The following is a 60,948-nucleotide window of genomic DNA, read 5'->3' on the forward strand; positions in this document are numbered from 1 at the left end:
ATTGGGGCGAGCCTCTGATGGTTACTGAAAATTCTTTGCTTCTGCACGCCATGGTCCCACCTGGCGCTCACACCTGCTGCTGACACTGGAGCCACCACTTGCACCCTCTGCCAGCACCTGGCACCAGCCCCGATCGTTTGGTGCTATCAGCGAGTGCAAACGGCAGCTGCTGGCCCTAATCGCCCCTCTGGGATTCTCCACCTCTGCCTGCTCCTGAGGGGCGATCAGGGCCAGCAGTTGCTTCTTGCACCTGCTGCTGGTGATGGCCCCACTCACACCCGCTGCCGGCATCGGAGCCGTCACTCGCACTCACTGCCGGCACCGACCCTGTTTGCACCCGCAGCTGGCACCAGAGCCGCTGCTCACACCTGCTGCCAGCACCCAACGCCAGTCCTGATCGCTCAGCGCTGTCAGTGGGTGTGAGCGGCAGCTGCCAGCCCCAATTGCCCCTGAGGGCTTCTCCACTTCCCCCTGCTCCTGAGGGGATATCGGGGCAGCAGCCACTGCTCACACCCACTGATGGCGCCGGCCCCACTCGCACCTGCTGCTGGTGCCGGCCCCAATCGTTCTGCACCATCAGTGGGTGCAAGTGGGGCTGGTGCTGTCAGTGGAGTGGCAGCAGCAAGAGCAGGGCCACTGGCAGACAGGGGACCAGGAGCTGTGGCAGGAGGGACTGGGCAAGGGCATGAAGGATGATGGGTCAAGACCCACCCCTGTGCCCACTGCAGCCTTGTGGCCCACAGTTCCTTTCAAGGTGCACAAATTCGTGCTCTGGGCCCCTAGTTTCATATAATACTGGTTTGGTGATAATGAACTCCCTTTAGCATTTTCTTGTCTGGGAAGTTCTTTATCCTTTCCTTCAATTCTAAATGATAGCTTTGCTGGGTAACATAATTTTGATTGTAGGTACTTGCTTTTCATCACTGAATATTTCTTGCTAATCCTTTCTGGGCTACAATGTTTCTGTTGAGAAATCAGCTGACAGTTTTATGAGAGCTCCCCTGTAGGTAACTAACTGCTTTTTCTCTTGCTGCTTTTAAGATTCTCTCTTTGTCTTTAACCTTTGGCCTTTTAATTATGATGTCTCTTGTTGTAGGTCTCTTTGGATGATCTTGTTTAGGACTCTCTGAGCTTCATGGACTTGCATATCTATTTTCTTCACCAGGTTAGGGAATTTTACTGTCACTGTTTTTTCAAATAGATTTTCAATTTCTTAGTCTCACTCTTCTTCTGGCACCTCCATGATGCAAATATTGGTGTGCTTGAAGTTGTCCCAGAGGCTCCTTACACTATATCTTCATTCTTTTGGAGTAATTTTTCTTCTTGTTGTTCTGATTGGGTGTTTTTTGCTTCCTTATATTCCAAATTTCTGGTTTGATTCTTGACTTCATCTACTCTACTGTTGAGCCTCTGTAAATTATTCTTCATTTCAGTGAGTGTATCCTTCATTTCTGATTGGATCTTTTTTATGGTTTCTATGTCCATTTTTTATGCTGATGAAGTTCTCACTAAGTTCTTTGAGAATCCTTATAACCATTTTCTTGAATGCTGTATCTGTTAGTTAGCTTGCCTCCATTTCCTTTAGTTCTTCTTCTGGAGATATCTCCTGTTCTTTCATTTGGGACCTGTTTCTTTGTCTCCACATTTTGGATGCTTCCCTAAGTTTGTTTCTATGTATTAGGTAGGGATGCTACATTTCCCAGATGTGGTAGAGTGGCCTTGTATTATAGGTGTCCTGTAGGGCCCAATGGCACAGGCTTCCCAGTCACTGGAGCTGGGTACTCCAAGTGTGTCCCTGTGTGAGCTGTGTGCGCTGTCCTGCTGTAGTTGAGCCTTGATTGCTGTTGGCATCACTGGGAGGGATTGACCCTTAGGTCAATCGGCTGTGAGGACCAGCTGCAACTATAATACAGAAGCTGCTGTGCAGGAGCTGACCCTACAGAGCAGAACTTGCTTCAGTGGGGCTTTAGTGTTCTCCGAGTCCACCCCTTAAGTGTGTCATTTGTGGAGGTGGTAGGGTTGTAATCTGGCATGGACTGAAGCTATCTACCAGGTGCACTGGGTCTGGGGCCTCCAGGGACATGCAAAGTCAGCCACTGCCTGTGCCCTGCCTGGGGCCTCCTAGCACAAACTACAGAGTGATCTTCAGATGGCTGCTACTTGTGCTGGGCTAGGAGGTGCCCATGAGAGGCCAAGCTGCATACCAAGGCTGGCTGCTGCTAGTGCTGGGCCTGGGGCCACTTAGCAAGATGTAAAAGGCATGCTGAGGCCAGATGCTGCTTGTTTGCAATTTGTGAACCTTTTTTTTTTAATTAAATCTTTATTGTTCAGATTATTACATTTGTTCCTCTTTTTTCCCCCCATAACTCCCCTCCTCCCAGTTCCCGCCCCACCCTCTGCCCTCACTCCCCACCCACTGTCCTCATCCATAGGTGCACGATTTTTGTCCAGTCTCTTCCCGCATCTCCCACACCCCTTTCCCCCCCAAAAATAGTCAGTCCATTCCCTTTCTATGTCCCTGATTCTATTATAATCACCAGTTCATTCTGTTCATCAGATTATTTATTCACTTGATTCTTAGATTCACTTGTTGATAGAGGCATATTTGTTGTTCATAATTTGTATCTTTATCTTTTTCTTCCTCTTCCTCTTCTTAAAGGATACCTTTCAGCATTTCATATAATCCTGGTTTGGTGGTGATGAACTCCTTTAGCTTTTCCTTATCTGTGAAGCTCTTTATCTGACCTTCAGTTCTGAATGATAGCTTTGCTGGATAAAGTAATCTTGGTTGTAGGTTCTTGGTATTCATCACTTTGAATATTTCTTGCCACTCCCTTCTGGCCTGCATGGTTTCTGTTGAGAAATCAGCTGACAGTCGTATGGGTATTCCCTTGTAGGTAACTGAGTTTCTTTCTCTTGCTGTTTTTAAGATTCTCTCTTTATCTTTTGCTCTTGGCATTTTAATTATGATGTGTCTTGGTGTGGTCCTCCTTGGATTCCTTTTGTTTGGAGTTCTCCGTGCTTCTTGGACCTGTAAGTCCATTTCTTTCACCAGGTGGGGGAAGTTTTCTGTCATTATTTCTTCAAATAGGTTTTCAATATCTTGCTCTCTCTCATCTTCTGGCACCCCTGTAATTCTGATGTTGGTACGCTTGAAGCTGTCCCAGAGGCTCCTTACACTATCCTCGCATTTTTGGATTCTTTTTTCATTTTGCTTTTCCGGTTGGGTGTTTTTTGCTTCCTCGCATTTCAAATCATTGACTTGATTCTTGCGCTCCTCTGGTCTGCTGTCGGGAGTCTGTATAATATTCGTTATTTCAGTCCATGTATGCTTAATTTCTAGTTGGTTCCCCAATATAACATCGAGGGTCTCGTTAGTTTTCTTGTAGAGCTCATTAAGTTTATCGGCGACTTCTAAACAGTTCTTGAGAGACCTTAAAAGTGTGGTTCTGAACTCTATATCTTCCATTGACAATTTTGTCCTGTTTCTTTGTCTCCGCATTTTGTTATGCTTCCTTGGTGCACCCCCTAGTGGTCTTTGTGCGCAGTCTTATAGTTAAACCTTGATTGTTTTAGCTAATACCAGGGAGGGTTTGACCTCCAGGCCAAGTGGCTGTGGGAATCAGCTGTGTCTGCAGTGAGAGAACTTCTGTCCTCTAGGGAGGTGCTAATCTAGCCTTTGCCTGAGGCTATCCAGCAAATGCCTCTGTGCAGGGCTTGGGCGGGGGGGGGGGGGATCACACAGGATCAACAGGGTGGGCTGGAGAGAGCAGTTATGGCGGCTCTCAGTCCTGTCCCCAGGGGCTCTGCCTCTCTGAGTCCCAGCACCCGCTGCAAACCTCGGAGAGAAAGCTGCACTCGCTCTGACCGAAGCCAGACAGTCCCGCTTCTCCCGTTTGAGTCTGGGTCCCTAGAGACTCGCCCATATCTGGAGCTCAGAGTCTGCGACTTCCTCCCGATTGAAAACGCCAACCGCGCCCTCTGCCGCCAGCCCGCTCCGCGCACTCCGCACCTCAGAATTTGACTTCAGCACTGCACCTCCTCTGAGTGTCCGTATGCGTTTCTCTTTCCTCCTAGGTGTAGGACTTCCACTCAGCCAGCGTTCCTGTGGTTCTGGGTGATGTCCGTTCCGTTTTTTGGTTTCACTTTTGAAGTAGTTGTTCAAGGCAGCAAACTCCTGCGTTAACCTATGTCGCCATCTTGGTTCCGCCTGCAATTTGTGAACCTTTGAGAGGTTTTAGGGAAGTCTGGAGCAGGAGCCAAGGCAGGCAGTTTGTGTGGAAAAGCCACTGGAAATGGCTTGGGTGGGCCTGCAAGTTAGGTTGGGTGGGGTCTCAGGGAATCACCAGGGTGGGGTGAACAGTGTGCGCTAGGTTCATGGAGACTGAGATATGGTGCCTGCCAGCTGTGTGAGTGTGTGTGTGTGTGTGTGTGTGTGTGTGTGTGTGTGTGTGGCAGGGGGGCAGTGGGGATGGGGGTCGTCTCAAAAAAGGCACAATGGCCTCTGCCAGCATTTTTGTCTGGCAGAAGTTGTCCTCTAGCTCTCATCCTGATGCTAGACAATTCGGTTCCTCTCCATATGTGCCTGGTGCCTTTTGATCTGTTGCCCCAGTGCTGGAGATCAGAGAGTGATTCTGAGAAACTGTACATGGGCCCCTTAAGAGGAACTGCCTGAGACTCCAGTAGCTACTGTTTTACTCAGCCATACTCCCTGCTGGTTTTTACAGCCAGAAATTATGGGGACTTGCCTTCCTGGCACTGGAACCCTGGGTTGAGGGGCCTGGTGTGGGGCTGGGACCCCTCACTCCTCAGGGGGGACTTCTGCAGCTGAGAAATCCCTCCCGATTTTTATCCAGCACACATGAGTGTGGAACCAGCCTGTTCTGCATCTACCCTGCTTATCAGTCTAGATGTGGCTGCTTCTTTAAATCCGTACTTGTAGGACTTCCATTCGGCCAGATATCCGATGGTTCTGAATGATGATGGTTCTGTAGTTTAGTTGCTATTTTTATGTGGGAGGATCTGAGCCTCAATTTATTTTAAACAAATAAATATTTTTCTCATCCCCCGCCCCTTACCAAACCCTTTCCTAAAAATCCTTCTTAGTTCTGAAATTTAAAATAATTGTTGTGCAGGCTTGATCTTCCTTCATTCACTCATTTCACAAATGTTTACTGAATGCCTACCATGTGCTGGCCATTACTCTAATCACGGCAGCGAACAGGTTAGAGTTAGGCCCAGAAATCAGGATTTTAAAAAGATTCCCAGGTGATTCTAATGTGCAGCCAAGGTTGAGAACCACTGTTCTAGTGGAAGAGACAGATAAAATTAATAAATAACACAAAATGTCAGATATAGTAGATTCTCATTTTTCACAGTAACTTTTTCTAGAAAATAAAAACTTTATTATTTATTTATTAGAAAACAAAAACTTTATTAAGTCACTGAACTAGCAAACACTGAAACACTGCTCTTAGGAAAAATACATGGTTAGGGTACTATAAGCCTTTGGCCATAAGTTTTTTGTCCACTGACCAACATATAATCTTGCTTTAGATGTGTTTCTGTTTAAAGGCACCATACGTAATATATATTGTTGATTCATTAACATTGAACTTGCAGCCAACAGCTATAACTCATGCCTGAATAGAGCTTACCTAACACATGTACTTTCTTCATCTGGCACATCACACAATTCTTGCACTTAGGAACATTACTAGTAGACAGCACTTCAGCATTTTGAGAGCCATTTTATTTGTTTGTGGGGGGAGCCATTTTAAACAGAAAAATCACCCCCCCCACACACACACACACAAGCACAAAAATGCAAAAAAAGTGGCACCAAACTGACTGTGAAAAGGATACTTGTTAACAGCAGGAGAGCTGAAACAGGAAGGCAGGGTGTCGACTCGTTCAGCCTCAGCTGGGACTGTGTGCTGTTAGGTGACTCAGTGTTTTCCCCACTCTGTGCATGTCTGTGAATGACTCTGAAAACTGTGGGTACTGATTTGGGGATTACAAATAAATTTTAGCAAGTAGGTGAATTCACAAGTATGGAATCATCAACTAATGCAAACTGACTATATTAATAGCTAAAGGAAAAACTGAGCGGGGAAATTGTGATAGAAAGTAAACCAGTGGTTTTCAACTTTGGCTGCACATTAGAATCACCTGGGAATCTTCTTAAAATCCTGATTTCTGGGCCTCATTAGAATCACCTCAAAGATTCCCAGGTGATTCTAATGTGCAGCCAAGGTTGAGAACCACTGATTAGTAAACGATGCTGGCGTGTGGGTGTGAGCTCTCTGGGAGCACTCACTGAGAAGGTTAAGTTTCATAAACACCTGAATAAATTGAGATAAAGAGCCATGTGGATATTTGAAGAAAGACTATTCCTAGGAGAGGGCTAGACCCTGACATGGCTGTCTAGTTAAAGGGTGGAGGCCAGAGTAACTGGAGGATTAGATAAGGGGCAAGTGGTGTGTGGGTAAGGTCAGAGTTCATTGAGTCTTTGCTAAGACATCCTGCCTTCTTCTTTACCTGGCTTCTTAGTTAATGCCCCTGCCCCATGTGGGGACCTCTACAGGTTGTATTTGGCATAAGCTTTATGCTTACGCTCTGAAACTGTTGCTTTTATGGTATAATGCTGCCAACACCACCTCAGGAGTGATATCCTCTCTGTTCGCACATCTCCTCTGCTCTCAGACCTACTAGTACAAAACTATCTGGATTTTTTCTGTCCTCTTCCCAGGACTGTATAAAGTCCCTCTATCTAAGCCACATTAACATCGATACTCCTATTGCTTCCGCTCTGCCTTCTCCCTCTCTCTTTGGCTTTCTCCTCAGCCCAGGGAATCTTTTCTAAACAGGTAAGCAGGGGTATCGGGAGACTGTGAGAAAGCCCACTTCTAGTTTTCATTTTAACTAGGTGAGATGTTACAAAGTGGCTGAAAAAAATGTTTTAATTGGCCTCATAAGGTGTTTTTAGAATATTTAAATCAATGACCAACATAAAATTCAAGAGCTATCATATAAGAATCCAGATTCCCTGCTATTCTTCTTTTTTTCCCCAAAAATATATTTTATTGACTTTTTTTTTTTTTCAGAGGAAGGGAGAGGGATAGAGTTAGAAACATTGACGAGAGAGAAACATTGATCAGGTGCCTCCTGCACACCCCTCACTGGGGATGTGCCTGCAACCAAGGTACATGCCCTTGCCCAGAATTGAACCTGGACCCCTCAGTCTGCAGGCTGACGCTCTATTCACTGAGCCAAACCGATTAGGGCAGTCCCTGCTATTCTTTAAATAAGTAGGTGATATTTCTGCTTACTGCTATAATCGAGTAGCTTATGTCATAATAATCCTCTTGATAACAAGTGTAGACTTTAAGATAACATGATTCATATGTCTAAGAGATGACAAAATGATGATTTTGAATCTACATAAGAGAATCAAAAGAAAAATACTAGAATTAAAAAATTAAGAATTCACTAGAAAGGGTAACAATCTATTAGATACAACAGAAGAGATAATTAAGAAAATGACTTTAAACAATAAAGAATTTAAATTAAAAAAAAGAAAGTGAAAGAGGGTCCACAGAAAAATATCTACACTGCAGCATGCAAAGGTAGAAAACATATAGGGAAAGTGTAAGAGACTGATGGGACAAGCTCGTAAAACGTTCTCTACGACCAAAGTCCACACAGCGGGCCTTGGCTTACTGGTTTAATTCGTTCCGTGACGGAGCTCCTAACTCAAATTACTCATATGCAAATCAAGAAGTGAACGAGACACATGATGCTGGGCTGATGTTGCGGAGTTCACTGTGACGTTCGCTGCGCCAACTAGCGGTGGGGTATCTGAAGCTGGCTCATAACCCGAATTTTAGCTCGAAACTCAAAGCAAAAAATCGGCCGAGAGACAGCTCATATCTCAAAAAACTCGTTAGTCGGGACACGTGTAAGTCAAGGCCCCACTGTAGTTTGGTACCTATATTTTCTTCTATGTAACTTATTGTTTTGGGTCTTATATTTAGGTCTTTGATCCATTTTGAATTAGTTTTTGAACACGGGACAAATTGTAATGCAGTTTCACTCATTTGCATGTAGCTTTCCAGTTTTCCCAGCACCATTTATTTTTACTTTTAAAAATATTTTTATTGAGGAAGGGAGAGGGAGAGAGAGACAGAAACATCAATGATGAGAGAGAACCACCGATTGGCATGTGCCCTTGACCAGAATTGAACCTGGGACCTTCAGTCTGCAGGCTGATGCTCTATCCACTGAGCCAAAACATCTAGGGCCTCAGCACCATTTATTGAAGAGACTATCTTTACTTCATTGTGTGTTTCTGGCTCCTCTGTTGAAAATTACCTGTCCATATACATATGGTTTTATAGTTGGACTCTATTCTATTTCATTGATCTGTGTGTCTGGTTCTCTGCCAATACCATGCTGCTTTGATTATCGTAGCTCTGCAGTATAATTTGAAGGAAGGTAGCGTGATACCTCCAGCTTCGTTCTTTTCCTCAGGATTGTTTTGGCTACTTGGGGTCTTTTGTGGTTCCATACAAACCTGATGATTTCTTTAAAAAATGACATTGGGATTTTGATGGGGATTGTATTAAATCTGTATATTGCTTTGGGTAATATGGCCATTTTAACTATGTTGATTTTTCCAATCCATGAACACAGGATATTTTTCCATTTTTTGTGTCTTTTTCAATCTCTGTGATTGAATCTCTTTCAGTGCTTTGTGATCTTCAGTATATAGGTCTTTCATGTTCTTTGTTAAGTTTATTCCTAGGTATTTTATTCTTTTGGTTGCAATTGCAAAAGGAATTATTTTTTCTTTATTTCCCCTGAAGTTTTGCTATACAGGAAGGCAATGGATTTTTGCACATTGATTTTGTATCCTGCAACTTTACTGTGTTTGTTAATTGTTTCTGATAGTGTTTTGGCAGGGTCTTTAGGGTTTTCTATATACAGAATCATGTCATACACAAAAAGTGTCAGTTTGACTTCTTCCTTCCCTATTTGGATACCTTTTATTTCTTCCTCTTGCCTTATTGCTCTGGCTAGGACTTCCAGTGGTATGTTGAATAGAGTGGTGAGAGTGAATATCCTTGTCCTGTTCCTGATTTTAGATGGAAAGCTTTCAGTTTTTCACCACTGAGTATGATATTAGCTGAAGGTTTGTAATAGACTAGAGGCCCGGTGTACAAAATTCATACACAGGTAGGGTCTCTAGGCCTGACTGGTGATCAGGGCTGTTTGGGGCCTTCTGGCTGCCAGCTGGGACCTTCCTTCTTTCCGCACCGCCGCCTGGTGGTCAGTGCACATCATAGTGAGTGGTAGAACTCCCAGTCTCCTGGTCAAACTCCCGCAGGGACACTTTGCATATTGATTTGCATATGTTGAACCATCCTTGTACCCCTGGAATGAACCCCACTTGATCGTGATGTATTATTTTTTGATGTACTGTTGTATTTGATTTGCTAGTATTTTGTTTAGGATTTTTGCACCTGTATTAATTAGAGATAGTGGTCTGTAGTTTTATTTTTGTGTGTTATCTTTGCCAAGTTTTGGTATCAGGGTTATATTGGCTTCATAGAATGTGTTAGGAAGTACTGCCTCTTGTGGGGGGGCCCTGTCTAGAGTGTTCAAAGACATTCTGAGCGTGGGAATCCTAATCAGGATGTTACTATACGCAGGTGCAAAAGCAAGGACGCAGTAAGCTACATACTGTGCAGGCATGCCTTTCTGTTGCCCAAATACTGAGGTCACTATTTGGCATAAAGCCTCTCTGTTTGGCCTTTTTTGAGCTTGTATATAAGTTGCCACTGACCAGCCAGTGAGAGGATAATGTTATGTGAGGCTTCTTAGTCGGGCTACTGTGTTTATATAGCTCCTATGTTGGTGGCTACGTTGTGGGGAAGATGTATTACTGACCAGCTGGTGCTGGCTATTTTCACTAGGATGGCTCCAGTATTTGCTACTGTATTAGCAAGGACTACTTTACTAGACTACTTTGTATAATAGCTCCTTAGTAGCAATGGCTACTTGGGCTACAATAAAGACTCTCTTATATGCCCATGACTTCTCATGTCTTCTCTGCCTTCAATCCAATAGGAAGATATAATGATCCTAAGTTTACACAAACCTAAAAAAGTATAAAGCAACACCTGAAAGTACTAAATGTTGAAATAGACAAATCCACAGTGGAACATGGAAACAAAAATTTTTTTTATATATATATATTTTTTATTGATTAAGATATTACATATGTGTACCCTCAACCCCCCCCCCCCCCGCTCATCCCCTCACCCCCCCGTTGTCCGTGTCCATTGGTTAGGCCTATATGCTTGCATATAAGTCCTTTGGTTGATCCTTCCCCCTTGCCCCCACCCTCCCCTACCTTCCCTCCAAGGCCCGACAGTCCAATCAAAGCCTCTCCGTCTCTGGATCAGTCCTTGTTCATCAGTTTATGTTGTTCCTTATATTCCACAAATAAGTGAGATCTTGTGGTATTTATCCGCTCTCCAGTTCCATCGATGCTGTGGCAAATGGTAAGAGTTCCTTTTTCTTCTTCCTCTTCTTAAAGAATACCTTTCAGCATTTCATATAATGCTGGTTTGGTGGTGATGAACTCCTTCAGCTTTTTCTTATCCGTGAAGCTCTTTATCTGACCTTCCATTCTGAATGATAGCTTTGCTGGATAAAGTAATCTTGGTTGCAGGTTCTTGCTATTCATCTCTTTGAATATTTCTTGCCACTCTCTTCTGGCCTGCATGGTTTCTGTTGAGAAATCAGCCGACAGTCGGATGGGTATTCCCTTGTAGGTAACTGACTGTCTTTCTCTTGCTGCTTTTAAGATTCTCTCTTTATCTTTTGCTCTTGGCATTTTAATTATGATGTGTCTTGGTGTGGTCCTCTTTGGATTCCTTTTGTTTGGGGTTCTCTGTGCTTCCTGGACTTGTAGGTCCATTTCTTTCATCAGGTAGGGGAAGTTTTCTGTCATTATTTCTTCAAAAAGGTTTTCAATATCTTGCCCTCTCTCTCCTTCTGGTACCCCTATAATTCTGATGTTGGTACGCTTGAAGTTGTCCCAGAGGTTCCTTACACTATCTTCATATTTTTTGAATCTCTTTTCTTTTTTCTTTTTCGGTTGGGTATTTTTTGTTTCTTTGTATTTCAAATCTTTGACTTGATTCTTGGGATCCTCTTGTCTGCTGTTGGATCTCTGTAAATTATTCTTTATTTCAGTCAGTGTATGCTTAATTTCTAGTTTGTCCTTTTTCATGTCCTCCATGGTCTCACTATACTCCTTGAGGGATTCATTAAATTTATCGGCGGTTTCCATAAAATTCTTGACAAACCTTATAAACGTGGCCTTGAACTCTATATCCAGTTGTCTGTCCTCCTCCATTTCTGCCAATTGTGACCTGTTTCTTTGTCTCCACATTTTGGCTGCTTCCCTGTGTTGATAGAGTGGCCCTGCGCGCCAGGTGTCCTGTAGGGCCCAGTGGCTCAGCCTCCCCAGTTACCTGGGGTGGACACTCTTGGTGCACTCTTGGTGCCTTGGTTGATGTAGGATCACTGGGAGGAATTGACCTCCAGGCCAATTGGCTGTGGGAAGCAGCTGTGTCTGAAGTGGGAGAATGGTCCTCCTCTGACCACTGGGTACAGTGGCTCCTGGATCTAAGGGGGTGCTAATTCAGCCCCTGCCTGAGGCCTCACAGCCAGGGCCACGAAGAGGCTCAGCTGTGAAGCAATGCAAGCCGCTGCGGGGCCTTGGGCCTTCTCTTGGAAGTTCCGGGTCTGCTTGGCTGGGCTATAGTTAGGTACATTCACATGCAAAAGCCTCTGCTGCAGCCTGGGTGGGGCGGGGTCTCAGGGAGTCAAAAGGGCGGAGAAAGAAGCAATGGCTGATTCTCCGCGCCCGGAGTCGCGCGTCTCAGTGTCCCGGTAAGGGCTGCAAGCACCTCTGAGGGAAATCCGCCCTCAAGTTCGCCCGCTGCCGCCTGACAGAGCAGCCTCTCCCCGTATGAGTCCTGAGTCCCCAGAGACTTCCCAGAACCGGAGATCAGAGCAGTCGGGAGCTTGTGATTCAAAAAGACAGCCGCGTCCTCAGGTGCCACCCCCTTTCCGCGCGCGCGAGCCACCGCCGTACCTCTGCACTCAGCCTCCACAGCTCCTCTGGCTCTCAGCGTGCTTTTCTTTTCTTCTAGTTGTAGAAATTACACTCAGCCAGCCTTCCTGTTTTTCTGGACGATGTTTGCTCCGTCCTTTGGGATAATTTTCAATTGCTCGGAAACAAAAATTTAGTAGAGAAATGGAAGATTTGGACCATACAATATCGACTTGACCTAATTCATATACAGGGTGGGGCAAAAGTATGTTTACAGTTGTGAGTACATGAAACACAGAGTTTATTCTTATATTATTATTTATAAATTATTGTATTATTTTCCATATGAGCTACTAGAAACCTGCTTTTTCCCCACTCTGTACGTGGAACAGTGCACCCAAATTTAGAACATATGTTCTTTTCATATTCACACGAAATATTTGTCAGAACTGACTATATTTTAGGTCATTATTGTTAAAGAAATTGAAATGCATTTTTAACATTTGGAATTAATCTGGGCACATAAGACAAAAAGATAAGAACATTACCACATATTTGAAAATTATATAATGAAATGTCTAAATAACCAATGAGTCAAAAGTGAAATCATAATTGAAAATAAAAAGTATTTTTAATTGACTGGAGATGAAAATATAACTTATCAAAACTTGTGAGATGCAGGTAAGTTGTGCTTAGGGGAAAATTTATGGTCTGATTACATATTTTGGAGGGAAAAAATAAAACTAGAGATCTAACCAATCTCAAATATCAGAAATCAATTAGATAAAAAACAAAAAAAGTACAATAAAAAAATTAAAAAGTCAATTCTTTAAAAAGGTGAATGATACTGATAAAGCCCTAGCAAGATTGATTAAGAAAAAAGAGAAAGGACCTACATAATGAATATCAGTAATGAAAAATGAGACATTACTACAGATCTTAGAAGAATATTACAAACAAAGTTCGGGCAAAACTTCTGAAAATTTAGATGAAATGGATAAATGTATTAAATAAATCAACATTGGCAAACAAAAAAAGTATCTGAAGGATTTTACATTTACTATTAAAGAAATTTAATCTGAAAGTTAAAAACATTATACCCATAGAGATCCAAGATGGCAGCAGAGTAGGTAGAAGCTACATTCACCTCCTCCCAGGACCAAACTGAAATTACAACTAAATTATAGAACAATCATCCTGAATAACCAACTGAAGACTAGCTGAAGAGAAGTCTTATAATCAAGGATTTACAGAAGAAGCCACATTGAGACTGGTAGGAAGGGAAGAGATGTGAAAAGATCTGGCTTCATTCCTATAGGTGGCAGCTGAAGTTTTGAAGGGATATCTCAGCTGCAAATTTCTGAGAAGTTTGGGGTTTAAACCCTAAGCCAGGCTCCTAAGCCTAGAGCATCAGAGCTGGGAGAAGACCACATAACATCTGGCTGTGAAAAGCAGAAAGGTTTCTGTACACAGAAAGTACAAAGGGTCTGCTAAAGACACAGGCACCCTCATGAAGGGCCAACACACAAAATTTTGTTCACAGCCACTCAACCTGAACTCCAGTAGAGGGAGGGTGAAGCAGACTAGAGTTGCGTGAAGAGAGTCTGGGGTTCGTGGCTCAGGGAGGGGGTTGAAGGGAAAGCCATCAGGATCCTTGTGCAGAGCCATTGTCCCATACAACAGATTCCATCTTGTTTGGGTGGAACTCCCTTCCATGCAAGCATCAGCCTAGGGGAAAGCAAAAGCCCCACCTTCTGCTCTCCCTCTTGCCCCACCCAGTGGACCTATGTCCTGCTGATGAATACAGACTCTTTCAGTGACTGAGCCTAATAGGCAGCTGACAGGTGGAGGCAGACAAAGGCAGTTGGAGGCAGATCTCATTGGGGTGCCTTGGGACTTTTTCTGATCTGCCACCAGGCCCGGTGTTAGTAAAAGCTGGCCTTGTTGTGCAGCTTGGTCCTTCCCTCACAACCATGCCCAGCTGAGGCAGCCACAAAATGTAGATTGCAAGTAGCTCCAAACAGGCTGCCAAGGGCCCATCACAGGTAGTGTCTTACACTGGCCTGTACCAAAATTGCTCCCAAGAGGCCCAAAATCAACACACTCAGTGGCCAGCTTCAGAAAACATCAGAGGAGGATCAAATAAGATTCATAGACAGCATGCCCAAAGGGAGATCTTGGCAGGCACCAAACCCTGCTGAGAAAAATTTAGCTTCATGTGGTCAGCACCTGCACAGCAATTGCACACTGTGGTCAGAGTTGAGTCTCACAGTCAGCCAGCCTGAGAGTCAATCCCATGAATGACTAGGCCAATAGCAATCAAGACTCAATTACAATAGGAGGGCTCACACTAAGGACATTCCTATAGCACCCAGCTCAGGTGATCAATGAGCCTGCACCACTGGACCCCACTGTACACCTACTACATAAGAACAACTAGCAAAAACCAAGAGTCATAGCAATTCTACCTCATGCATAGAAACAAACACAAAGAGGCAGCTAAAATGGTAGACAAAGAAACAGGTCCCAAATAAAAGAATAGGAGAAATCTCCAGAAGAAGAGCTAAATTAAATGGAGGCAAATAACTTATCAGATATAGAGTTCAAAGTAATGGTTATAAGGATGCTCAACAGCATGAAAAAGGATACAGAAATGAAAAAAAGAACCAATCAAAAGTTCTTCATATGAAATGAAGAACACACTGGAAGGAATAAAAAGTAGTTTGGCTAAAGCAGTGGATTGAATTGTGGATTTAGAAGAAAGGGTAGAAAAAAACACCCAATCAGATCAGCAAAAAGAAAAAAGAATTTTAAAAAGTGAGGATAGTTTAAGGGACATTTGGGACAACATGAAGCGTGACTTTTGCATTATAGGAGTACCAGAAGGAGAATAGAGAGAGCAAGGAATTGAGAACCTATTTGAAGGAATAAGGACTGAAAACTTCCCTAACCTGGTGAAGCATGTTACTTAGCCTCCATGTTACTTAGTAACAGGTTCAGGAATCACAGAGAACCCCAAACAAATAGACCCAAAGAGGCCCACACCAAGACACATCATAATTAAAAATGACAAAGGACAAAGACAAAAATCTTAAAAACAACCAGAGAAAAGCAATTAGTTACCTACAAAGGAGCTCCTGTAAGGCTTTCAGCAGATTTCTCAACAGAAAATTTTGCAGGCCACAAGGGATTGGCATGAAATATTCAAAGTGATGAAAAGAAAAGACCTACAACCAAGACTACACAATCCAGCAAGGCTATAATTTAAAATTGAAGTCAAAATAAAGAGCGTCCCAGACTTCCCATGTCCCCCTGCCCTCCGCCCCTCCCACACGCACACACAAAGCTAAAGGAGTTCATTGCCACAAAACAAGTATTGCAAGACATGTTAAAGGGCCTGCTTGAAGGAGAAGAAGAAGAAGAAGAAGAAGAAGAAGAAGAAGAAGAAGAAGAAGAAGAAGAAGAAGAAGAAGAAGAAGAAGAAGAAGAAGGGGAGGAGGAGGAGGAGGAGGAGGAGGAGGAGGAGGAGGAGGAGGAGGAGGAGGAGGAGGGGGAGGAAACTAAGGAACATAGCTAAAGGAATAAAATGGCTAGGGTGGATGAATAGTGATAAAAAAATAAAGAAAAGAATAAAATGGCAACAAATAAGTACTTATCAATCATCACTTTAAATGTAGATGGCTTAAATGCTCCAATCAAAACACACGGGGTAGCTGAATGAATAAGAAAATAAGACTCTTTCCTGGCTGGAGTGGCTCGGTGGTTGAGCATTGACCTATGAACCAGGAGATGACAATTCGATTTCCAGTCAGGGCACATTCACTGGGTTACACACTGATCTCCAATGTGGGGCATGCAGGAGGAAGCCGATAAATGATTCTTCCTCATCATTGATGTTTCTATCTTTCTCTCCCTCTACCTTCCTCTCTGAAATCAATAAAAATACATTTAAAAAAGGAAACAAGACCCATATATATGCTGTCAAGAGACCCACTTCAGAACAAAAGATACATACAGACTAAAAGTAAAGGGATGGAAAAAAGATATTTCATGCAAATGGAAATTTTTTAAAAAGCCAGGGTAGCAATACTTATATCTGATGAAGTAGACTTTAAAACCAAAAATCTAGTAAGAGACAGAAAAGGACACTACATAATGATAAAGGGGGCAATCCAATAAGAGAATATAACCCTTGTAAGCATTTCTGCAATCAACATAGGAGCAACTAAATATGTAAAGGAAATCTTCAGGGAGAGATTGGCAGTAATATAAATATAGTATGGGATTTGAACACCTCATTGACATCAATGGAGAGACCTCTCAGACAGAAAATCAACAAGGAAATGGCAGCCATGAATGACACACTAGACCAGATTAATTCAATTGTTATCTTCAGAGCGTTTCACCTGAAGCAGCAGAATATACATTTTTTTCAAGTGCACATGGAACATTTCCTAGGATAGACCACATATTAGGACACAAAACAAGTCTCAATAAATTTAAGAAGATTGAAATAATATCAAGCACCTTCCCTGATGATAATGGTATAAAACTGAAAATCAATATTAAAAAAAAAAGAAAAACACACAAAGACATGGAGGCTAAGTAACATGCTACTAAACAGTGAATGGATTAACAATGAGATAAAGGAGGAAATCAAAAGATACCTGGAAACAAAAGAAAATAAGAACACAACAACCCCAAATCTGTGAGATACAGGGAAAGCAGTCCTAAGAGGGAAATTCATAGCATCACAAGCCTATCTCAAAACACAAGAAAAAGCTAAAATAATCTAACTTTACACTTAGAGGAACTTGAAAAATAACAACAAAAAAAGCCCAAAGTGAGTAGAAGAAAGGAAATAATAAAGACCAGAGCAGAAGTAAATGAAATAGTCTCTAAAAGAACAACACAAAAAAATCAATGAAACTAGGAGCTGGTTCTATGAAAAGATAGACAAGACTAACAAACCTTTAATGAGACTCATCATGAAAAAAAAGAGGACCCAAATAAATAAAACCAGGAATGAAAGAGGACAAGTAACAACTGACACCACAGAAATACAAAGGATTGTAAGAAAATATTATAAACAATTATATGCCAACAAACTGGACAATCTGGAAAAAAACTATAAATTCCTAGAAACATACAATCTTTCAAAACTGAATCAGCAAGAATCAGAGAATCTGAATAGAAAAATTACAAATAGTGAAATTAAACCAGTAATAAAAAAAAGAAAACCTCCCAACAAACAAAAGTCCTGGACCAGATGGCTTCAAAGGTGAATTTTATTAAGTATTCAAAGAAGAACTAACACCTATCCTTCTGAAACTGTTCTAAAAAATTCAAGAGGAGGCAAGACTTCCAAGCTCATTTTAAGAGGCCAGCATTATCCTAATTCCAAAACACTACAAGACACTACAAAGAAAGAAAATTATAGGCCAATATCCCTGATGAACATAGATACTGAAATCCTCAACAAAATATTAGCAAACCAGATCAAGCAATCCATTAAAAAATTACGCCATGATCACCAGGTCAGTGTGGCTCAGTGGTTGAGTGTTGACCTAAGAACCAGGAGGCCATGGTTTGATTCCCCGTCAGGGCACATGCCCAGGTTGCAGGCTCGATCCCCAGTGTGGGGTGTGCAGGAGGCAGCTAATCAATGATTCTCTTGCATCACTGATGTTTCTCTCTCTTCCTCTCTGAAATCAATAAAAATGTATTTTATTTTAAATGTATTCTATTGATTTTTTACAGAGAGGAAGGGAGAGGGATAGAGAGTTAGAAACATCGATGAAAGAGAAACATCGATCAGTTACCTTTGCACAATCCCCACTGGGGATGTGCCCGCAACCAAGGTTCATGCCCTTGACCAGAATCGAACCTGGGACCCTTCGGTCCGCAGGCCAATGCTCTATCCACTGAGCCAAACCAGTTAGGGCAATAAAAATATATTTTAAAAATTACATCATAATCAAGTGAGATTTATTCCGGGGATGCAAGGTTGGTACAACATCCGCAAACCAATTAATGTGACATACCACATAAACAAAATGAAGGATAAAACAATATCAATAGATGCAGAAAAAGCCTTTGAAAAATTCCAGCACCCATTTATGATAAAAATTCTCAGCAAAATTGGGAATAGAAGGAATATGTCTTAATGTAATAAAGGCCATATATGACAAACGCACAGCTATCATACTCAATGGGGAAAACCTGAAAGCATTACCCTCAAGATCAAGAACAAGACAGAGATACCCACTTTCACCACCCTTATTCAACACACTAGAGGCCCGGTGCACAACATTCGTGCACTGGGGGCGGGGGTCCCTCAGCCCAGCCTGTGCCCTCTCACGGTCCGGGACATCCCCTGAGGGTTCTTAGTGCTGCCACGGAGGTGGGTGAGGCTCTCGACGCCACCGCTGCTGCTCTTGCCAGCTGTGAGCTCGGCTTCTCGCTGAGCAGCTCTCCCCGTGTGGGGAGCTCACTGACCACCAGGGGGCAGCTCCTGCATTGAGCATCTGCCCCCTGGTGGTCAGTGTGCGTCATAGCAACCGGTCATTCTGCCATTTGGTTTATTTGCATATTAGCCTTTTATTATATAGGATTACTGAAAGTCCTAGTCATAGCAATCAGATAACAAGATAAAGGACATCTGAATTGGGGGGAAAAGTAGTAAAACTGTTATTATTTACAGATGACATAATACTGTATACAGAGAGCCCTAAAGATTCCACCAGAAAAGTATTGCAATTGATAATTGAATTCAGTAATGTAGCAGAAGTATCCTGAAATCAGTTGCATTTTTATACCTCAACAATGAACTACCAGAAAAGGAAACAAACAAAAAGCCCTCACACAATCTCATTCCAATTGCTTCAAAAAGAATAAAATACCTACTATAAATTCATCCAAGGATGCAAAAGACCTGTACTAATAAAATAATAAGACACTGAAGAAAGAAATTGAAGAAGATACAAATAAATGGAAGCATATACTATGTTCATGAATAGAAAGAATTAATATAATTAAAATGTCCATTACCTAAGCAATCTACAGATTCCACATAATTCCAATCAAGATACCAATGGCATATTTCACAGAACTAGAACAAATATTCCAAAAATTTATATGGAACCACAAAAGACCCCGAGTAGCAACAGTGATCTTGAGAAAGAAGAAAAAAGTTGGAGTAATCACATTACCTAATATCAAACTATACTACAAAGCCACAGTAATAAAAAGAGCATAAAAACAGACATGTACTAGTAAACCAATGGAACAGAATAGAGAGCCCAGAATTAAAGCCACCCCTTTATATAGTCAATTAATATTTGACAAAGGAGGCAAAAACATACAATGGGCTAAAGACAGTCTATTCAATAAGTGGTATTGAGAATATTGGACAGATACATGCAAAAAAATAAAATAAAACTAGACCACTTTCTTACACCATACACAAGAATAAACTCAAAATGGATTAAAGACTTAAAGGCAAGACTTGAAACCATACAAATCCTAGAAGAAAACATACATAATAAAATCTTGGACATTTCTCATAGCAACATTTTTTCTGATATATCTCCTTTGACAAGGGAAACAACAACTAAACAGGACTACGTCAAACTAAAAAGCTTTTGCACAGCAAAGGAAACCATCAACATTTGTGCTCACCTGGTTCCCCACAGCAGGTACAGTCCTGCCAGGGCTCCCAGTGGATGAAGTTGAGTACACTGCCACCCAGTCTTAGGGTCTCATTCTTCAGGGGCTCTTTGCCCAGACCTTTGTGTGTAATATGCGGGGGTGACATCCTGGAAGTCAAAAACTTATACTCCACCATGAGGGCACTGTCATTGTCCTGGCTGAGACAGAGGCCTGTCTGGGAGGCTGAGGGTTGGAAGCTACCTCCAGGCAGTTTCTTTACATTAGGTATAGGTATCGAGGAGACCAGGAAGGGGAGTAGCAGAGGGCCTTGGGATGGTCACACAAGACAATATCATTGCCCGAGGGTAGAGCCACTGGCAGAGACTCTTGTAGGTGCAGCTGACTAATATCTGGGTCCACAAAGTGGGGAGAGAAAAGCTAAGCAGCATCAGGGTGGCCATCATGGTAGCCCAAGACCACAGTAGCAGGCTCAGAATCACCCTGGGCATTGTGAAGTCACCCACAGAACTCAGGCATCAGCCCTGGGAAGGGCAATGAACCTTGGTCCACCGCACTTCCAGGAGTACAATTCAGTTCATGTCATCAAATAGCTTGGTATAGGTTGTAGGGTCAAAAATTCAAAGATCCGTAAGAGCTGGGCAGGAAACAAAAATGAGTGAACCTAAGCCAGAACAGGTGAACTAAAAAAACAAATTATTTGTCCTCCATATATCCAATAGACAATGGTGAAACAGGACAAAAATGGCTTCACGCCCAACAGGAAAGGGAAGAAGGGGAGACACACAAAAAATCACTGGTTTGTACTATTTCTAAAATCCAGTGAGAAGGTTCTGCAAGGGCCTCCTGCCTTGTAGATGGGAAGAATTCTTTAATTAGCACTGAATCAGCTACTTGGGGGAGGGGTTCCCCAAACCCTTGTTCTCTGTGGTCATGTCTCCACTCTCCAGGGAGGTATCTCCTTTTCTATTACCCTCCTTGGCTACATGTGAGGTGGCACTGGAAGATGTGCCCTCCTTAGCACATGAGCACTTTTCTCAGCCTGCTTGCTGTCACTCAAAGTTTGGGACCTAAGGATTCTCAGTCAACTCCATGTGCAAAAAACCCACAGCCACAGTTCTGTTCAGGATGTTCCCCTCCTTCCTGCTTCCCCTACCTTTTATCATCTCTCTCTCTCTCTCTCCTCTCTCCTCTCTCTCTCTCTCTCTCTCTCTCTCTCTCTCTCTCTCTCTCTCTCTCATTCTCTCTCTGGAATTGCAGGTAGCTTAAAGTCTATCAGGCAGTCATGGAGAGCCAAATTCTTCATCTCTCATTCACTGAGCCATTTTGTCTACCTGAGAATATCTTAAGAATTTTCTGAGAGTATCTTAATTCATTCAGAGATTTAAAAATGATTAATAATTATTTAATTAGTGATATAGCCTTGACTTTATCCTTGACAAAAGCTGAGTTTTAATTGGACTCTGTTTCTCAAAGGCCTTCCCAATTTTTGGCCAACATTCACTCCTAATGTTCTGTTATGCCAACAGCTTCCCCCTAAAGCTGCCAGTTCATTAAATATGTTCTATGTCTTCCAAGGAATCTCAGGCAACAGTCTCCATCCTTCTGGTTTCAAATAAGTTTTCTTGTACCCTTTGTTCTATGTCTAGCCAATTCCATGTGTTTTTATTTTTTATAACAGCAGCACCCCACCCCTTATGCTATTTCTGTGTTACTGGAGATAGGCTATTTGCTCCGGTACAGTAATGAACTTCCACCAAATCTCAAAGACTTACAAAAACAAAGGTGATTTATCACTCATGCTCCATGTCCATTGTGGGTTGGCATTATAATCATCAGGGATCCAGGATGATGGAGCAACTGCTATCTCTAACATTTTCAATTTCATGACAGAGAAGGAAGAAAGAGACCTTTGTATTATTTTACGTCTACAATTACATGCACTGGCTTTAAATTACACATGCCATTTGCTCACAAACCATTGGCCAGAAACAGTTACATGGCATTACTGATTCACCAAGCCAACATAGGAAATGGAATTTTACATGCCTCTGAAACATTTGGCAAATGCCAGTTAGTAATGATTACCACAGCTAACATCTACCAAAAGGAACATTCTTTTACATCATACAATTAAAACCATTTCCAAAACACTCCCATCAGATTTCTCCCAAAGTTCCATTGGACAGGATTAGGCCCTATGTGCAGATCCAAAGCAATACCTAAAAGGAAATGAAATTTCCATGCTTGTCTTAAGTCAAACAGAATTTGCTCTCTAAGAATGAGGAAGGACAATCTTCTCTGACCACAGAAATCACTGAAGACCCAAATAAAATCAGGAATTTGTATGCATGAGAGATGTAGGAGAGAATGCTTATTTGATTAACCAGCCATGTCTACCACAGCATCCACTGATGGGATAGTGGGAGGCACTGTATGAGCTACATGGCCTTAGGCAAGTTGCTGAAACTTGCTAAGCCACAATTTCCCCATCTGTAAAATAGAGACATTAGTACTGCCCATTACAAACTATGATTGTTATAAAGCTTTCAAGAAATTATCCATGTCAAATTCTTCGCACAGTTTGGATCTGGAATAAGACAGTGGTTAGGCCCTGGCTGGTGTGGCTCAGTTGGTTGAGTGTTGTCCCATGCACCAAAGGGTCGCCAGTTCAATTCCTGGTCAGGGCACATACCCAGGTTGCGGGTATGATCCCCAATTGGGGTGGGTACAGGAGGCAAACAATCAATGTTTCTTTCCCATATTGATGTTTCTCTCTCTCTCTCTCTCTCTCTCTCTCTCTCTCTCTCTCTCTCTTTCCATCTCTCTCTAAAAAAAGTCTATATATATATATATATATATGTATATATATATATATATATATATATTAGAGGATACAAATATATATATATTGGATAATGGGAATGTAGCCAAGGTTTTAGTCCCAAGCTCTGGGATCAGTTTCATCTCTTTACCTACCTTTTATTAATTTGGGTCCAGTAACTTCACCATTTTGTGCCAGGCACATTCATTTACTCCATAAATAAAGACTGCTTACTCACTTGCATGAGGCACTACGGATCCAGGCTAGGTCCCTGCCCTCTTGGAGCTTACATTCTAGTGAAGATGTATTAATCAGATTAAGTTAAGTTAGCTGTGTAACAAAAGAATTTTTCAAGGTAACAGGACAATAAAGAAGAACCTGGCTATGCTGATCATCTGAAAAAAAAAGAAAAAAAAAGAATTTCAGAGCTCAGTGGCTTAGTACAATTTTCTTCTTGCTCATTCTACATGTCCAAAGTGGGTTGGTGGAGAGCTCTACTCCACACAGTCCCTTCAAATGCCATTATGGATTATGAAGGCTGCACCATCTGAAACATCATTAACTGCCATGGCAAGGGAAAGGAGGATAGTGAGTTATGCACTGGCAATTAAATGCTTTGGCCTGGGAGGGATTTACACTACTTTTCACTGCAGGCCATTGACTAGAATTAATCACATATCCCCATCTAACTGCAGCGGGACTAGGGAATATAGGGCAGCACATGTAATATTTGCTAAGCAATATTATCTTTGCCTTGGGGGAAAACAGACGGTAAACAAATAAATGACTGATAAAACACCAGTTCATGGTAAGTGCTTTGAAAGGGAAAAAAGTGGTTGGTAGGAGAGGGAGATGGGGATAGAGACTTTTATGGGCTGAATTGTATCCCCCAAAATTCATATGTTGAAGCCCTAACCCCAGTACCCTAGAATGTGACTTATTTGGAGATAGAGCCTTTAAAAAGGTAAATTAAAATGAAGTAGTTAGGGTGGGCTCCAATCCAATATAACTAGTGTCCGTATAAAAAGAGGAGATTAGGACACAGACAACACAGACAGGAGGACAACCATGTGAGGGCACAGGGAGAGAAGGTGGCCATCTGAAAGCCCAGCAGAGAGGCTTCAGAATGCAACCAACCCTGCCAACGCCTTGACTTGCACTCCTGGTCTCTAGACTGTGAAGAAATAAATTTCTGTTGTTTAAGCCACCCAACTTGTGGTATTTGTTATGGCAAATCTTTCAAACTAATATAGAGACTATTTTAAAGGAAGTAAGGAGAGAAGACCTCTATAAAGAAGTGACATTTAAGCAGACCCATATAAGATAAGCCATGCAGATTCAAGCCATGCAAGAAATTACAGTCTGGACTAAGCAGACAACACATGCAAAGGCCTTGACGTGGGAACATGTTTGGCATGTGTCAATGTAGTTCAGCCAAAGACCATCAGAAACACACCCATGGTTAAATAAAATCTACTTTAATGAACAAATATAGTGAGGGGAGGTGCATAGCATGGGAAATAGTGCAATGTCTCAGTAAAAAGGTGTTAGAAAAGACATATAATTTGGGCTTGTGTTATGTGATTCAGGGAAATGTTCAAGGAAGTGGGGATTTGCTTTGAATTGGGTGCTGTCAGGAAGTGGGAGTAATCTATATTATCTAGAAGATGAGAAGAATACAGTGAAGTTAAAGCAGTTGTCACTCATATTAGCTGGGAGAGGAGGATATTTGGTGTTTTGTGGCTTGGACAATGTTCCTGTTTTCATCTGTGTTCAGACACGATTACAGAGTGATTTTGTTTTTGTCTTGGTTCATCACAGTCACCAAAAAGCCTTATGTGATGTATGGCCCACTAAAAAGAAATAAAAAAATAAATAAACCATCATTGAGGAAGTCCAGGTAGTAGACAGACTAGATAGAGACTTAAACTGTCTTAAAATGTTCAAATAGCTAACAAAGACATGGAGGAAGACAGGAAAATGACCCATAAGAATAGAAATGAGAATATAAATAAAGAGGTAGAAAATATAAAAAAGAACCAAAAAAAAAAAAAAATCCTGGAGCTGAAAAAATACAATTACTGAAATGAAAATTTCTCTAGAGAAATTCAAAAACAGAGGTGAGCAAACAGAAGACATAATTAGTGTACATGAAGATAAGACAAATGAAATGACTGAATCTGAGGAACAGAAGAAAAAATATTACAGGAAAGTGAACAGAGTCTAAGGGACCTCTGTAACATTATCAAGTAGGCTAGCATACATATTGTGGGAGTCCCAGAAGGAGGAGAGAGAGAGAAAGCCATAGAAATAACTACATTTGAAAAAAATAATCACCAAAAAACTCTCAAATTGAATGAAAGACATGAATTTAGAAATCCAAGAAGCTCACCAAACTCCAATAGGAAAACCCCCAAAAGATGCACAACAAGACATGTTATAATCAAACTGTTGAAAGACAAAGAGATTGCCCTGACTGGTTTGGCTCAGTGGATAGAGCGTCGGCCTGCGGACTGAAAGGTCCCAGGTTCGATTCCGGTCAAGGGCATGTACCTTGGTTGCGGCCACATCCCCAGTGGGTGGTGTGCTGGAGGCAGCTGATCGATGTTTCTCTCTCATCGATGTTTCTGACTCTCTATCTCTCTCCCTTCCTCTCTGTAAGAAATCAATAAAATATATTTTTTAAAAAAAAAAAAAAGAAAGAAAGACAAAGGGACAATCTTGAAAGACACAAGAAACCTTGGAGGCCCAAAGGCAATGGGTTGAAATATTCAAAGTGCCAAAAGAAAAAAAGCTTTCGACCAAAAATTCTATAACTAGCAAAACTGTCCTTCAATAATGAGGGAGTAATTAAAATATACCGAAATAAGCAAAGGCTGAGAGAGTTTATTGCCACTGTACCCACCCTGCAAGAAATGCTAAAGGGAGTCCTTCAAGTTGAAGTGAAAGGATACTAGACAGTAACTCAAAGCCATATGGAGAAATAAAAATCTCTACTAAAGATAAATACATGGGCTAGTATTATTGTACCAAACCTATTTTTAATTGTTTACATGACTTTAAAATGCATAAAATAATTATTAATCTTTATCATTGGGCAAACAATGTATAAAAATGTAATTTGTGATGTCAATAATAGAAAGGAGGTGAGGGACATGTATAGGAGCAAACTTTTTATAAGTTCTTGAAGCTAAGCTGGTAAAATTCAAATTGAAGTGTTTAAATTCAGGGAGTTATATATAATATAATCCCCATGGTAATTGCAAAGAAAAAGCACAGAATAGACATAATGGGAAGTCAGAAGGGAATAAAAAATGTTCACTACAAAAACATTAACTAAACACAAAAGAAGGCAGTATGGAGTAAGTTAAGGGCAATAAAGGTATAAGGCATATAGAAAACAAACAGCAAAATGGTGTAAGTCTATCCTTATCAGTAATTACTTTAAATCAAAAGACAGAGATTGGCGGGATGTATTTATAAAAAATACATGATCCAAGTATATGCTTTTTACAAGAGACTTAACTTAAATCTAAAGACACAAATAGGTTGAAAGTAAAACGGTAAAGAAGGATATTCCATGCAAATAGTAACCAGAAAAGAGCTAGAGTGTTTATACTCATATAAGACATAATTGACTTTATATTGAAAAAGGTAAAAGACTAATAAAAACATTACATATTAGTAAAAGGTTTGACACAACAAGAAGCTATAACCAATATAAACATTTACATAACTAATAACAGAACCTCAAAATGTGAAGCAAATGTAGACAGAATTACAGGGAGAAATAGATTTAAATATCCTACTTTAATAATAGATAGAACAAATAGACAGATGATAAGTAAGGAAATAGAGAACTTGAACAACACAATAAATAAATTAAGCCTAACAGACATATACAGAACAACAAAATGCAAGTGCACATTGAACATTTGCCAGGATATACCATATGTTAGATCACCAATTAAGTCTCAATAGATTAAAAAAAAAAGATATCATACCAAGTATCTCCTTCAACCACAATGGGATAAAGTGAGAAAACAGTAACAGAAGAAACACTGGAAAGTTTACAACTATGTGGCAATTAAAAAACATTCTCTTACACAATCATAGGTCAAAGAAGAAATCACATGGGAAATTTAAAAATACTTAGAGACAAATGAAAATAGAAATACAATATACTGAAATTGTGAGAGGCAGAGAGAAATTTATAGCTTTTAATGTCTACATTAAAAAGGAGATATTTCAAACTAGTAACCTAACTTTATACCTCAAAAAACTAGAAAAAAGAAGAGCAAGTTAAACTCAAAACTAGCAGAAGGAATAAAACAATGAAGGGTAGCATAGAGATAAATAAAATAGAGGACAGAAAATAATGAAGAAAAGCAATGAAACCAAAAATTGTTGTTTTTTTAAAAAATAAGAATACAATTGTCAAACCTTTGGCTAGATCTAATGCTGCTCCACCCCCCTCCCTTCCCCCCACAAGAAAAAGATAGCAGATACAAATAACTAAAAGTAGGGAGTAATTCCAAAATAATAGCAGAGTAAGTGGAAGCTACACTGACACTTTCCCAGGAACAAACTGGAAATACAACTAAAATAAAGAAGAACCACCCTGGAAAATCAACTGAAGACTAGCTGGAGAGAACCCTGATAACCAAGGATGGAAAGTGGAGACTGCATAGAGACTGGTAGGAAGTGCGGAGGCACAAAAGGGCTCGTAGGGCGCCCACAGACAAAAACTGAAGTCCCAGAGGGATAGCTCAGCTGTGGGGAGTTCCCACTGAGAACTCTGGGGTCTAAACCCCAAGCTGGGTTCCTCAGCCCAGAGCACCAGAACTGAGAAAGGTGGCCACATAACATCTGGCTGTGAAAAGCAGTAGGGTTGCTGTCTGCCAGCAAGAGACAGCTAGAAATGCAGGCACCCTCTTAAAGGGCCAACTCACAAAATTCTGTGTGTAGCCACACCATTGGGCTTTGACAGAGGAAGTGCAGAGTAGACTGGAGCTGTGTGAGGAGAGCCCAGAGTTGGGGACTCTGGGTTGGAGCTCAGAGGGCAGCCACCCCAGTTTCCTGTGCTGAGTCATTACCTCACGCTACAGAAGACATCTTTCCTCCTGGATGTTTGCTATCCAGGCGATTTTTGCCTGGAGGGAAAATAGTTGCCTTACCTACCCAGTTGGAAACCTCTCGCCCTACCCTGAGGTCAATAGCCTGAGGCAAATCAAGACTGAGAGTCAATTGAACTGCAGGCAGAGGCAGATCTCTGGAGGATTGGAGTTTTTGCCTGATCTTCTGGGGCTGAGGCTAGGAAAAGGAGACCCTGGTGCACATCTTGGTCCTTCCCAAAGGCATCCAGTGCCAGCAGAGGGAGCCACAAGCTGTGGATTGCTGATAACTCCAAACGGTACTCAGAGTGTCCAACATTGCCCTGCACTAGAGACTGGAAGTTGTAGCAGATCTACGTAATACACAGACACAAACCCACACAGGCAGCCAAAATGGGGAAACAAAAAAATAAGCCCCAAATAAAAGAACAAAAGAATTCTCCGGAAGAAGAGGTAAATGAAATGGAGATAAGAAATTTATCAGACATGGAATTCAGAATAATGATGGCAAAGATGCTCAACAGCATGAGAAAATATATAGTAACTATGAAGAATCACATAGCATGAATAAAAAACACAATGGAAGGAATACACAGCAGATTAGGAGAAGCCGAGGATCAGATCAGTGAATTAGAAGACAGGGTAGAAAAAAGTCACTCATTCAGAGAACCAAAAGAAAAAAAAAATTAAAAAACAGAAGGACAGTTGAAGGGATATGTGGGACAACATGAAAGGTAACAATCATTGCATAATAGCAGTGCCAGAAGGGAAATAAAGTGAGCAAGGAGTTTGAAGAAATAATGGCAGAAAACTTCCCTAACCCGATGAAAGAAGTCACACACATTCAGCAGGCACAGAGTCCCAAGCAAGAAGAACCCAAACAGGCCCACACCCAGAGACAATATAATTAAATTCCCAAAAATTAATGTCAAAGAGAGAATCTTAAAGACAGCAAGAGGAAAGCAATTTGTTACCTACAAAGGAGCTCCCATGAAGTATTCAAGGTAATGGAAAGCAAGGATCTGAAACCAATATTACTATATCCAGCAAGTCTATCATTCAAAATAGACAGTGAAATAAAAAGCTTGCTGAACAAAAAAAGGGTAAAGGAGTACATCACCACCAAGCCAGAATTACAAGAAATGCTAAAGAGATTGCTATAAGAGAAGAAGAAATAGAGAGAGAAACCTAGGCATACAGAATTAAAATGGCAATAAATAAGTACCTATCCTATCTAATAATAGAGAAACATGGTAATTAGCCATACCTCCGCTACCCTTCCCATTGGCTAATCACCAAGATATGCAAATTAACTGCCAGCCAAGATGGCGGCCTGCGGCCAGGCAGCTTGAAGCGAACATGAGGCTTGCTTGCTCCAGTGATGGAGGAAGCCAATGTTCCCCACCTGCCGCTGCCAGCCTCTGAGCTTGCAGTTTGAAACATTGTTACAAATATAGAAGCTAAACAAAACCCCAGAAACCTGCTTTCAGACAGCCGGGATCTCAGAGCTGGAGTTGAAAGTGTTTTGATTATAGAACCCAAACAAACCAGATACCTGCTTTCAGCAGCCGAGGCCTCAGAGCTAAAGCTGGCCCAGAAAAAAAAGAAAAAGAAAAAAAGGAGCGGTTAGGAGCTTCCATCACCCGCCAGCCTGAAAACAGCCCTCAGCCCCTCACCCAGATTGGCCAGGCACCCCAATGGGGACCCCCACCCTGAAGGGGGTGTGACCAGCTGCAAAAAGCCATCAGCCCCTCACCCAGGCTGGCCAGGCACCCAAGCGGGACCCCCACCCGGATACAGGACACCCTTCAGGGCAAACCAGCCGGCCCCCACCCATGCACCAGGCCTCTATCCTATATAGTAAAAGGGTAATATGCCTCCCAGCACTGGGATCAGCAGAGCCGCGAGGCATCCCGGCACCCGGATCAGCGTGATGGGGGCAGCACCCAAACCCCCTGATTGCCCTGCGGCTCTGTGTGTGACAGGGGGTGGGGCCACAATCTCCCTATCCGCCCTGCTCTGTTCGTGACAGGGGAAGGCACCCCAACCCCCTGATCAGCCCTGCTCTATGCCTGATAGGGGGGAGCTCCCCAACCCCCTGATCGCCCTGCGGCTCTGTATGTGACAGGGTGCGGCACCCCAACCCCCTGATCAGCCCTGCTCTGTGTGTGACAGGGTGCAGCGCCCCCACCCCCCCACCCCACTGGGCCCTGCTCTGTGTGTGACAGCGTAGAGCCATAACCTCCCCATAGGCCCTGCCCTGAGTGTGACAGTGGCGGCGCCCCAAACCCCTGATCGGCCCTACCCTGAGCATGACTGAGGGTGGCATCGCAACTTTCCGATCCACCCTGCTCTGTGCATGACAGGGTGCGGCGCCCCAACTCCCCAATCAGCCCTGCTCTGAGCCCGACCAGGGGCTGCACCTAGGGATTGGGCCTGCCCTCTGCCACCCGGGAGCAGGCCTAAGCCAGCAGGTCATTATCTCCCGGGGGATCCCAGACTGTGAGAGGGCACAGGCCAGGCTGAGGGATCCCCCCCACCACCCCCGAGTGCACCGGGCCTCTACTCAATAATAACCTTAAATGTAAATGGATTAAATGCTACCATCAAAAGACACAGGGTAGCTGAATGGATACAAAAACATGACTCAACTATATGCTGTCTACAAGAGACCCATGCAGAACAAAAGACATACAGGATGAGAGTGAAGGGATGGAAAATTTTTTTTTTCATGCAAATGGAAAAGAAAAAAATCTGCAGTAGCCATACTCATATCCAACAAAATAGACTTTAAAATGAAGGCCATCACAAGAGACAACAAAGGTCACTACATAATACTAAAGGGATCGATCCAACAAGAGGATATAACCCTGGTAAACATATGCACCCAATATAGGAGCATCTAAATATCTATCTATATATATCTATATCTATATCTATATCTACATCTATATCTATATCTATATCTATATCTATGTCTCTATATATCTATATATATATCTATATGTATCTATATATCTATATCTGTCTATCTATCTATCTATCTATCTATCTATCTATCTATCTATCTCTCTATCTATATGAAAGCCTAAGTGGCCATTTGACTGTTCGACCAGTTGCTATGACATGCACTGACTACCAGGGGACAGATGCTCAATGCAGGAACTGCCCCCTAGTGGTCAGTGTCCTCCCACAGTGGGAACACCACTCATGGGCACCGAACACCGGGCTCATGGCTGGCTAGCGCAGCTGTGGTGGTGGGAGCCTCTCCTTCGGACACTTCCTCTGTGTGCCCCTCCTCCATCTGGACCGGGACCAGGACTGGGACTGGGATCGGCACTGGCATCAGGACTCACTGGGCATGAGCTCACGGCCGTTTCTTGGTCATGGGCACACCTGTATCGCACTAGGACAGGCGCGTGGAGACCACAGCAGAGTGGCAGCAAGCCTACCAAGTGGTGGCAGCAGGCGCAGTGAGGCTGGGATGAGAGGGAGCAGCCTGTCGCCTGGCCTGGGCTCCTCCCCGGCTGCCTGCCATTTCACGCACTACTACATCCCTCAGGGTATGTTGGACTGCCAGTTTTGGCCCAATCCCCACAGGCCATGCCCAGGAACCCCACTGATGCACAAATCTGTGCACTGGGCCTCTAGTATAAAAATAACTTCTAAAGGACTTTAAGGGAGAGATCGACAATACAGTCATAGTAGGGAACTTTAACATCCTTCTGACTTCACTGGATAGATCTTCCATACAAAAAATTAACAAGAAAACAGAGACTGAATGACACACCGAATCAGATGCATTTAATCGACATTTCACCCTAAAGCTGCAGAATATACATTATTCTTAAGTGCACCTGGGTCATTCTCAAAGATAGATCACATGTTATGACACAAAACAAATCTCTACAAGTTCAAGAAGATTGAAATCATATCAAGCATCTTCTCAGATCACAATGGAATGAAATTAGAAATCAACTACAGTAAAAACACTCAAAAACACTCAAACACACAGAGGCTAAATAGCATGTTATTAAACAATGAGTAGGTTACCAACAAGATCAAGAAATAAATAAAAAAAACTTCCTGAAAACAAATGAAAATACAACCATCCAAACCTATGGGACACAGCAAAAGCAGTCTTGAGAGGGAAGTTTATAGCACTATAGGCCTACTTCAAAAAACAAGAAAAATTAATAATAAACTATTTACCCCTACAACTTAAAGAACTAGAAAGAGAACAACAAGAAAATCCCAGAGCAAGCAGGAAGAAGAAAATAATAAAGATTAAAGGAAAAAGAAATGCCATAGAGACTCAAGAGCTGGTTTTTTGAAAACATAAACAAAGTTGATGAACTGTTAACCAGTCTCATCAAAAAACAAGGAGAGGACCCAAATAAATAAAATCAGAAACAAAAGTGGAGAAGTAACCACTGACACCACAGAAATACAAAGGATTGTAAGAAAATACTACGAATAACTATATGCCAACAAGCTAGACAATGTGCATGAAATTGACAAATTCCTAAAAAAAATACAATCTTCCAAAACTGAATCAGGAAGAGATAGTAAACCTGAATACTAACTGATGAAATAGAAGCAGTAATCAAAAACCTCCCAGTAAACAAAGCCCTGGTCCTGACAGTTTCACAGGGAAATTTACCAAATCTTTAAAGAACAACTACCACCTATCCTCCTCAAACTATTCCAAAAAATCAAAGAGGAAGGAACACTTCAAGCTCTTTTTATGAAGCCAGCATTATCCTAATTCCAAAACCAGATTAAGATACTACAAAGAAAGAGAATTACAGGCCAATATCCCTGATGAACATAGATGCTAGAATCCTAAAAAAAAAATTAGCAAATAGGATCCAGCAAAATATTTGAAAGATCATAAACTGTGATGAAGTGGGATTTATTCCAGGGATGCAAGACTAGTATCATATTTGCAAATCAATAAACATGATACATCACATAAACAAATTAAAGTACAAAAATCACAGGACCGTAATCAATAGATGCAGAAAAAGCATTTGACAAAATCCAATACCCATTACAAAATTTTTTTAAAATTGATTTCAGAGAGGAAGGGAGAGAGATAGAAACATCAAGGATATAAAAGCATAAGCGACTGATGGAAGGTGGATAGTGGGAGTGCTGCTCAGCTCACCGACAGGTGCCAGATGCAGGTCTTGTGGCTGGCCACCGAAGCCTGGAGACTGCAGCGGAGCGGCAGGGAGCCTACTGAGAGGTGGCAGCGGCAGGTGCAGTGGGGCTGGGATGAGCAGGAGAGGCAGGCAGGAGCAGCAGGTGGCGTTGTACTGCTGTTTCAGCCCAATCCCCGCAGGCCACACTGAGGGAACCCACCAGTGTATGAATCCGTGCACCGGGCCTCTAGTCAATGATAAGAGAGAATCATTGATCAGTTGCCTCCTGCACGCCTCATAGTGGGGATCGAGCCTGCAACCCAGGCATGTGCCTGGACCGGGAATCAAACCGTGATCTCCTGGTTCATAGGTTGATACTCAACCACCGAGCCATGCCAGCCAGGCCCAATACCCATTTTTGATAAAAACTCTCAGCAAAATGGAAATATCACACCTCAACATAATAAAGGCCATATATGACAAACCTACAGCCAATATCATACTCAATTTGCAAATACTAAAACCATTTCCCCTAGGAACAGGAACAAGACAGGGATGTCCGCTTTCACCACTTTCAGGCAACATAGTACTGGAAGACCTAGCCACAGCAATCAGACAAGAAGAAATAAAGGTATCCAAATTGGAAAGGAGGAGGTCAAACTCTCATAATTCGCAGATGACATGATATTGTACATAGGAAGCCCTGAACACTTTAGCAAAAATCTACTGGATTTAATAAAGAAATTTGTCAATATAGTAGGATACAGAATTAACACCCAGAAATTGATGGCATTTTTATATACCAATAATGAATTCTCAGTAAGAGAAATTAAACAAACAATCCCATTTACCATTGCAATAAAAAATTAAGATACTTAGGAATAAACTTAACCAAGGAGGTAAAAGACTTGTACTCAGAAAACTACAGGACTTCGAAAAAAGAGATACAGGAAGATATAAATAAATGGAAGAATATACCATGTTCATGGATTGGTAGAATTAACATAATTAAAATGTCCATACTACCCAAAGCAATCTACAGAGTCAATCCAATCCTTGTTAAAATACCAATGGCATATTTCACAGATCTAGAACAAATACTCCAAAAATTTATATGGAACCAAAAAAGGCCCCAAATAGCTGCAGCAATCTTTAGAAAGAAGAACAAAGTTGGAGGAATCACAGTACCAGATATCGAGTTATACTCCAAGCCACTGTAATAAAAACAGCCTGGTACTGGCACAAGAATAGGCATATAAATTAGTGGAACAGAACAGAGACCCCAGAAACTGACCCAAGCCTTTATGCTCAATTAATATTTGAGAAAGGAGGCAAGAACATACAATGGAGCAGACACAGTATCTTCAATAAATGGTGTTGGGAAAATTGGACAGATACATGCAAAAAAATGAAACTAGACCACCAACTTACACCATATACAAGAATAAACTCAAAATGGATAAAAGACTTAAATGTAAGTTGTGAAACCATAAAATCCTAGAAGAAACATAGGTAGCAAAATATCAGACATCTCATGTAGCAGAATTTTCACAGATATGTTGCCTGGGGAAAGAGAAACAAAGGAAAAAATAAATGGGACTATATCAAACTAAAAAGCTTCTATACAGCAAAAGAAACAAGCATCAATATAAAAAGCATTAAAATATATTCTACATGGGAGAACATATTTGGCAATGATACATCTGATAAGGAGTTAATTTCCAAAATATATAAAGTACTCATACAACTTAACAAAAGGAAGACAAACAATTCAATTTAAAAATGGGCAGTAGACCTAAATAGACCTAAAGGGGACGTACAAATGGCCAAGAGACATATAAAAAATGCTCAACCTCACTAATTATCATACTCAACATCAGAGAGTTGCAAATTAAAATTATAATGAGGTATCGCCTCATATCTGTCAGAATGGCTACTAGCAACTAATCAACAAAGGACAAGTGTGATGAGGATGTGGACAAAAGGGGACCCTAGTTCACTGCTGGAGAGAATGCAGACTGGTGCAGCCATTATGGAAAACAATATGGAGTTTCCTCAAAAAATGAACTATGGAACTCCATCTGATCCACTGATTCCACTTCTAGGAATATATCCTAAGAAACCTGAAACACCAACCAGCAAGAATATATGTACCCCTATGTTCATAGCAGTATTATTTACAATAGCCAAGATCAGGAAACAGCCCAAGTGCCCATCAGTTGATGAGTAGATTAAAAAGCTGTGGTACATTTATACCATGGAATAATTGCAGCAGAAAATAAAAAAGGAGAATCTCTTACCCTTTGAGACAGCATGGAGGGACCTAGAGAGTATTATGCTAAGTGAAATAAGCCAATCAGAGAAAGACAAGTATCACATGATTTCTAATGAACAAAATAAACTGATAAACAAAATAGATCCAGAGACATAGAAGCATGGGACAGACTGCGGAATCTCAGAAGGAAGGCAGGTGAAGGTAGGTGTGAAGAGATCAACCAAGAACTTGTATGCATATATGCATAACCCATGGACACAGACAGAGGGTGGTGAAGACCTGGGGTGGGGGGACAAGGGTGTGCTAGAAGGGGTCAATGGGGGGAAAAACAAGACATATTTAATACTGTGAACAATAACGATTTTATTTTTTTTAAAGAGAAAAGGAAATGAAAGTAGGGACATTACTATCAATCTTACAGGAATAAGATCGTAAGAGAATACTAGGAAAAATTGTATGAAATGGACATATTCCTTGAAACATACATTTACCTAAACTGACTCAAGAAAAAATAGAAAATCTCAAAAGACTATACAAATAAAGATTGTATCAGTAATTTAAAACCCCCCAGCAAAGAAAAGTCCTGGAACAAATGGTTGACAGATTAATCCAAGTGAACTTTTAAGGAAGAATTAACAGAAATCTTTCTGAAATTCTTCCAAAAAATTGAAGAGGGATAAACACTTCCTAACATTCTATGCAACCAGCATTAATCTGCTATCAAAGCCAGATAAAAACATCACAAGAAAAGAAAATTACAGATCAATATCCCTTATGAATATAGATAAAAAAATCCACAACAAAATATTAGCAATGTGCATCCAAAAGCATATTAAAAGATTATTTTAAAAAGATTACTCGCTGTCAGAGCCATCAAAAGCACTGCATAGATCTGCTGCTCTGAGTTTCTCTGAGTCCATATATTTTTCTAAATTCTTCCTGACTACGCCAGGGCAGGTTTCTTCTCAAACCATGCCCACTACATTAACTGTTGGGAACTTAGTACAAATTCCTCCTTTATTCTCTACTCACTGGTTACAGGTGTCAGGTCCAAGACCCCTGCTAGGGCTGGATCTCCTAGGACGCTGGGTCTTAGATGGAGAAGCTATGAGAAGTTATCCTATATAATAAAAGCCTAATATGTTAAGTGTCTGGTAGACTGGTCAGCTGTTCAACCAAAGCATAATATGCTAATGATATGCTAAGGCTGCTCAATCGCTTGCTATGATGTGCACTGACCACCAGGGGGCAGAGAGACAAGTAGTTGCTATAATGTGCACTGACCACCAGGGAGTAGATGCTCTGACTGCTAGGTTAGCTTGCTGCTGGGGTCCAGCCAATCGGGACTGAGCCAGTCCAACCGGACACACCCTGGAGCACTCCTGTAGTCCCTCCCTGGTTGGCCAACCTCCCATGTCCCTCCCCTGCCTGATCATGCACCGGTGGGGTCCCTCGGTCTGGCCGGCACCCTCTCGCAATCTGGGACCCCTCTGGGGATGTCAGAGGGCCGGTTTCAGCCTGATCCCGCAGGCCAGGCCGAGGCACCCCACTGGTGCATGGATTTGTGCACCAGGCCTCTAGTGAGTATATAAGAATGCATCTTTATTGCAGAAGCCAATGGCCATATAGCCATCAGACAAAATAGTCCTTCACAGCAAGTCCTGTACAGGCAGGGAGCTGAACATCAGCTGGTTCCTCTCTCCCACAAAGCAGCATTAGTCTCTGTACCCACAGCTACTATCTGAGCAGCCATAGGCTGCCCCCTAGACTCACCACCTCACATCACAGTGGTATCTGAGTGCTCTGGCTCTGCAGCTTCTCCTGTCTCTCCTGCCCAGCACACTCTAGCTGGTTAACATGGTAGCTATATCTGAGCTCTCTATGAACTCTTAGCCTTATGTCGTAGGAGTACCAGCGCTCAGCTCTGTCTCTCCAGCACACTTCTTCATACTCCAGCAGACTAGCTGGTCAGTAACCTGTATATTACCCCAGAGACAAAGAAGGCTAGTTGCCAACAGTGACATCAATCATTTGGGTTACAGAAGGGCACAGCATACCGTGAGATCGCTATGGCCTTGCAGCTGCTTATGGTATGTTAGCCTAGGTGCAGAGTGGCCTTGGACATTCGGCATACTATCAACAAGGTCTCCACACTGTAGCCTTGATTATCCAGGGACTAGCCCACACTCACCATAACTAAGTGGAATTTATCTAAGAATATGAGTGATTCAACATAAGAAAATAAATCAAAGTAATACATTAATAGAATGAAAGGGGAAAAAACCCACATGATTATCTCAATTGATGATGAATGATATTTGACAAAATCCAATCTTTTCATGATAAAAACTCTCAGAAAACTAAGAATAGAGGGAAAATTCCTCAATCTGATAAAGGGTATTATAGAAAATCCACAACTAACATCATACTCAATAGTGGACGATTGAAAGCTTTCCCCATAAGGTCAGGAACAAGACAAGGAAGGAAGCCTGGTTTCAGCGCTGCTATTCCACATTGCACTGGGAATCCTGTCCACAGCAATTAGACAAGAAAAAAAAGTAAAATGCATCCAAATTGGAAAGGAAGAGGTAAAACTAATCTTGTTCGAAGACAACAGTACTCTATATAGAAAAAAAAAATCCAAAACTATCCACAAGAAAACAACCAGAGCTAATTAATGAATCTAGCAAACTTGCAGGGTATAAGATCAACACACAAAAATCACTTGTGTTTCTATATAACAGCTCTAAACAATCTGAAGAGAAAAACAGTTTTAAATTCCATTTACAATATCATCTAAAATAATTACTTAGGAATAAATTTAACCAAGGAGGTGAAGACTTGTATGCTAAAACTACAAAATTGCTGAAAGATATTAAAGAATCCTATCTAATAAAAGACAAAAAGGGTAATTAACCGTACCTCCGCTATGCTTCCCATTGACTAATCAGGGCGATATGCAAATTAACTGCCAAGAAAGATAGTGGTTAATTTGCATATGTAGGCGCCAAGCTATGGAGCGAAGCCCGCTGGCCCCAGGCAGGAGCAGCGAGTGAAGGCTGGCGTGGCGAGCGAAGAGCAAAGAGGAGGGGCCCACCAGGGCCAGGGGCTTAGCTAAGGTTTAGTGCATACTCCCTGGTGGCCCCACAGCAGGGCATCCTGGCAGCCTCCTGACAGGGGGGCGGCTGGGAGAGCCGAGTGGGGCAGGGGCTGCAGGGAGCCAAGGAGGGGCAGAGCGGCCAGAGCCAAGTTCCCAGGGGACTGAGGAGAGTGCTTGACAGGAGCCCAGACTGCAAAGAAGGAAGAGGAAGCGGCCACAGGGAGCTCTTCCAATCCCCCTGCACGGACACCCTACCGCAGCCCCCATGCCCCCGGGGGGACGAGGCGGCTGACCAGACAGGAGAAGACCCAGCCTTGGAGGTAGCTGCAGTCCGTATCTCTGACTCCCAATCTCTTCCTCTGACACCCCTGCCAGGGCGCCCACAACAATAGCATGCCTGTGACAACCCGTCAGCGCCCCCGAGGCACCCGAGACCTGTGGCCTGCCGCTGCTGGGCCCCCTCCACTGGGGCCAGGCACACCTCTCCTCCCTAAAACTCCAGACCTGGGTGAAGCCAGGCCTAAGTGGCCCCTCAGGGTCAGACTCATCCCCCCCAACACCCCTCCCTGACAGCAGTGGCACCGTCTCCGCAGCAGAAGTGCACTGAACCTTGCCAGGGGTGCGGCTAAACCCGCACTCCTAGCCCACTAAGCCGTCAGTTGGACATCCCCCCAGGGCTCCCAGACTGTGAGAGGGCACAGGCCACACTGAGGCCCCCCCCCCCCAGTGCACGAATTTTGTGCACCGGGCCTCTAGTATCTAAATAAATGGAAAGACATTCTGTGTTCATAATTAGGCAGACTTAACATTGTTAAGATGGCAACACCACTCAAAGTGTATACAGACAGATTCAACACAATGCCTATCAAAATTCCAACAGCCTTTTTCAAAGAAATGGAAGCAAATCTTAATATTCATATGAAATTACAATGAACCCTGAACAGCCAAAACAACCTTGGAAAAGAAGAATAAAATTAGAGGACTTACATTTTCCATTTCAAAACTTACTAAAAGCTTTAATATAGGGCTGTCAGAAGGGCAGAGATACAGATCAATGGAATAGACTACAGAATCCAAAAATAAACCCTCAGATACATGATCAAATGATTTTTGACAAGGATGCTAATATCATCCAATGGGTAAAGGACAGTCTTTTCAACCTATGGTGATGGGAAAACTGGATTATCACATGCAAAAGAATGAATATGAACCCTTTCCTTATACCATATACAAAAATTAACTCAAAGTTTATCAAAGACCTAACTAAAGAGCTAAAACTATAAAACTCTTAGAAGAAAATATTGGGGGAAATCTTTTTTTTGTTTTAAGTTAAATCTTTATTGTTCAGATTATTACAGTTGTTCCTCTCCACTCCTCCCCCCCCGCCCCAACCCATAGCTTCCCTCCACTGGGTTCCCACCCCCCCTCTACCCTTCTCCCCATCACTGTCCTCATCCATAGGTGTACAATTTTTTTCAAGTCTCTTCTCGCACCCTCCAAACCCCTTTCCCTCTGAGAATTATCAGTCCACTCCCTTTCTATGCCCCTGATTATGTTATATTCACCAGTTTATTCTGTTCATCAGATTATTTATTCATTTGATTTTTAGATTTACTTGTTGATAGTTATGTAGTTGTTGTTCATAATTTTTATCTTTACCTTTTTCTTCTTCTTCCTCTTCTTTTTTTTTTATTAAACCTTTATTGTCTAGATTATTACAGCTGTTCCTCTTTTTCCCCCCTATAGCTCCCCTCACCTGGTTCCCACCCCATCCTCTGCCCTTATCCCCCCTCCCCCACTGTCCTCATCCATAGCTGTACGATTTTTGTCCAGACTCTTTCTGCACCCCCCACACCCTTTCCCCCCAGAGAATAGTCAGTCCACTCCCTTTCTATGCCCCTGATTCTATTATATTCACCAGTTTATTCTGTTCATCAGATGATTTACTTACTTGATTTTTAGATTCACTTGTTGATAGATGTGTATTTGTTGTTCATAATTTGTATCTTTACCTTTTTCTTCTTCTTCCTCTTCTTAAAGGATACCTTTCAGCATTTCATATAATACTGGTTTGGTGGTGATGAACTCCTCTAGCTTTTTCTTATCTGTGAAGCTCTTTATCTGACCTTCAATTCTGAATGATAGTTTTGCTGGGTAAAGTAATCTTGGTTATAGGTTCTTGGCATTCATCACTTTCAATATTTCTTGCCACTACCTTCTGGCCTGCATAGTTTCTATTGAGAAATCAGCTGACAGTCGCATGGGTACTCTTGTTTTTCTCTTGCTGCTTTTAAGATTTTCCCTTTGTCTTTTGCTCTTGACATTTTAATTATGATGTGTCTTGGTGTGGTCCTCTTTGGATTCCTTTTGTTTGGGGTTCTCTGTGCATCCTGGACTTGTAAGTCTATTTCTTTCACCAGGTAGGGGAAGTTTTCTGTCATTATTTCTTCAAATAGGTTTTCAATACCTTGCTCTCTCTCTTCTTCTGGCACCCCCATAATTCAAATGTTGGTATGCTTGAAGTTGTCCCAGAGGCTCCTTACACTATCTTCACATTTTTGGATTCTTTTTTCTTTTTGTTTTTCTGGTTGGGTGTTTTTTGCTTCTTCATATTTCAAATCTTTGACTTGATTCTTGGGATCCTCTAGTCTGCTGTTGGATCTCTGTATAATATTCTTTATTTCAGTCAGTGTATGCTTAATTTCTAGTTGGTCGTTTTTCATATCCTCGAGGGTCTCACTAGATTTATCGAGGGTCTCACTAAATTTATTGGCGATTTCTAGAAAATTCTTGAAAAACCTTATAACCATGGTTTTGAACTCTACATCCAGTAGTTTGCTTTCCTCCATTTCTGTCATTTGTGACCTGTTTCTTTGTCTCCGCATTTTTTATGCTTCCCTGTGTTGATAGAGTGGCTTTCTGTGTTAGGTGTCCTATAGGGCCCAGTGGCTCAGCCTCCCCAATTACCTGAGGTGGACACCCTTGGTGCACACCTTTGTGGGCTTTGTGCACAGTCTTGTTGTAGTTAAGCCTTGATTGTTGTAGGTATCACTGGGAGGAACTGACCTCCAGGCCAATTGGCTGTGACAATCAGCTGTGTTTATGGTGGGAGAACTGCTGTGCTGGAGACACCCTTATAGGCAAGACTTGCTTCAGTGGGGCTTTGGTGCTCACTGAGTCTGCCCCTGAGTGTGTCCCTTATAGATCTGAGGAGTTGTAATCTGGATGGTCCCACTCTGACCACTGGGTACACTGGCTCTTGGATCTCTAAGGAGGTGCTAATTTAGCCTCTGCCTGAGGCTACCCAGCAGGAGCTATGGAGAGATCTGCAGATCTTCTTTGTTTGGGGTTTGGAGGTGCCCAGATGAGGCCCAGCTGTGAAGCAATGCAAGCTGCTGTGGGGCCTTGGGCCTTCTCTTGGAAGTTCTGGGTCTGTCTGACCCAGCTGCAGTTTGTTAGGTAATTTTCAGATTGCAAAGGGCCAGGCCACTCATATGCAAAAGCCTCTGCGCACAGCTTAGGTGGGGCGGGGTCTCAGGGAATCAACAGGGTGGAGCAAACAGCTATGGCTGATCCTCAGTCTTGCCCTAAGAGGCCCTAGGTCTCAGTGTCCCGCGGTAATCGCTGCAAGCACCTCTGAGAGAAAGCCGCCCTTGAGTTCCGACCGATGCCAGACAGTCCAGTTTCTCCATGAGTCTGGGTCTCCAGAGACTCACCCGGAACTGGAGTTGAGAGCAGTCGGGAGCTTGAGACTCCCTCCCGATTGAAAAAGACAACTGTGTCCTCAGTTGCCAGGCCTTTCCACATGTGCCTCCGTACCTCTGCACTTTACTTCTGCACCTCCTCTGAGTCTCAGTGTACTTTTCTCTTTCCTTCTAGTTGTAGAATTTCCACTCAGCCAGCCTTCCTGTGGTCCTGGATGATGTTTGTTTTATCTTTTAGTTGTATTTTTGAAGTGCTTGTGTGAGGCAGCAATTTTAGGTGTTTACCTATGTCGCCATCTTGGTTTTTTGGGGAAATCTTAATGATCTCAGATTTAACGGTGATTTCATAGCTATAATACTAAAAGCATAGGCAACAAAAGGAAAAAATAGATAAACTGAACTTCATCAAATTAAGAACTTTGTGCATCAAAGAACACTATCAAGAAAATGAAACGATAACCTACAGAATGCAGATTATTTGCAGATTTTATTCTGGACAAGGGACTAACATTCAGAATATAAAATAACTACAACTCAACAACAACAATAAAACAACCCAATTAAAAAATGGGCAAAGATTTGAACAGACATTTCTCCTAAGAAGATATACAAATGGCCAATAAGTACATGAAAAGGTTGTCAACATCATTAGTTTTTAGTGAACTGAAAATGAAAAACATGATGAGATGGTACTTTACATCTCCTGGGATGGCTATATTCAAGAAAGGGGGAAAAAACAAATGTTGGTGAGGATGTGGAGAGTTCGGAACCCTCCTGCTCTGCTGTAATATAATGTAAAAGGCACAGCAACATGGAAAACAGTTTGGCAGTTCCTCAGGATAAAAAATAAAACACTGTTGGGGGAAAGCCCCAAAAGTCTAAATTCAGGACAATTCCAAAGAACTGACACGTAGCCTAATTTGAATTCAAAAGAGCTTTAAACAGGGGCAAAGCAGCTGCTTGCTCCAGTGGTGGCTGGCCTGGAAGAGAGCCACCCCTTCCCAGGACAGGGTCTCTTTTTTATAGGGGATTGAGTAGTAAAACCACATGGTGGGGAGTCATCTAGACTACGAGAAAGAATAATGCATCTCTAAGTTAGCAGATAACACCAGGCAGCTATCCTTACTCCATATATTCGTCAACTCCCTTCCTGAGGTCTGACATTTATCTTTGGGTGGCAGTCCTGCTTTCTGGGTAGTCAGCCAAATCTGAGGCTACAGAGAGTTAACCAGTCACAGAAAGTTCAACAGAGAGTCCAACATTTCCCAGACACCTTTACTGCTGGAGACATGCTCATTTCTGAGCTCCCCTACAGATATGATATAGGAATTCCACTCCTAGGTATATATCCAAAAAAATAAAAAGCAGATATCTGTACACCAAAATTCACAGCAGTGTTATTTACGATAAGTAACCAAAAGGTGAAAACAACCCAAGTGTCTCACAACAAATAAATGGATACACAAAATGTGGCATATACACACAGTAAAATACTATTCAGCCAGAAAAAGGAATGAAGCTTTGTGATATATACTACAACATGGATGGGCTTGAAAACATTATGCTTAGTGAGTAAGCCAGACACAGAAGGACAAATGTTACATGATTCCACTTATATGAGGTACCTAGAGTAAGCAATTTCATAAAGAAAATAGAATATAGAGATAACTAGGGGACGGGACAGGTAGGATGAAGAGTTATTGTTTAATTGGTACATAGCTTATATTGGGGATGATGAAAAAGTTTAGGGTGATGAACGTACCAGTATAGTGGTGATGAGTACACACTGTTGTGGGGAGCCGATATAGGGTTAAGCCTCGGACTGACCTGTTAGCAAAATCACAAACAAGTCTTCTTCCGAGTCTTAAACATCCCAATCTGAGAGGTGGCCGCTGATTTACACGCGCTGTCATTTAAAAAATAAAAATGGGGGAATTTGCTGGAAGCCGATCCACCCTTGCTGCTTGACATAGTCGCTGCAGGGAAGAAACATCTGCACAGTTTATGTTTCAAGGGACCTGGCATATATGACATATGTTTGCTCCCCCTCTTAAGCGCTATGTGTTTTAACCAGGACCACCTCCCCGAGAAAGGTTGTTTCCCCAGGTTAGGGGTTAACAGGACTAAGGAAGAGAATAAATCAGTAAATCCCCCTAGTGTTACAGAAATACCATGTACTACTTATGAAGAACTTGGACTTATGACTGTTGGCAATAAATGTGGGACTTGTTGGGCCCGAATCCCCAGGGGTCTGCCAACCAGGGAAAGCACCAAAGCCTATACCCCTGGAGACCCACCAACACAGGCAGTCCCAGGGAAGGCAAGAAGCGAGGCTGGGAGGACATAACCTTTACTGGGTAGGATAATCTCCTTCAGTCACTTCCTTGTAGCTTATCAGTAGAGCAATAGAATAGTGACCTTGGAATAGCCTTTATAATGGAACACAGAGATTAACCTAGACAAGATTAAAATCAACCGAACTAGACAGAGATAGGATTATGGAAATGAAACTAGGAACTGTAGAAGGTTTCCCGAAACATACCATGATGTAATTATAGAGGCATGCTTTTGGGATCAAATAGTATAAATATAGATGTAATAGAACAATAAAGAGAGAACCCAACCATGCTGATCAACTGAACACTGTCTCCGTGTCGTTCCTTCTTCGCCGACTCCGTCCACACCTTTGGGAACCCCTGGACCTGCTGGGGCTGGACCCCCAACACACTGTAAATGTAATTAATGCTGAATTGTGCACTTATAAATGGTTGAAATAATACATACATATTTTGGTATGTATATTTTACCACAAAAATATGTTTTTTATAAAGTGGATGTGAAAGTTGGGAAAGGATCTTGAAATTTCATATAAAGTGGCCAGGAGAGAGGCCACTGCAAAGGTGACCTTTAAGTGAAACCCTAAAGGAGGTGGAGGATCATGGGGCCACCTCCCATAAGGTGTCCCGGCGGAGGGAGTAGGAAGGGCAAGGGCCAGAAGTGGGAGTGTGAGACATTCCACAGGGGAGGCCGGGGTGACTGAGTGAGGCGGGTGAGGTCAGAGACGCAGCAGGCCACAGTTTAGTATTTTGGTTTCTCCTGGGGGGGAGGGGGGGGCGCCACAGGAAGGTTTGAGCAGAGGTACGTGATCCTACTTGAGTTTTAACAACGTTAAAACAAAACATCCCTGGTCACCGAAACGGCCAGCCAGTGAGGGGCCTCCGGAGTCCAGTCGGAAGCGCAGTGTTTCTCGGGACGCGCTTCCCCTGTTCGCCATCGCGGGGCAGCAGAGCCGCGCTGCGCACCCCGCGCTCCGGTGGCCTCGCCCCGCTCCGCCCTGGCGCGCAGGTGGTCTCGTTCTGGGGAATCTTAGCGGAAAACCCGTCTTATTCTGCGCCTCCGCTGGGCCCCTTAAGAGCCAGAGTTTCCGGAGGCCTGACTTGGGGCAAGCGATGCCCCGGGGGCCAAACTACGAGATGGGAATGGAGGGAGGCGGAGGAAACTTCGGAAGTAGAATTCCAACTTTTCCTGGGCCTGATTCCCTGGGCTTCCCAAGAGGGGCAGAGCGTCCCTTTCAGGAACCTCGCTTCGTTTTTTAAGTCAATGCAGTATGTGGAAGGCATGGCACTGGCCAGGAAGGCAGTTGGTTAGAGCGTCGTCCCCATACCCTCTGAACCCGTCAGGGCACAAACAAGAACCAACCAAGAATACATAAATAATTGGAACCACAAACCGGTGTTATTTCCCTCTCTCTCTTATCCTCTCTCTCAAACCAGTCAGTAAACTGTAAAAAAGTAAGTGAAAGACACACGAGCACCTCGTCCACCGGGACTCACTCGTCCCGCCTCGCAGGGTGTATCCAGGCGGGTCCATCGCCAGCCCGGGAGAGGGGAGAGAAGGAACAGGTGCGCGCAGGGATCCTGCCCGCTCAACAGGTGAGTCACCCCAGCTGAGTCTCGGTTCTCGTGAGTCACACTCCGCTCGGCTGGGCACGAGCAGAAGGGGGCCGGACAGGATCCCAGGTCTGTACGCGCGCTCCCGGCGGGCGGTAACTTGGTTCTGACCCTAAGGGCCGACGCGCACCTGGGCCAGCCCACTTCCGGGCAGGGAGGTGGAGGAGCCCCTTCCGCCGCCCACCCCCTTGCCCAACCCTCTCTTCTCACTCTGTGTACCTGGGCCGATCCATTCCCCAGAGCGCACAGGGGGTGGACTGGCTAGGAGAAACACAGTGAGTCAAGCAAGTGTCTCCCCGAAAAGCTGGAAGTGTTCTTCATCCACGCCGTTTCCGCTCATTAAAACCCCTAGAACTGGGCAGGGTGGCCTGGGAATAGGGACAAAGATCGGAACTGGGGAGGGGAGGAGCATGTACCCCTCCCAGCCTTGGTGCGCGCCGCGCCCCCTACCCTCCGGGTACCCAGCAGGGGACGCGCGGACCGGACGTGCCCAGACGGCCGCGATGGCGCCAGGGGCTGGCGGCCGGACCTGGGTGCTGGGCTCCTACCCGGGCACTCCGGGTTGGGGCGCGGTCGTCTTTATGTGGCTCTTTGTTGGCACTTTGTGCACAGGTACGGAGAGCGGGGCCCCTGGTGCCGCGGAAGGGCGGGAGGGCATTATAGAAACGGGATGAATGAAGTTCTGCACCTCCGAGGAGGCAGGAGAGCTGGGGGAGGGGAATCGGGAAGACCAGGACCTTCCGATCCCAGGGTCTCCGAGATCCCTGGTGTACGGTGTGAGGGGAATTCCGGTTCGCGTTGGAAGCGGTCCCCCGCCCTTGTTCGGGGGTAGCAGGAAGTGAAACTCCGGGACCGAAAACCCTGGCGCGCTAGGAGAATGGAACTGTGTGAGGGCAGGGGTGAAGGGACCACCCGATCAGCGGGAAAGGCCGGGAAGGAGACGTGAGCGCACGCGGACATTTCTAAGTCCTGGGGCAATGGGGAGCGGCACTCGAGACCAAGAAACAGTGCCCAGGCTTCTGGTGGGTGTCCCTCAGGCTCGAAGTATCTGTGCGTAAGGGTCTGGTAGGATGGACTTCTAGAAGGACTTGTTTTATATATATATATATATTTTATTGATTTTTACAGAGAGGAAGGGAGAGGGATAGAGAGTTAGAAACATCGTTGAGAGAGACACATCAATCAGCTGCTTCCTGCACACCTCCTACTGGGGATGTGCCCGCAATCAAGGTACATGCCCTTGACCGGTATCGAACCTGGGATCCTTCAGTCCGCAGCCGACGCTCTATCCACTGAGCCAAACCGGTTAGGGCATAGAAGGACTTGGTTTGAAACCATCTTCTGCTGGCAAGTTTTCGCTGGATCGGATGTTTGTTTGGGGGAGGGGGGATTTTATCTTTCTGCAAGCACTTTCGGCATATTTATTTGAAATGGCTTTGGGTAGCTTAATTCAAGCTTTACCCACTCCATGACAAAGCAGTTCAGACAACTCCAAAATTAACCCTCCAGTCCACAAAAGTTGGGTAATTTGGAACAATGGTTTTGAAGTGGGGCCTCCAGCACTTCAGCACTTGCCTGTATGGGCCGCAGAGAGGAGCCCTTTCTGTGAGAGAATGGGCAAGGGAAGAGCGGGCTGGGGTGGTTCACCGGACACACTCTGGGAAAAGAGGTGGCAGGATGTTCCAAGAAATCTGACCTTGCACCTGTCACTTCAGCCCCTCGGGTCTATAAAATGGGCATGATTATCAGAGCTGCCCCACCAGTCCTGAGGATTAAGGAACAGTATATGCCAGGCTCTCTATAAAACCATACACTTGTAAGTGTCAAGTTGGTGACAAAGGTTGTTGCTTATTTCTGCTGAAGCACATTCCAGTGTTTGTAGTGGTTCCTACTGACTCCCCTCTCGCCCTCAGCTCCTGCCAGTGCCATCCAAGTGACTGTGTCAGACCCCTACCACGTGGTGATCCTCTTCCAGCCCGTGACCCTGCCCTGCACCTACCAGTTGACCACGACCCCCACAGCACCCATCGTGATCTGGAAGTACAAGTCTTTCTGCCGGGATCGCATCGCTGACGCCTTTTCTCCAGCCAGTGTTGACAACCAGCTCAATGCCCAGCTGGCAGCTGGCAACCCGGGCTACAACCCCTATGTGGAGTGTCAGGACAGTGTGCGCACTGTCAGGGTTGTAGCCACTAAGCAGGGCAATGCCGTGACCCTGGGAGACTACTACCAGGGCCGGAGGATCACCATAACAGGAAGTATGTTGGGTGGGGCAAGGGAGAAGGCAGGGGAAGGGGCTGGGGGTGACTTGCGCAGGCTCCCTTGTGTGCAACCTGGAGTCCCCACCTGGAAGCTCGTTAGCACCAGTGTCTGAAATGACTGACAAAGGGAGGACCCTTCCTTCTGTCCATCCATCCATTCCTTTATTTAACAGCAAAGACTTAAGGAGCACCTAACAAACACCAGGTGTTGTTTGGTGCCTTGGAAATATAGCAGTAAAGAAAATTATTAAAAAAAAAAATTATTAAATTCTTTCCCTTGTGGAGCTCGCAATCCAGTGAGGGAGACAAGATAAATACAACACATACTCTCAAGTGCTTGGAAATAAAGACGAGTAGGTAACGGAGAGAGAGGCAGGGTTCTATAATACTAATATTATCAGTAATAGTAAGTAAAATTTCTATAAGTAACAACTTATAAAGGACCTCCTATGTGCCAGGCTGTAATTCCAGGTTTGTGGGGATTCACTCATTTAGACTCCACAATTGTGTGAGTAGATTCTGCTGTCATTTTACAGAGGCCCAGAGAGGCAACATGACTTGTACAGGGTCACAGAGCTGATAACAGAGCTGGGATTCTAAGTTAGCCTCTTTGGGTCTAGTCTCTAAGCTGGTAACTCCTTTGCTTGACCAGGGTGGGGCGAGAGATTTTAATGGAGAAGGTCTATGACTTGCCAGCGCATTACATTATTCTCCCACTGACTCCTTACGGCCACATTTTCCACTCGAAAACTGAGGCACAGAGAGGTTAAGTAGCTCGTCTAAGCACACAGAGCTAGAGCTGGGATTTTAACCCAGGCAGCCCTGGAAGCCCTGTTCCGTGACCTTAATTCTGCCTAATGATGGGAAGTGCCTGTTAGGACTAAGGAAGGGGTGGAGGGGAAGTTGTTCGTTCATTCATCTGTTCAGATAGTATTTATCGAGCATTTACCAAGTACTAGGCATAAGGGATGGGGTGGTGATCAGGACATCTGGTAGCCCTGCCCTCAAGGAGGTGACAGGCTAGTGGGGTGAGGTAGATAGTAAACATCAGATAAAGAGTAAGAATACTAGAGAGTACTAAGTGTTACAATAAAACAGGCCTGGGTGTTGTGCTGTATGGAGTGACTCGAGTGCACACCTGAAGAACTACACAAATGTAATTTGAGGAGGGACTGGGACTGGGTCCTAAGAATCTAGAAGGCAGCCCTAGCCGGTTTGGCTCAGTGGATAGAGCGTCGGCCTGCGAACTGAAAGGTCCCAGGTTTGATTCTGGTCAAGGGCACGTGCCCAGGTTGTGGGCTCAATTCCCAGTGAGGGGTGTGCAGGAGGCAGCCGATCAATGATTCTCATCATTGATGTTTGGATCTCTCCCTCTTTCTTCCTCTCTGAAATCAATAGAAGGCAGAGAGGAAGGTGATGGGAAGCAGTGGGTGAGGAGTGAAGGCTCACCCATTTAATGGATTTATCCTTTTATTGTCTTAAAACAAGATTAAAGTTTTAGTCTTGGGCATGGGGGCAGAGGAGTGAAGGGAGTGTCCCTTTGCAGACCCCAAGAGACCAGGGCCAGGGCACACTCCTCCCCTCACTCTGTAGACCATGGACGAAAGGCAAGGTTCCAGGTACTGAGCCTGTCAGTCCTGTTTCTAGGAGAGACCAGACCTACTTGCCCTGAATTTCCATGGGCAGTTCAGCCCAAAGCATCCTGCTGTTCTTGAGGACAAAGGGCTTCTTGGGGTTAACCTGTCCTGTACCTTTCCCGCTCCCGCCAGGACCAGGTGGGACAGCCTGGCTGGCTGGGATCATGCCCGTGCTGAGTCCAGAACCCCAGAGTGGCCCTCAGGCTCCAGCGAGGGCAGATTCTTCATGCTCCGGAGGCCTCACAGGCCCAGGTCTTTCAAGCGGCCTTGATCCGGCCTGTGTTTGATGTAGGCTGTGAGCATCCATTGTATCTACGTCCTCTCAGGAAACCCAGTAGCCATAGGAGCTTCCTCCATTTCAGCTTTGAAAGTAGAGAAAAGTTGACTTTCCTGTGGTGTCCCAAGGGTCACCAGCATCAGGTCTTAAGTGAAAGTGGTTCTGGGCAAACTAATGTTAGTTCACCCCCAGTCTCAGCTCCATGGGGCCCCACTGCCTTCCATTCTTCCCTGCTGTGGGTGATGTCGGTGCCTGGATAGGAGCTCTGTTTCTACCTCAGGCTGCTTGGGGTCCATGTGTCACCCTCCCCACTCAGTAACATGACCAGAGAGCCCATGGGGCCCCCGAGATTGTAAGGGCCCTCTGTTGTGTGCTGATACGGAACCAGAGGCTCAGACGTGTGGAGGAGGCCCCAGCTTCTGTTTCCAACTGGATACCAGTGTCTTCTCCCTGTACCTAAAACACTTGGAGCAATGCCCAGCCCAGTGTGTCAGGACCAGACATAATACAGGGAACAGGGCGCGCCTGGCAGGAAGGAGGTGGGCCCAGGCCTTAGAATTGATCAAAAGAAGCTGTAAATCCATATTTTTCGTGGGTTTTAGAAACACCATGCAAGCCAAACAAAACACGTCAAGGCCCGGGTGTGGGCCACAGGAGCCCAGATTTCATCTCCTGGCCCATAAGCTTTTGCTATGGCATGGGGCTCCTGTCCACCTCTTCAGTGTTGGGCAGGGACCTGTTCTGGAGCTCTGGTTTGGAGAGGTGTAGTCAGTTTGGTTTAAAAGATAGGCTGGGAAAGTGATGGTGTTCTGGAGAGTCCAGAAAGTTTGGGAGAATGTAGTTACGAGTTTTATGAGGATTCAGTGAAAGAACATTTGCAAAGGAACCCAGCACGTAGCAGAAACTCCGTAATTGGTGGCTAGATACCTGACCATGGAGGGGTGCTGTGTCCCCCAGGCCTTCATGTCTGCTGCGAAGGTCACCCTCCCTAAACCTGTACAACCCCTCCTCCACCCTGGCACTTTCTGTCTTCCCTGGTTGTTTTCTCTGTGTTGCTCACCACCATCTGACATGCCATATATTTAACCTTTTCTACTTGTCTCTCCCAGTTAAGGTCTGCTGTAAGGGCAGGGGTTGATATCTGTGGTCCATAGCAGTGGTTCTCAAACTGTTAGTTTTAGGGCCTCTATACTCTTTTTTTGTTGTTAATCCTCATCTGAGGATATTTTTCCTTTGATTTTTAGAGCGAGTGGAAGGGAAGGGAGGAGAGAGAGAAACATCGATGTGAGATAGACACATTGGTTGCCTCTCGCATGCGCCCTGATTGGGGGAGGGGGGATCAAGCCTCCAACCGAGGTATGTACCCTTGACCGGAATCAAACCTGGGACCCTTCAGTCCTAGGGCTGACACCCTACCCACTGAGCCAAACTGGTTAGGGATATGGCCTTTACACTCTTAATTACTGAGATCCTCAAAGAATTTTGTTTTTATAGCTAGCAAACTGAGAGAAGTTTAAAAAATATTTAAGCTGACAGTGATAAACTCTTCATAAGTTAATATGGATAACATACTTTAATGAAAATACTACCATATTTTCCAAAACAAAATAAGAAACTTTAATGAAAATTGCATCGTTGCCTTATAATTTTGCTCATCTCCTGGCTGAGTAGAAATTGTGATAGCGTGTGTCATGTAGCCTCCGGAATACTCCACAGTACATTCAGAGATTAAGTGAAAAAGGCAAATAACATCTTAGTATTATTATGCAAGCAATTTTGACCTCTGGAATCCTCCGAAAAGGTCTTGGGGAACCCCAGGACCCACGGATCACACTTTGAGAACTGTTGCTGTCGAGTATACCACATGCCTCAGATACTGCCTGGAACATAGGATGCTTTTAGTAATTATGTGAAATGTTGGATGTATTAAGGGCATATTTGAATAAAACCAGGTGCCTAGACTCCTGGAACAGACTACAAAAGCTAAGGGAGGTCGACGCTAGGAGGGAAGGGGTTCATTTCCCAGCCCCCCTGTGTCAGACACCGGGGACTCAGCAGTGATTGAGAACAGGGTCTGCTTGTGTGGAGTTCACATTCTGGGTAGGATCAGGAGTGCTCAGCCTCAGCTAGCTGATACAATGTAGCAGTGGGGCGGGGGAGCTGTGCCAGTGCAATGGAACCCGCCCTGCCAGGGTCTGAGAACACAGTGCCAGGCAGAAGAACTCGCACAGGTACAAGCAGAGGCAGGTGTGGGCCAGCATGCTGGGCCCAGTGAGGAGGCCAGAGTGTCCAGAGTAGCGAGTGAAGGAGATTGGTGGGGGTGAGGCTGGTGTGTCCGGTAGCGAGATCATACCAAGGGCCTGTGGGCCAGGGAAAGGCTTTTGGAGTGGTGGAGGTAGACATATTGAAAGGAGGGTTTGTCTGTGGATGTGAGCTCTTCTTTCCAAAGGAGGAAGGCTCCGGTTCTTTTTCATTTCTTTGGCAAGTGGCTCATGCCCTGGTGAGTGCCAGGTGCTGCAGACTGGGGCACACACAATTACTGCCCTCGACTGTCATGGAGAAGGGCAGCGGGTATGTGGGGCAATGTGGGAGGCAAGTCATCGGAGGCCCGAATGCCAGAGCTTTTGGGAAGAAACTGGCTGGTGGCTGTGCCGTGTTCCTGTTGCCAGCTGGGTCCCACCTGCCCCACGCTGGTGCATACCTGAAGGGCTTTAACTAATTAGGGCCTGGAGCATAGAGAGGAAACGGGAAATGCTGACAGTCTTTCATTACTGGTGTAATTAACAGGCTCCTTGTCCCGAGCAGCTTCGTACCTGAGCGTCCCCAAGCCCTGGGCCTGACCCGCATTGTGGAGGCTGACGGGTGGATGGATTAGGGAACTGGGACGGGCCAGGTCTTTCTCCCTCACACACACACACACCCCGTTTTTTTCTCATGCCTACACGAATTCTGGTTCCTAGAATCTGAGCTACTTACCTCCGCTCCCTTACCCTGGGCCCACGCCCTGGCCTACATCAGGCTCCCTGGTAGTTCACATTGGGGGCAGTAACTTTTGCTGTGAGAGGTACAGAAAATGGCTGTTCATTCTGAATTGCTGGCTCTGGAGTCAAGGCCACTGATGAGCTGGACAACTTTGGGTGGGTCAGGTCATCTCATCTATGAACCGGGAAGGGTAACACTGCCCACCTCACAGATTTCTTGAATACCCCATGTCACGTGTTTAATGCAAAGCCGAAGAGGAAGCACTGCCTGGTCTGAACTGTCTCACAGCCACTCTGTGCACCTGCAGCCCCATTCCCCGATGTCTCTGTGGTGGGAGGCGCCGGCCTCCCCACGGTGGCTTCACACTCTCCTCCTGGTGCAGATGCTGACCTGACCTTTGACCAGACGGCTTGGGGGGACAGCGGTGTGTATTACTGCTCCGTGGTCTCGGCCCAGGACCTCCAAGGAAACAACGAGGCCTACGCAGAGCTCATCGTCCTGGGTGAGTGGGCTGGGCCCTGAGGGCCTGGGCAGGGAGGGGCGGGGGCTCTTCTCCCACTTCTGCGTGTCTCCCTCTGGCCTCCAGCTCACTCTCCGGGCTCTGTCGCCTGCTTTGCTCTCCCCACATGGCACCGCCAGTCACTTGGGCTTACCTGTGCCTTGCACCCTAGGCAGACACTCCCTCCCCCCACAACATGTCAAGTAAGCCACAGCCAGACTGAGAGTGGAGGGAATGGGGGACCAGATCTCTTCTTGTCTCGTTTTTAATACAGAAATGGTCAGAGTTGGTTGGCAGTGAGTGAGGAGGGTTGATGGTATGTGTAATTGAGGAGGGAGCTGGACCCACCTCTGTCACATCTCCAGGGCCACGTCTGACCCCAGAGGCCCTTGCCAAAGCACAGGAACCTTGCCCGCTGCCTGCTGGGATGGCATTTTGTGGCTTATACAGGGCGTGCTTCCCTCAGGCCAGGCCCCTCCAAATGCCCAGGTGCAGGGTGGGGTAGCCACCAGCAGCCCCTGTGTGACCATGAGGCCCTTTCCGTGTGTGGAAGGGATGCTGCCGTTAGCCAGATGCTCTGTTCTCAGCCAACACAGAGTCTCGTGTGACGTGCTATATGTGAAATGCTGCCGGGCTACACACTGCCATCAGATGCATGATTCAAGGAAACACGTGTGTGAATGAGCGCACATGATGAGGGAGCATGCTGCAGGGGCTCAGACCGTGTGACGGTTCCCTCGTGGGTGACGGTGCATGCACCAGTGACCCAGAGAACGTCTGCTTGTCCTTGGTAAAATGTACAGTCTGCATTAGCAGTTCTCAAAATGCAGTCTCGGGACCTACTTATGCTCTGAAAAATTATTGAGGATCTCAAGAGTTTTTGTTTCTGTTTCTGTGGGTTATATCTATAGTTGGTTAACATTGTAGAGATTGAAACTGGAACATTTTTAAAGCAAGATACATAAGGACATAATCCATTACCATCAAAGTGGTGATGTTGTGTCATCGCATGTCACAATGACAGCAAAAAAGGCAAATAATGGCTTAGTGTTATGAAAATCAGTTTGGCTTTGGGGACAGGACCACACTTTGAGAACTGCTGGTTTGGATGGTGGAAAACCCCTCATGGGGCATGCGGCACGGAGTGTGTGAGCTCTGGATAGAGGCTGGCGGGGAGCTGGGTGTATAGATGCCCCTGCGATATGCTCGTGGGCACACATCACTGATGGCACCTGAGGGAAGGCACTAGCTGGGCCATGGGACTTGCAGATGGGACAGAATGCATGGACGGAGATGGGACCCTCATGGACTAAAGAACCAGGGCCACACTAACTTTTAGGGCTGTAGGCACTTTTGCCTTCATGGGAAGGCATTAAAAAATATATATATATATATATATTTATATTTGTATTTATATATGTATATATTTATGATTACCTTGCTATTAAAACCATTTGTTATATATTTGGTATTGTTATATTTTTTCTTCAGATTTAAAAATAAAAATATTTTCAAGGCCCCTAGGGCACTGCCTATTATACCTGATGGACCAGGACCGTCCTTATCACATGGGATGGGTTCAACCCTTTGGGGCAATAGGACCCATGTATGTGGAAAAGACGAAGTGCTCAAATTCAGGTCACACCTTCAGAACCTATGGGAAATGTACTGGGACCCTTTTGGGCAACAGAATCCCCTGAGGCATGAGAGCGGGTAAATTATGTGATGGAAGCCTTCTGGAAAACAGCACCCATGTGGGTGGGGGGGCGGGTGAGGGCAGGAACCAAGTGCTATGACCCTCCTAGGCCACCGACCTATCTGATTCTTCCAGGCACACCTTCACCCTGATAAGCCTGGAGCTGGGCTTCTGGGGAGAGGCAGCCTGGGCTGGCTCTTGCCAGCATAATATGTCTCTCTTTTGTCCCTCCAGGCAGGACCTCGGGGGTGGCTGAGCTCTTACCTGGTTTTCAGGCGGGGCCCATGGAAGGTACGGGGGTGGAGGCCCCTTCACACCACTTACTGCTTCTAAATATTCTCCCCCACCCCCCCCACTAAATGCCGCTCGCTGTGGACCCCCACTAACCCTGCCTGACTCCCAACTCATGGCATCTAGTGCCCTGGCTCTGGGCTTTGGGGTGGGCAGGGAGCCTGAGGGTGGCCTGGGGTGTAGGCAGGAGGCTCCTGTGACTGGTGCCTGTAGTGTTCTTCTGGGGGTTGGTCTGGGCAGCTGGCTCTCTGTCCCTCTCTGCAGCTACCGCCTGTCTTGCTCTGGCTAGGTCACCTCTCCTTTTCTGCCTTGCCCCGATGAGTCCAGGGCGAGTTCCTTTGGGACCGGCTTGAATTGTAGAGGAGTGGGCAGCCCTCTGCTGTTGCGCCCGAGCTTCTGGCATGGAGACTCCAGCAAGGGCTACAGCTTCCCTGACAAGCTTTGCAGACAGCTTCGCCCACCCGTCTCTGCACTGCCCTGCTGTGTCCCTGTTCCCACCCAGGCCTCCTGGCTCAGGGCCTGCTCCCGTCTCTCTGCAGACTGGCTGTTCGTGGTTGTTGTCTGCCTAGCTGTCTTCCTTGTCTTCCTCCTCCTGGGCATCTGCTGGTGTCAGTGCTGCCCGCACACCTGCTGCTGTTACGTCCGGTGTCCCTGCTGCCCAGACAAGTGCTGCTGCCCAGAGGCTTGTGAGTGTCCCTCGAGTGACCACCCCCATTCAGCAACTTGCCTGGGTCCAAGGGGAGGAGGTGCTACTGGTCTGGAGGTTATGAGGTGAGCAATTTGGGAGAAAGTGGGTCAAGGAGGACCAGCAGATTTAGATTTTTATTTACATACTTTAACTTTTCATTTATTTTGATTCTTCATTTGAGTTTTTCCTTTTGAAAGTATAATCTATATGCACGGTAAGAAAAACTCAAATAGTACAAAACAGTCACTGGAGAGTAAATCTGCCTTTAAAAATAAAATCTTAAGTCAAAAGGTAAGAAACCAAACGAGGTTTATAGCATCACATAATTTAAGCAAATTAAAAAACCTTGTCCACACAACCATTTGGATTTTATACGGGGACTATGTTTAAAGACATGTCTAGCACATGAGTGGCACCTGGAGAGTTGGGAATGGAAGTGGGGAAGGAAGCAAACAAAGCACGAGGGGAAAGAAGGAAGAGAGTGAGTCCCTCCTCCCGCTGCCCCCTGGCCCCTCTGCAGGGACTGTCTGGGTAAACCAGCACCTCTGCACTCAGTTGTTTTGAAGTTTTAATCAACTTTGACATGGACATTTATGTGGGCCACTTTCAGCCATACATACGTGTATCTAGTCTCTTGCACTGAAAATAGGCCATGAAAGTACACTCCTCTACTAGTCCTTAGTAAGTTAACACTCCCACCTTTTCCTTTATCAGTGTAAAGGTCACTGTATCTGTGGTTGATGAACAGATGACCTTGACAGCTAGAAACATAACTTTACACATGAGGAGCACCTAGAACATGAGACCAAAAGAGGGACAGACCTGCTCCTCTCATGGCACCTGCCCATGTCTAGGCCAGTAGTGAACAAGTGATGGAAAGAATGACACATGTACTCCAGATGGGTGTATGTCTGTGTACTTAGATTTAAAGCTTATACACATGATTTCAGTATAACGCAGTCCAAGCTGCGTTAAAAATTGAATTACAAGCGATTTTTTAAGGTGGAGGTTTGAGGCCTGGCCTGCCTCCTTACCTGCTTGGAAGCCCAGTAAATCCCCCTCATTTAGTCTCCTCTTCTGTAAAATGGGACTATGGCAGACCCTCTGTATCGGGTGAATGTGGGAAGCTGGTGTGTCCAGCATTTACTGCAGGGTTCGGCCGACATGAAGTGTTCCACACTCACTAGCCATTGGGCATTGCTGCTGTCAGCATCGGCAGTGACCGAGGGCCAGAGAGCAAATCAGAGCCCTGCCACTCACACCTCAGAGCAGTGTTCCCTCTCTGAGCCTGTTTCTCCTACCTCAGGCGGTGTCCTGAGCATAGGGAAGACTGTGAGCGTCCCTAGCACAGGGCGGTGACCCACTCCATGCCGACTAATTCTGTGGTCACTGGGCTCAGTGGTGGGCAAACTGGTTCCTCAAAATACCATTCCCTGAAAAAAATTTGCTGCTGTTTGGGGTCTTAAGCTATCACCTTTCCTGTCATTTTTAGTTGGGAGCTTCTGGCTTACCTGGTGGATGTTAGTCCGTTTCACAGGTGGAAAGGGACTCCCAAGGGCTATAACCAAATTTGCAGTTACCCCACAAATTAGGTTAAGGCCGGGGCCAGGACTGCAAATTCTCTCCATTCTGAATCTCTGTTATCCCAAACTGAGGCCCCATTAATTCCCTTCCAGAGGCTGCATTACTCCACAGCTACAGTGACAGCCACAGCCCCCCCCCCCCCCCGGGCCATCTGAAAGCAAATCCCACAGCAAATTAGAAATCAGCCAGTCACCTGGGCTTCTGGGGGGACCACTGAGCCTTTTGCTTCCCCACTGAATCAGCAGTGAAGGGGCCTTTCTGAGCCTATCTCCACGCCCTATTCCTCCCACCCCCACCCCACTCCCATTTTCCTGTTAAGAAGCCCAGGGGAGAAACAGCTTGCCTAGGCACAGTGACTGTGCTGCAGGAGCAGCCACCAGAACCCAGCCTCTGGCCTGGAGAGGAAGGCAGCAGGGAGGATTTGCCCTCAAACTGTCAAGCCTAGAACCAGGAGGGGGTGAAGGCAGAGTAAGTGGGTACAGCCCAGAAGTTGAAAACACTAGGAGAATCCCCATGACCTCAAGTTCTGGAAGATGCCATGGCGAGGATCCAGCAGGCCTGAGGGGAGCAGGCATGGGATTCCCCTGCCCTGAGATGATTTGTTTTCTAAAGCTGGGACTCGGCTGCCAACTGGAATGTTTTGGCCTGTGGGTCCAGCACATGGGTTTATCTAAAGGGGCATCTTCTCCCTTTGCTCTGTGAATGCAGGCCCCAGGTGGCCACTTCTTCTGATAAGGTGGCTAGAGAGTTGGGATTTATGTAAAACCTCAACAAATGTTGGTAACCATCACTGCTAAAGAAAACGTCCTGGCAGATTGGGGCTGCAGTGCACGTCCCTGTCCTCAGAGCTCCGTGAGGAATCCCAGGAGGTGTGGCTCAATGACGGACCTTCAGAAACCAAGTCCCCAGGGAGGCTCCACAACTGGGGATGGGGAGGAGGTCGAGGCACATGTCCCTCTGGTCCTTTTATCATAGGGAAGGGCAGTATGGCTCCTGGCCACCATCTCATGCTTTGTGTGTCTTAACCAGTGTATGCTGCTGGCAAAGCAGCCACCTCAGGCGTCCCGAGCATCTACGCCCCTAGCACCTATGCTTACCTTTCTCCTGCCAAGACCCCACCCCCGGCAACCATGATTCCTATGGGCACCGTTTACAATGGATACTCTGGAGACTTTGACAAGAACAGCTCAGGTGAGGTCTGGGGGAGCCAGGAGCAACTCGGGAGGGATAGGCTGGGCATTTGGGCACTAAGAGGTATGGGGCTGGCAGGAAGAGAGGACTGGAGGCAGGGGAAGGGGGCTGGGAATGCAGGACTTTGCTCCAGGGGAGCAGCCACTGACAGCCATTCTCCCCCAGTAGGTGGCTGTAGCTCCCAGGTACCCCTGCTTCGTGATACAGACAGCAGTGTGACCTCTGGTAAGAATCAAGTGTTACTAAGTTGGACATGCCTGTAAGGGAGGGGGACTGGGTCAGCACCCAAACTCATCACCTCCATCTCCTGTCTCCAGAAGTCCGTAGTGGCTACAGAATTCAGGCCAGCCAGCAGGATGACTCTATGCGAGTCCTGTACTACATGGAGAGAGAACTGGCCAACTTTGACCCTTCTCGGCCTGGCCCCCCCAACAGCCGTGTAGAGAGGGGTGAGGAACCTTGGAGTTTGAGGGGTTGCAGAGGTGGGGGGTGGGACACATCTCCCGGATTACCTGTCCCAAGGATGCTCGCTTGCAAATCCTGGACAGGGTACCTCCTTCCCTACCATGGCCAGTGAGAATTGTATGGGACACTGCATATCATCCCTTAACCGGTGGGAGAAGTCTTTGGCCCTGTAGAGAGTGTATGAGGCAGTGGTGACACTGCTGGACCCTAGAGCTCCTGGCATTAGGTCCTGACCTCCCAGCAGTCAGTGACACGACCCTTCCCTACAGCCATGAGTGAAGTCACCTCCCTCCATGAAGACGACTGGAGATCGCGGCCTTCCCGCGGCCCTGCCCTCACCCCAATCCTGGATGAGGAATGGGGTCGCCACTCCCCTCGGAGTCCAAGAAGGTGGGAGCAAGAGCCCCTCACAGAACGGCCCAGGAGTGGCTGGGGGGCCGGGCGTCCCCGGGCTCGCTCTGTGGATGCTCTGGATGACCTCACGCGGCCAGGCTCTGCTGAATCAGGGAGGAGGTCTCCCCCAAATAGCGGGAAGAGAGGCCGAGCTTATGCACACCCCCGAAGCCGCAGCCGTGATGACCTCTACGACCAAGAGGACCCAAGGGGCTTTCCACACTCCCAGGAGCCCCGCTTCGATGACTTCAGGTCTAGAGACCGCCCTGGTGCTGACCCTAGGAACCGCTCCCACCGCGCTCGGGATGCTCGGAACGAGGGGTCCAGGGACCCGGACCCCCAATATGATGGTCGGCTTCTGGAAGAGGCCTTGAGGAGAAAGGGGCCAGCGGAGAGGAGACCTTACCGGGAGGAAGAGGACGAGGACGCCTACTACCCCCCAGCGCCTCCCCCTTACTCTGAGACCGACTCCCAGGCCTCACGGGAGCGGAGGCTCAAGAAGGTGAGTGGACAGCCTTCCCTGGCCTGCCTTCCTGGACCCTCTCCAGCCCTAAGCTCACACCCTTTTCTTTCTTTCTCCTTTGCAGAACTTGGCCCTGAGTCGGGAAAGTTTAGTCGTCTGATCGCCTTTTGTATGTAGTTTTGTACTTTTTTTTAAATTTGAGGAACTGTTGATGTTCCTCTTCTAATAAAATATATAATCACAAGGCCCAATGTGGAGGGAAGCGCTTGTTTTGTTGCGTGAGGTGGGGCCCCGGAGAGCTGCCCTGTGTGTGGGCACAGGGTCCCGTGCCCCTGCTCCCCGGTACTTGCCCTGCGCCCGGGGCAGGACCAGCTGTCTCCTCCCGCTCCCCTAGGCGCGGAGTGCGCACCCGCTGGCTCCGCCCGGCCCTGCGTGCGCGCCCCAGCCCCGTCCGGACGTGCGCATGCGCCTCGGGCCTCCGCCTTCGCGCACTTTAGCCGAAACGGGAGCGCGCATGCGCGCTCCACAGCCGTTCCACTCCATTCACACGCGCCCCCCGCCCCTCCCCGCGACGACTTCACGGTCTCCAAACCCCGCGGCCCGCCTCGT

At 45.1% G+C, this 60,948-nt stretch overlaps 1 protein-coding gene across 4 annotated transcripts; it reads left to right on the forward strand.

The window, feature by feature from the left end:
* The first annotated feature begins 46,393 nt into the window (after positions 1 to 46,393).
* LSR (lipolysis stimulated lipoprotein receptor) lies at positions 46,394 to 60,594 on the forward strand. Of its 4 annotated transcripts, XM_081107050.1 has the most exons (10): positions 46,411 to 46,524; positions 47,826 to 48,170; positions 53,452 to 53,571; positions 55,499 to 55,555; positions 56,095 to 56,241; positions 58,857 to 59,018; positions 59,187 to 59,243; positions 59,336 to 59,467; positions 59,753 to 60,378; positions 60,464 to 60,594. In XM_081107050.1, the coding sequence occupies exons 1-10, from the start codon at positions 46,416 to 46,418 to the stop codon at positions 60,497 to 60,499; spliced, it is 1,791 nt and encodes a 596-aa protein (XP_080963176.1). In that variant the 5' UTR covers positions 46,411 to 46,415; the 3' UTR covers positions 60,500 to 60,594. The 4 variants fall into 4 exon arrangements, with proteins under 4 accessions (XP_080963179.1, XP_080963176.1, XP_080963177.1 ...); XM_081107051.1 differs by lacking the exon at positions 55,499 to 55,555 and having other exon boundaries at positions 59,184 to 59,243; XM_081107052.1 differs by lacking the exon at positions 59,336 to 59,467 and having other exon boundaries at positions 60,464 to 60,588.
* The last annotated feature ends 354 nt before the right edge of the window (positions 60,595 to 60,948 follow it).

Source organism: Myotis nattereri (assembly GCF_964212035.1).
Source record: "Myotis nattereri genome assembly, chromosome: 15".
Classification (NCBI taxonomy): domain Eukaryota; kingdom Metazoa; phylum Chordata; class Mammalia; order Chiroptera; family Vespertilionidae; genus Myotis; species Myotis nattereri.

What these genes read in the sequence shown, in the direction of transcription:
- LSR (XM_081107050.1), top strand. Translation starts at nt 46,416, where the DNA reads ATGGCGCCAGGGGCTGGCGGCCGGACCTGGGTGCTGGGCTCCTACCCG. An exon ending in TCAGGCGGGGCCCATGGAAG is followed by an intron (nt 55,556 to 56,094) that starts GTACGGGGGTGG and finishes GTCTCTCTGCAG; the next exon opens with ACTGGCTGTTCGTGGTTGTT. An exon ending in CTTTGACAAGAACAGCTCAG is followed by an intron (nt 59,019 to 59,186) that starts GTGAGGTCTGGG and finishes CTCCCCCAGTAG; the next exon opens with GTGGCTGTAGCTCCCAGGTA.